At 46.2% G+C, this 65,648-nt stretch overlaps 1 protein-coding gene across 1 annotated transcript; it reads right to left on the bottom strand.

The window, feature by feature from the left end:
* Positions 1-32,875: 32,875 nt before the first annotated feature.
* Positions 32,876-48,468, bottom strand: MYL3 (myosin light chain 3). The gene is made up of 7 exons (XM_030971519.1): positions 48,267-48,468; positions 42,245-42,272; positions 37,955-38,104; positions 36,762-36,935; positions 35,878-35,955; positions 35,654-35,688; positions 32,876-33,515 (listed from the first exon to the last, which is right to left on the bottom strand). The coding sequence occupies exons 1-6, from the start codon at positions 48,387-48,389 to the stop codon at positions 35,660-35,662; spliced, it is 582 nt and encodes a 193-aa protein (XP_030827379.1). The 5' UTR covers positions 48,390-48,468; the 3' UTR covers positions 32,876-33,515; positions 35,654-35,659.
* Between the last annotated feature and the right edge of the window lie 17,180 nt (positions 48,469-65,648).

Here is a 65,648-nt window from a genome sequence, read left to right as displayed (position 1 = left end):
TGAAGGAGAGCAGGGTTAGCTGGGATATTGGGGAGGAATAATTCCCTGGGAGGGTGTCTTGGGTCAGAAATGCAAGATGTGCTGGGGGTGTGTGTTCACTTGCCATCTGTTGGAGGTGGGGCAGTTATCTCTGTCCATGGGGCAGTTTTCTTTATCTCTCCCACAGCCAATCCTCCCTCCAGGAGATCTCTGCTGTTAATTGGCCATTAATTATTAATTATCTGCTGTCCATGGCCACTGAGTGTCCCTGCAGGGCTGATCCAATTCCAGCATCCCATGGGGAGATGCTGCGCCCAGGGGAGGAGCCAAGCATTCCTACCTGGATCCAATCTGAGCCTGGAGCAGCACAGCAGCCTTTGCCCCCTGCATTGCCAGAGGAGCAGCTTTCTGCTGCCCTGCATTGCCAGAGGGAGCCCAGGCCCATCTGCAGCAGCCCTGGAGCTGCAGAGGAAAACTCCCCCCTTGTGCAGGATCCCTGCTCCAGCAGCAGCACAGCTGGCACTGCAGGAGGGCTGAGCCCCCATGGGATGGGGCTGTGCCACCCCCTGACACACAGGGGGGCAGGGCAGGGTCTGACTGGCAGTGGTGTTCTGTTAAAAAAAAATTACTGCATTTTTATTTTTATTTTTATTTTTACATTCACTTTTACTTTTTAAAATTTTTATTGTTACTTTTATTTTTACTTATATTTACACTTGTATTTGTATTTATATTTATATTTGTATTTTTACTTTTACTTTTTTATTGTTACTTTTATTTTTACTTATATTTATACTTGTATTTGTATTTATATTTATATTTGTATTTTTACTTTTACTTTTTTATTTATTTTTATTTTTATTTTTGTTTTTGTTTTTATTTTTACTTATATTTATATTTATATTTATATTTATATTTATATTTATATTTGTATTTTTTACTTTTATTTTTACTTTTATATTTTTTATTTTTATTTTTATTCTTCCCAATAAAAAACCGTTATTCCTACTCCCATATCTTTGCCTGAGAGCCCTTTAATTTCAAAATTATAATAATTTGGTGGGATGGGTTTAACATTTTCCATTTCAAGGGAAGCTCCTGCCTTCCTTAGCAGACACCTGGCTTTGCAAACTGAGACAGGGAGCAGTGAGGCGCTGGGATGGAATTCCCAGAGCAGCTGTGGCTGCCCCTGGATCCCTGGCAGTGCCCCAGGCCAGGCTGGATGGGCTTGGAGCAGCCTGGGCTGGTGGAAGGTGCCCCCGCTGCTTCCCAAAGCCAGCCGGGATGGGATGATCCGCTGTCGGAGTTGTCCCTCATCCTTCATTTCATCGCCTCCTTTGCCAGCTGGACTTCAAGGGGAGAGACTTCAAGCGCGGAGCTGGAGTCGGAGCCAGGAAGTTGGGAATAAAAAGCTTCGTCTTGTGATCCCAGGCCAGTGGAGAAGACATCTGTGAATTTTGGGATGAATCAGGTTCCCTGCTGGAAGCCATTTCCAGGGAACATGTTCCTGGTGTCTTTCTTTACACCAGCTGATGTCTCCCTACATCCCAGCCATCCCTGTTATCCTCATCCTGCAGTTAATCCAGGCTCTCAGCAGGGATGATTCCCAAATTTCATTAGAGCAAAAGGTCCGAAACCACCAGACAATTCCTTTGGAGGGCTGGGAGTGGATTTAGACTCAATAAACATCTGGATTTGGAATCAAATGACATTTTTAGCTGGATTTCTCCTCAAAAAAAAAAAAAAAAGCAGATTTTAGGGAAGAAGGCTCCATTCCCCAGCAGCCAAGGAGTGGGGGGGGGGGATTTACAAGGCAGATGGGGATGCTTAAAATAAAGAATGAAAAATGATGGAAGTTCATTTTTCCCCTCTGTCAGTGTGAAAACATCCCCAGTCCTCCCCCTATCTCCATCTCCAGATGAATGAGTGCTCCGCCCTCATTAAAACCTTCTGCACTAATTAAACACCATTTTTTAGGAGCGTTAGGAGCTTTGGAAGAGACAAAAATAATCTCATCTTTATTAAATAATCAAGGATAGAAAAACTGGAATGGATCCCAAAGTTCTCCCTGCCGTCCCCCCTGAAATGAGTTTCTGGCTTTCATTAAAAAAGAAAGGATTTTAAATGTGGGGAAAAAATAAAATAAGTTTAAAAAAAATATCTCTGGCTCTGAGTGGCCTAGGGTTTCTATTTTCAGTTCATAGCCAATGGATTTTGGGAACTGAAATCCAAAATCACCCCTGGCTTTGAACAAAACCACCCAAACTGAAACCAGCAAACCACTGGAGGAGGCTGGCTCTCCAAATACACCTTTTTCTCCTCAAAAGTGGTTTGGGAGAAAATGCTTCATTTTACAACCACAAAATGCTGAGTTCCAAGAAAAAAAAAAAACAGCAAAATTCTTCATTTCTGACTTCCTGATTTTGCTCCCATGAGAGCACCAGGACTCTGGTGGGAGTGGAGAGCTCTGGATCTTGGTGGGTTGCAAATCCAGGCTGTGTCTCCTCATGAGAGAATCAGGGAATTTGAAGCCTTGGGGAATTTAATCCTCTGAGGGAATGGTCTAAAAACTCCTTTTTGGCCCAAATATCTGGGAGCTGATAAAATCTCTGTGACAACGTTGAGAGGGTCCTGTTTCCTTCCCTGAAGATGCCTGAAATTCAGCTAAAAATCCACTGCAACGTGGTTCAGGAAACTCCAGGTGTTGAAAACCATTCCTGCGTCCAGCAGGGAATCATCCTGGTGTATCCCATCCCAAATCCTGGGTGTGGTGGAAGCCCTTCATCTTTCCCCATTAATTAGAGGGATTAACGTTGGATTTTCCCAATTTAAAATGAAGGTTTTCTAAAAAATCCAGAAGTAAAAAAATTCTCTGTCCCTTCCCCAGTTCCTCACCACGAGGTGGTTCCACATCCCCATCCCTGAGGGCTCAGACCATGGAAAATCCTGGGATTTTTGAGCCTCTTTAGTGGCTGCTTTTCCCTCAGAAGACCCAAAACTGAGTTTAATCCGGACAAAACTCACAGCTTGATCTCATCCATCCTTCAGTCTCCAAAATTCAGGAAGAGATTTTGGGAATTACAGCAGCAGGAAGGTGTTGAATCCCTGGTTTATTGGCCATTGGACCTTTCCATGGGATGGCTTGGACTTCCCAACCCCTTGGAAGGGAATCCAAGGGGTGGCTCCTCTGCCACCATCCGACCTGAATTCCCGAAAAGTCCCAGGGCAACAAGAAGTTTCCAGTCCTGAATGGGGAATTCTAAAGGGAAATCTGGTTGCTGCCTTCCACCACCTAAATCCCAGCTGAAAGCAGGAAAACTCCTTCTGAAAATGGGGAAATCCCTTTAAAAATGAGGAATTCTCTTTAAAAATGGAGAATTACCTTTATAAATGGGCAATTCCCTTCTAAAAATTGAAATTTCCCTTTTAATATGGAGAATTCCTCTAAAAATTGAGAATCCCCTTTATAAATGGACAATTCCTTTCTAAAATGGATAATTCCCTTTTAATATGGAGAATTCCTCTAAAAATGGGGAATTCCCCTTCAAAATTGAAAATTCTCTTTAAAAATGGAGAATTCCCTTTCAAGATTGAAAATTCTCTTTGCAAATGGAGAATTCCCTTCTAAAAATGGAGAATTCCCTTTACAAATTGAGAATTCCCTTGAGAAATGGAGATTTCCCTTTAAAAATGCCGACATGGAAACCTCCCAAATCCTTTGATTTCCCTCAGCCCATGGAAATGCTCCAGCTGGATTTCCATCCCTTCTCTCCATAGAATCCTGGAATGGGTTGCATTGGAAGGGACCTTTAGGATCATGGAATTCCAGCTTCCCTATCTCCTTGCCTTTTCCCTAGGATATTTTTGATATCGTTACCTCCTCCTGCTTTTGGGCCCTCAGGCTCAAATCTCCAGCCTGGAAAAGGAAACCTGGATCTGCTGATAATAGCTGGAAAGAATTGCGGATCCCCTCTCCCAGAACCCCTTTTCCCCCCTCATTTTCCCTCTTTTTCCCATTAAATTCCCATCCCTCTCTGCTCCACAGCCTCCAATTTGCTGACGGTGCCTGATTTTTGTTTGCTTTGCCGTCTTAATTTCACCTCCGGCTGCCAAGCGCAAACTGCACGGAGAAATAAATCCCAGATTTTCCCTTTCTCCCAGCGGGAAGCTCCATAAAGATTCCCTCATTAGCGGCCTCGGAGCTGCCAGAGATGCTCTGGAACAGCTCCTTCCCCTCAGAGCTTTAGGGGCTCGAATCATTCACACAGATGAAAATATCTTCTTTTCCCGATTATTCCTCTGTAGGAAAGCGATTCCAGGCGTGCCAATCCATGATAATCGCTCCCAGGGCTGCAATTCCTGGGCATTGGAATGCAAAGCATGGCGAGGATCAGAGGATCCGTCAACAACCACCAGCATTACTCTGGGATTTTGTTGGTTTTGTTAATTTTGTTCGTTTTGTTGACAATGCAAGGGAAGGACAAATCTGCCTCAAAAAAAAAAAAATGCAAAGCGCTGCAAGGATCAGCGGATCCATCAAAAACCACCTGGAAAATTCCTGGGCGTTGGAATGCAAAGCACTGCAAGGATCAGAAGATCCATCAAAAACCACCTGGAAAATTCCTGGGCGTTGGAATGCAAAGCACTGCAAGGATCAGAAGATCCACCAAAAACCACCGGCATCACTTCAGGGTTTTGTTGATTTTGTTAATTTTGTGACAATGCAAGGGAAGGACAAATCTGCCTCACACTGCTCTGGTGGTGGGATTTGGTTGGACACAGCTTGGAGCAACCTGGGGTAGTGGGAGGTGTCCCAGATGAGCTTTAAAGTCCCTTCCCACCCAAACCCTTCCAGGATTTGTTTTGCTCTCCTGAGGCTTAACAGAGTCATTCCAGACTGGTGGAACTGGGCAGCGTGGAATAACAGCAGAGGTGGGTTTTTGGAATTCTGTGGAAGCACACAACGAAGCTCCATGATGGTGTCCCTGTGCTCAGGTGAGGCCCCACGTGCAGAGCTGCCCCAGCCCTGGATCCAGCACGGGAAGGAGCTGGAGCTGCTGCAGAGAGTCCAGAGGAGGCTCCAGGATGATCCCAGGCATGGAGCAGCTCTGCTGGGAGAGCTGGGAGTGTTCACCTGGAGAGGAGAAGCTTTGGGGTGAGCTCAGTGTGACCTTGCAGGACCTGGAGGGGCTCCAGGAAACGTGGAGAGAGACAATTTCCAAGAGATGGAGGGACAGGACACAGGGAATGGCTTCAAACATCCAGAGAGCAGGGATGGATGGGAGATTGGGAAGGGGTGTTGAGGGGCTGGGATGGAATTCCCAGAGAAGCTGTGGCTGCCCCTGGATCCCTGGAAGTGCCCAAGGCCAGGCTGGAGCAGCCTGGGACAGTGGGAGGTGTCCCTGCCCATGGAATGGGATGGGATTTAAGGTCCATTCAAACACAAACCACTCTGGAATTCCATGATTTTTCTGGTCTCTGAAGAACCGGTCCATGTCCACAAGAGACTCAAGGCCATCCTTCATCCCAGGTCATCCTGAGCAGAAAAAGATTGGAGCAAAACGTAAAAACACTTTTTGGACATTGCAATTCCCCCCATCCCTCATTTTAAATTTGATTATTTTCAGCTGCTTTTAATTAACGCTCAAATCTTTCCCTTTAGATCCTTTCCTGGCCCTTCCAAGCAGCCCCAAATTAAAGAATGCTTCCCCTGTACTTAATCCATTAAAAAACAGGAATACAGACCAGAGGGTTTGGATTCCCTTTTTCAATATTTTTTTTTTCTTTTAAGCTGAGACATTCCTCATTTTATTATTTCCCCACATTTTTAAACCACCACAGAAAGGGCTCCCATTTGCAGGTCCCAAATTCTGGCTCTGAGTCTAGCTTGTAAAATATTCCCTGAGTTTTCAGACAGAGCAGTACAGTAGAGTTATTTATAGGGACTTTTTTTTTTTCCTTCTTCTCATTTAGGGAGAAAAAAAAAAGAGGGAAAGGGGAAAAAAAGGATTTTTTTTTTGTGCAAAAAACGTTCTGCAATAAGGAGATCTGGCAGCTCCTTCACGGATGGTTTTCCTTCAAAATCAGCACAATTCCTCTGCTTTCCACCGTGCGTGGATCCATCCGAGGGGAACACTCCATAAAAACGTGTAGATTTCATTCATGTGGCTACGAGAGCTTTGTTTGGCTTGGCAGCTCCCGGTCGAAAATGGACGTGTTGGATTTTCTCCAGGGCTTTCCAGAAGTGCTCCGGATGGATCGGGGTGGAAGGGCTGGAGGTTGTCCTTCATGACCTTCCCTTGCTCCTGGTTGGTCTGGGGACAAAGCCAAGCCTACGGGCTGAGCCTAAAAGCCGGATTTGCCAAAAAAAATTATTTGGGTTTGCCAAAAATCCTTTGGGTTTGCCAAGAATGACTCAACCTGTGCCGCATATCCATGGGAAGGGAAGGGATCCTGGTGGATCGCTCCCAGGTGGGACACAGATTGTCCACCAGGATCTGGTGTGGTGGGACAAGAGGAGGTGACTTCAGGGTGTCCCCATGGTGAAACCCTTCCTGGTTTATTCCCCATTTATCCAGGGATTTGTGCCCCCTGTGCCAGCTGGGCCCGAGCCAATGCTGGATTGGAGCTCCTCGTGCTACTGGTGAAGCCCAGGAGCTGCTGGTTGGCCACCAGTGCTCGGATTTTCCCAAATTTTAGTGCGTCTAGCCAAGGATTTTATCATTGCCAGAGTTCAACGGGATTATCCCAATATATCCATAACAGATTCCCACAGCGCCCTTCCCTGCAGGTTCAGGGATGAAGGAGTAGCTTTGGGATGTGGTTCTACCCATGGAATGAAGGAATTACTGAGGTTGGAAAAACTTCCAAGGTCATTAAATAATTAAAGTAGAAAAATCCTGAGCATTCCAATCCATTGATCCTTTGGAGCACTGATCTCCCAGGAAAACTGTCAGGGCAGGAATTACATCCAGAAGTTTACAGAACCTATGGCTCTCTATATTGTACATATTAGACATTGGATTGTCATGGAATCCTGGGATGGTTTGGGATGGACGGGACCTTAAAGCCCATCCAGTGCCACCCCTGCCATGGCAGGGACACCTCCCACTGTCCCAGGTTTCTCCAAGCCCCATCCAGCCTGGCCTTGGGCACTTCCAGGCATCCCCAGTTTCTCTGGACGATGAAATCTGTGTGTTTGTGCTGCACCTGGCATGAGGAGATCACAGTCCTGAGTGGAAGCCACAAAAATCCCAGTGAAAAAATAATGGAATACTTGGAAAACCCAACTCCTTCCCCTTTCTGGCCAAGAAGTTGCTCCTTATCCAATGAATTTGCCTTTGCACCAGGGCTGGGGCTGCTTAGGCAGGAAAGATCCCCCTGGGCAAGGTGGGATTTGAAGGTTGGAATTTGGAGGTGTTTCCCAAGTTTAAAGATTCCAGGACGGAATCCCAGATCTCTGGGATCACCAGAGCTCTGAGTGCCACATCCAGCAATTCCTGGGACACCTCCAGGGGTGGGAACTCCGAACTTCCCTGGGCAGATCCAAGGCCTGAGCACCCTTTCCATGGAGAAATTCCTCCCGGTGTCCAACCCTGAGGCCGTTCCCTCTCCTCCTGTCCCTGTTCCCTGGGAGCAGAGCCCGATCCCTGCCCTGCTACAAACCTCCCTTCAGGGAGTTGTGGAGAGCGAAATTTCCATGAAACGGGATGGAAACTCTGTCCCATATTCTGGGTCTTGGATCCTTCAGTCTGTGCCTTGAAGCAGCTTTGAACGATTTGGAAGCAGATTCCTTTTGAAGGGAAAAGATTCCTGGTCTGAGGGACGGCTACTGGAATTCAGCCTTCACTCTGGGCCCTGTGTGTGGGAGAGCAGCACAGCTGGGAATTTTCTCCAGACTTTGTGTCCCAGGATAACAGGAATTCCTGGGAAACCTCCAGGGGTGGGCATTCCAAAGCTCCCTGGGCACTTCCAAGGCCTGAACAACCTTTCCATGGAGAAATTTAGGAATTCAGCGATAGATGATGGGATACCTGGACATGGCACCTTATCCTGACCTTTTCCAGGTGCCCTCCTTTACCTGAGGAGTTTCACAGCTCCAGGGCCCCATCGCCTCTTCTCCCTGAGGATTCCCACCTGTCATTTTCCTGGCTCTGGAAGGAAAAGGAAGGAAAAGCAGGAAAATATCCACAAAATTTGGATTCTCAGCAGGAATATTCTCATTCCCAGACTTCTCTCCCTGGTCTGCTGCTGCCGTTGCTTCGCTGAACAATTGAAGAACATCTGGAGAGCTGGAATTTGTCAGGGATGGTCAATCCATGTCCGGCTTTTCCTGTTTGTTTATGGTTTTTTGGGAATGCTCCAGGACGATTATTGGATGTGATTAACCCCAAATGTCATTTAATCCGTGACATGATCCCGATTATCCAAATACTCCCCTAATCCTGCGTAAAGAAGAGTAGAGCTGAGAGATCAGTTTTAATTGGATACAAAAATATCAAATACAGGTAGGTTCAATGTTGCAAAAATTGAATTAATTTCAATTTAATTTAAATTAAATTTAATTTAATTAATTTTAATAAGTAGTTAAGGGAGCCAGGATGCAAATTTTCACTAATGATCTCAATTATGGCTGTTTAGTCCCATAGATTTAAATTAATGTAATTTTAATAAGTAGTTAAGGGAGCTAGGATGCAAATTTTTACAAATACTCTCAATTATGGTTGTTTAGTCCCCCAAATTTTTTAATCTAATGTTGGCCTTTGAGGGCTGTGTTGGAATCAGCCCTCATCCTGCTGTTTTTCCTGGACAGAAAGAAAGGATAATTAAAAAAAAAAAATCAATTATTTTCCTGTTAATTGGAGTTCCACTGCCTCTCTTCCAAATTTTTTTGGACAAGTACTTGTCCTGCAAAGGTGTAAACGTGGAGGAAGGCAGATATTTATTGATTGATTTATCGTATTGCCCCAGATCGCGAGGCAAGATGTGTTCTATTTGCCATCTGCACGGCAGTGGGCTTCTGTTCATGGGCAGTTTTCCTTATCTCTTCCACACCCAATCCTCCCTCCAGGGACACATCTGCTGATAACAGCCATTGAATGTCCCTGCATGGCTGATAAGAACTGCAGCATCCCACTGGGAGATGTGAGCCCAGAGGGAGGAGCCAAGCATTCCTACCCGGATAGAATCTGGAGATTCTGGAACACCAGCCAAGCATTCCTACCTGGATATAATCTGGAGATTCTGGAACACCAGCCAAGCATTCCTGCCTGGATATAATCTGGAGATTCTGGAACACCAGCACGGCTTCTGCACTGGATTTCCCAGAGGAGCAGCAGCTGCCTCTTCCCCTGGATCTCCAGAGGCAGAGACTGCACCTTTCTACAGGATCCCTGCTCCAGCAGAGCCACCCCTGACACTGCAGGAGGGCTGAGCCACAATTCCAATGGGACTGCTGCCAGCACCCTGACCCACAGGGTGTCAGGCTGGGTTCTGACTCTGTCAGTGTTGGTTTAGGTTTCTGCATTGTTTGTTTTATCCTTTTATTTTATCATTATTTTATCCTTTTATTTTCTTCCCTATTGAAGAACTGTTATTCCCTACTCCCATATTTTTTGCCTGAGAGCCACTTCATTGAAAATTATAGCAATTCGGAGAAGTAGAGAAAGTTTACATTCTCCATTCCAGGAGAGGCTCCTGCCTTCCTTAGCAGGCACCTGTCTTCCCAAACCAGACCAGATTTTATTTCCCTGTTGATTTATCTGTGCAAGACACAGATCCACGGGGATGAAATCTAGAGATTGGGATTGATTTTCCTCCAATGGAATAACAATCAACAGGAGCTCCCTCCTCCTTCCCGTGCTCCCGCCATCCAAGGAACGCTGCCAGGCCGGGCCATTCCCGGGATCTCTGCCAACCAAGGAGCTCCTTGGGCGAATTCCAGCCGGGATGAGTTCCCCAGGCTGGAAAGAGGTGCAGGATCCGTAGGATTCCCTGGACTGATCCAGAAGAGGGAGCTCCGTTTGAAGCAGATTTTGTTACAAAGCACGGGAGAACCTCCGAAGGATCGGACGGAGGCGTTGACTCGGATGAGTTAATTAATTAATTGATTCATTCATCAATGGCATCAGCAATTATTTGGGAGGAGTAAAATCAATGCTGAAGGAGGAAAGGGAAGTGAGAGAGAAAAGGAGGGGGAAAAGGAGCCTTTCTTAAAAGATTTCAGACTTTGTTACAAAGCATGGGAGAATCTCCGAAGAATTGGGCAGAGGTGTTGACTCAGATGAGTTAATTAACTAATTAATGGCAGCAGCAATTATTTGGGAGGAGTAAAATCAATGCTGAAGGGGGAAAGGGAAGTGAGAGAGACAAGGAGGGAAAAGGATCCATTTTTAAAGGATTTGGGTGACATTTTCCTCCTCTTGCTCCAGAATCTCCGAAGGATCAGACCGAGGTGTTGAGTCAGATGAGTTATTAATTAATTAATGGCATCAGCAATTATTTGGGAAGAGTAAAATCAATGCTGAGGTGGGAATTGGAAGTGAGAGAGAAAAGGAGGGGGAAAATGAGCCTTTAAAAAATATTTCAGATTTTGTTACAAAGCATGGGAGAATCTCCAAATGATTGCACAGAGGCGTTGACTCAGATGAGTTAAATAATTAATTATGTAATTAATGGCATCAGCAATTCTTTGGGAGGAGTAACATCAATGCTGAAGGGGGAAAGGGAAGTGAGGGAGAAAAGGAGGGAAAAAGGAGTTTTTTAAAGGATTTGGGTGACATTTTCCTCCTCTTGCTCCAGAACCTCCGAAGGATCGGACGGAGGCTTTGACTCATGGAAAAATCCAAGGATCCAGATTTTGATCCAGGAGCTTTTGATCTCTCAGCATGGGAAGTCACTTTTGGGATTTCAGACTCTTCCATGAAAATTTTGGGGCTTTTTTAGTCCTGCTCGAAGCCCATCCATCCCTCTCTGGGTATTTCTGTATCCCCAAAAATCACAAAAAAAGGAAAAACAGGAGGAATTAAAATGGCAGGATGCTCATTCCCATTCTGAGTGTCCTTTGAAATTAATTTTATTTAAAATTGAATTAATCTTTAATTGTTCTTAAGTTTTTTGGTGTTTCCCAGGCTGGAGATCTCAAGCCAAAAAAATAACCATTTAAAAAACATGATTAAAATAATTATAATACTAATATACTAAATTATAAATATAAATTATGATAGTATAATAAATATAATTATAATAATTATATATAATATAATGATGATATATAATAATTATTATAATTTTTTTAGTAATTAATTAATGAATAAAATAGAGGAAAAGGAGGGAATGTCATTCCTTAGAATCCTACACATGGGAACGAAGAACTCATTTGCATACGATCACAGTTAATTTGCCTTTAAGGATGATGACAATTAATTAATTAATTAATAGCATCAGCAATTATTTGGGAGGAGTAAAATCAATGCTGAAGGGGGAAAGGGAAGTGAGAGAGAAAAGGAGCGAAAAAATGAGCTTTTTTTAAAGGATTTGGGTGACATTTTCCTCCTCTTGCTCCAGCTGTTTGGAAAGGACAGGAAATACATCTCTAATTTTAGTCAGAAATAGTAAAATAACTAAAACCTGCATTTTTTTATTACCAAGAAAGCGCCTAGTTTCAATAAAATATTCTCATTCATGTCATAAATTATTGCTGTTAATAATATGTATTACTAGAATATATATAGATAATAACAATTTTTAGACTAATAATAAATGAACCTGAATATTTCCATGGCAAATTTTCATTCCCTCTCAAAGCCCAGCATTGTTTTCTCAGGGTTTGGCCCTGAAGAAGCCCCAGGATAAAAATAACTCCTCAAGTCCATGAATGGATTTTAAAAGCTCTGGAATTACAAAAAAAATATTGGGAAAAAGGAGAAAAAACAACACCCAGGCACCGTTCAGAAGCAGGAAAGCTGAAAACACTCAAAATAATTTTTATTTAATTGGCTATAGCAGCAGGAAAAACGTCCATAGGATTGTTCTGGTTTTCTTGGATGCAATTCCATGGGATGGAGTGAAATTTTCATGAAGTGCCAAAGCTCTTTCCAGGAGTTCAGGTTTCCCAGTGGCTCTGGGAATGTCGAAGTGGGAAAAGTTCCCCCAAAGAGCCTCAGCAGGGAAGGAGGAGGAGGTTGGATCTGAAATTGCTGCACTTAAAACCCCTCGAAGAGGAAAATTATGGACGAGGAGGTGCTGGAATGTGGTGAAAAATTATCCCAGCGTGGTGATGGCTTCCAGGATTGGGATTAACAACGGGGCCCTGCTGGAATTTGGAAAGGCTGGGCTTGGAGCAGCAGGAAAACGAAGGAATTCTGGTTTGCAGGGGCTGGATGGTTCCAGAAGGTAAAATTCTTTTTCCTTGTTTTTGGGGAGTTATAAATAACTTTTTCTGTCCCTTGTTTTGGGAGCTTTGGCTGCAAAATTTCCCAGGAATCTGAGGCAGCACCTCAAATCCAATTGTCATTAATTACTGTGCTTTAAAAAGGTTGGGAGGGGAAGGATGGAGAGGGAAAATGAAGGATGTGAACACACAAATGGGTAAAATTCGGGGAGTGGGGAAAGGGGATTTTTTTAGGAATCCAGGAAAAGCTAAAATCTGTGGGACAGGTGATGTTCATCCCGGATTTTGGCTGGATAAAAGAAGGATTACAGAGAATTCTGCATGGACAGGGCCACAAAGGAGGAAGGAAAAATGTCAGTACCATCTGTCCTAAACCAAAATTCCTGATTGGATTAGGACAGGGATATTTGAGGTTCTCTCACTGTCCCATCACAAGAAAAGAAGATTTTCCAGCTTTGACTCCTTCCAGAATCTCCACGGATTTCATCAAGAAGCCAAAGGTTGGGCTCTGAGGTCTTTTCCAACTCCGTGCCTATGGAGTCTGGAATTTCCATCTTTGGAACAGAAGGGACCTGATGCTCCTCCAAAGCATGGATTGGGAATGTGAATGCCGCTGCTTGTTCCTGTTTTAGGGAAGTTTGGCTCCTGGAATCTCTTTGCCACAAAACACCCGGAAAATGCAAATCGAGGGGTCGTGACATCATTAGCAGGGGACAGGCAGGTTGTGAGTGAAGTTTTCCTGAAGGATTTCCCATCCCAGCAATTTCTGGGGACATTTTTTTTTTTGTCCTAGGACATTTTCTCCCTAGGATTTCCTGGTTTGCAGGAGTTGGATGTCTCCTTTGCACGAACGTGGGAACGATGTCACCGCTTGGACACCCGCTCCCAAAAAATGAATTTGGCTCCATGTGTTTGCCTTATATTTTTAGAATTTTTCTCCTTGTTGCTCCCTGCTGGAATGTCCTATGGAATCTTTAAAAGTAATGTTAAGGGGGGGAAAAAAAGGATTCTGGCAAATGGCAATAAGAGGAGTAAGAAAAATTTGGAATTCAACCAAAAGAATGGGAATTATCATCCATTCTTTGACAAAATAATAAAAAATTTTGGGAGCCAAAATCCCCAATAAGCACAGAAATGAAAGGAATATTTGCCAGGCTGCAGGAGGGTCGGAGGTGTTTTTTCACGCCCTGGACACAGAATTTTGGGATGTTTTTTTGATATTTGTGTGACTTGCACCCCCATTTCCTAGGAAGGATATTCCCAGTGTTGGCAGAGCAGTGGATGAATTCAAGTCCCTGGAATTTCAGCCCCACCTGTTGGACTGCCCACCAAGAGGAGCTGCCAAGGCCTTCCCAGCAGGGTGACTAATCCATGCTGGGAACGCCAGGGAGCTTTCCAGGCCTTGTTTGGGAATTGCAGGACTGTTGTCGGTGTCTTATGCATTTCCTGGTTGCTCCAAGATTTTTGTGTTCCTTAATGAAATTCCCTCACGTCACCCCAGCAGCTAAAAGTTATCCCTGACTTTTCCCCATGGATTGAGGTTTTCTACCTCACCGTGTCATCCCTTTCCAATTCCAGAGTTTGCTGTTTCCAGACAAACAGGGAGGTGGGAATGACACACACCCAGACTTGGAGCAAGGACGCCGAGAACTCAGGGTGTAGTGGCCTTTTAAATGATTTTATTTTTGGACAATATCAGGATTTTGAATTATCTTCTCTCCAGAGCTGTAAAAAAGATCCACGTTCTTGATTTTCTGGGATATTCCTGCTGCTCTTCCCTTCCTGCTCTACTCAGCTTCTCCTGAGCGCTGGAATTGTGTGGTTAAAGGAGAAAATAGAGGGGCAGCTTTGCTTTGGAGCTGAGCCGATGCCCACAGGCCTAAATGAAGGATTGGAAGATCCCAAGGCCATTCCCCAAAGGAATTTGGGCCACAGAGGAACTGATACATAGGAGTTGGATGATCCTTGCGCTAAGTTCTCTGATTTTTGTATTTTCCTGTCCCACTTTGTGGATTTTGGGAAATAATTTCCCTCTGCTGTCATGATTTCCATGATTTGCTTCACCTGTCTCCTCTGAAGAGCTTCAGAGGAATGGCTGCATCAGGAGTGGGTCCTTCTGGCAATTTTGGAATGTTGGACGTGATCAAAGTGCAGGCAACGAATGAAACGTCAGTTTGGGAGCCAGAGGGCCCCGTTTAGAGCCCTTCCTTATCTCCAGGGAATCCTGGAATAGTTTGGGTTGGAAAGGACTTCAAATCCCACCCAGTGCCACCCCATCCCATGGCAGGGACACCTCCCACTGTCCCAGGCTGCTCCCAGCCCTGTCCAGCCTGGCCTTGGACACTGCCAGGGATCCAGAGGCAGCCACAGCTGCTCTGGGAATTCCATTCCAGTCCTTCCCCACCTTCCCAGACAGGAATTCTTTCCCAAAATCCCACGTATCCCTACTCTGTTTCAGTTTAAAGCCATTCCTTTTTGTCCTGGCACTCCAGGCCTTGTCCCAAATCCCTCTGCCTTTCCAGAGAAGGCAAAAAGACAGGAAATTTCCCTGACTTTCCCTGGATTCTGTAAAACTTTATCCCCTGCTGGTCTCCAGCAAAGGGAAAATTTTCCATGAGAAATACATGGAATGTGATCTGTCTTTGCATCCAGTTCTGCTCAGGATGAGAGTTCAGGGCATCAATCCCTAATTCTGGGAGCACTTGGGAGAAATGGAACCGCTTCCAGTGGGAGGAAAAATCAGTAAAGCGAGGAAGAGTTTTGTGCTATGAAATTCCTTCTCAATTAATGGATTGGAGGGGACCTTCAGGATCATCCCATTACGTGGGCAAGGGGAAATCCTGCTATCCCAGGTTGCTCCAAGTCCCATCCAACCTGGCCTTGAACACTTCCAGGGATCCAGGAGAAGCCACAGCTTCTGTGGGAAAACTGCTCCAGAACATCCCCACCCTCAAGGTTTGGAGCCTCCTAAAACGTGAAGGAGAAGACAAAAAATCCAGGAACACTGGTGAGGGGTGGGCTCCCAGCCATGGAGCTTTTGGGAGAGAGGGGTGCAAAGGACACGAAGATTTTAATCAGCAGATAAATGACAGCAGGAGCGGGTGTCAGGGAGGCCACGCTCTTCCCGGGATATTTCCTGCGGTTCCGTGCCCAGGAGCAGCTCCGGGGTTGGTCTGACACAGCTTCAGACAAAGCTGTCAGCCAGCCCACGGATAATCCAGGGAAATTCAAGCTGCAGGGAGATAAAAATCAATGGATGCTCTCCCAAAAGAAATCCATCTTTCAGTGCTTCTCTTGAGCTGCTCTCATCTCTCATAATTCCCAAAACAATTTCAGCTTTGTGGTTCTGCCCTGTCGTAGACGTCCCAAGAATTGGCTTCCCGCAGATCCTTTGGGTCACTGGCATTTCTTTACTCCTTGCTGGCTTTGGAAATTTTTCCATCACCAAGCATTTTGTCCCAGCTGCTTATCAGGCTCTCCAGTGTTATCTGATCCCTAGGGAATGGGCTGGTCTTCCTCAGAAAACCGTGATATTAAATATGAATTTATAACTCATTCATCATCATTTAAGATTTATTTCATATTTAAACACTCTGTGTTGGGACTGCACACAGTAAAGCTTTAGGGCAGCGTCAGAAATTGCTAATCCTGAATTTGGTACCTGGAATTTTCTCCACCAGATATAAATATGGGAATATTTACTTTCCCTCATATAAGGGGTGTAGGCAGAGAAGCATTTTTTTAAGGGGAAAAAAAAAAAGAGGAAGTCTGGGATTTCAGCCTGGATATTTATTGAAGCTGGAAGGGAATCACGGAGCTGACAGAAGTTCTTACACACTTCCGAAATAAAGATTTATCCAAGAGTCCGAGGATTGCTCCATCAGCATCCATTTATTTGGCTCGAGTCTCCTAATCCCTCTGCCCTCAGTGGATTCCAGCCATGGAATAAAGACAATTCCATTCATTCATTCCTTGTTTTTGAAACGCTGGAACCCCTCTGAGCTGGAATAAAGGGGAGGTTGTCTCAGGATTCAGCCAGCTCCTTCCAATCCAGAAATGCTCACAGATCCATTACAAATAAACCACGATTCTGGGAGCTTGGGAAGATCCCTGGATCACGAGGCAGCAGGAGCCAGGGACAATTCCCAAAGGGAAGTTGGGATTTGGACATTTTCTTCTTGGGAGGGTGGGGAGGGAAAGAGTTCCTGTGTGTGGACATGAGTCACGATGTGGGACTGGACCTCGGGGCCAGAAACACAACCCAGAGTGTTTGATTTGCTCTGTGATTAATTGGGAAAGGGAAAGAGAAGGGATCCTGTGTGGGAACGAAATCCATGGCCTGGAGTGTTTGATTTGCTCCATGATTAATTGAGAAAGGGAGGAGAAGGGATTATGTGTGGGAACGAAATCCATGGCCTGGAGTGTTTGATTTGCTCCAGAATTTAGTGGGAAAGGGAAGGAGAAGGGATCATGGATGGGACTAAATCCATGGCCTGGAGTGTTTGATTTGCTCCAGAATTTAGTGGGAAAGGGAAGGAGAGGGGATTGAGGATGGGAATGAAATCCGTGGCCTAGAGTGTTTTATCGGCTCCATAATTAATTTGGAAATCTTGTGTAGGAAATAAGTCCATGGCCTGGAGTGTTTGATTCACTCTATGATTAGTGGGAAAGGGGCGAAGAGGGGATCATGTGTGGGAAATAAATCCCATGGCCTGGAGTGTTTGATTTGCTGTCTAATTTCTTGGGAAAGGGAAGGAAAGGGGATCCTTCATGGGAATTAAATCCCATGGCCTGGCATTTGATGTCGGTGTGGCTGCAGATCTCCAGGTTTGACCTTTCCTGCGGCCTCTCTTCCAGCCCTTTGTCCATCCTGCCTGGGAGAAGCCGCTGGATCCAAGACTCTCCTGGCTCCACAGCCATCCCACCGCTCCCCTTTTCCACCAGGGTCACCTGTGGAAGTGCAGAGGAATCCAGGACCCTCTGACCCTGCAGGTTGTTAGCCCGTTCCCTCCTTGAGCCTTCGGGATCCTCCTTCTCCTCTTTCCCATTGTCCTGAGCCCTCTTCCATGCTGGGAGGCATCGCCCTGTTCCCAACACATCCCAAAAACTTCACCAAGTGTGCTTCCCTTTGCTCTGGATGAAAGATTCCTCCTCTCTCCCTATTTGCACGTCAGATCCCCTCCCCTAAAAAGAGAAGGAATCCTGGTATTGGTGAGTATGGCAGAATGCACAGACTCGTACTAAGATGTTTGGGAATTACGGAATTTTATCTCCCGTTCTTTCGGATTCCACCACCCTGAAGCCTCCTCAGGGTTCTCATTCTCCCACTGCTCCTCTCCTTCCTTCTCTTTCCCTGGCAAATCCTCATTCCCTCTTTCCAAGAATTCCCAGCTATGGCAGCAGCAGTTGGAAAAGCCCCGGAATATTTCCCCCCATCCAGGACCCCCTTTTCTCCCATTTTCCTCTCCTTTGCTGCAGCTCCCGGAATATTCCTAAATTTTTAGCTTCCAGCAAGAATAAACCGCATCCATCCTCTGGAAGCGGATATGGAGTCAATCCCAAAGTGTTCTCCAGCTCCTATTTATAAATCAGCCAGGATTTATTATTGTTGTAATCACCATTATTATTCCTGGGCTTGGACAAACACAGGGAAGCGTGGCCCTGTTTGTGTGGATTTGCTGTCCTGGAATATTTCGGGCGTCGTTTGCAAATCCAATCCCAACCAGCAGCAGGAAAACAAGGAAGCCCAATTAGGAGTGGAGTCAGGCTGGAGTTTTGTTGCCATTGGCCAGCAGGTTTGGACGGGAGCTCCAGCCAAGAGGAAATCTGATCCAGATGAAAGTCTCACTTCCAGAACCTAAAAAAAGGCCCAGACGGCTCTGTGTGCACAGGGGTTTTTCCCTCAAGAAATTCCATGGGGATTCCAAGCCTTGTGCTCTCACTTCTGCGACAGGAACAAGACCCAGCTCCTTTTCCTGCTCCTGGCACGGCTCGAGGTTTATTCCGCATGGAGTGACCTGAGAGGAACTTCCCTGGAGCTGCTGATTTCCTGCTTCCCGAGCTCCTGGCGGGCTGGCAGGGGCCTGAGTTAGCCTGGGACACAAAGTCTGGAGAAAATTCCCAGCTGTGCTGCTCTCCCACACACAGGGCCCAGAGTGAAGGCTGAATTCCAGTAGCCGTCCCTCAGACCAGGAATCTTTTCCCTTCAAAAGAAAACTGCTTCCAAATCGTTCAAAGCTGCTTCAAGGCACAGACTGAAGGATCCAAGACCCAGAATATGGGACAGAGTTTCCATCCCGTTTCATGGAAATTTTGCTCTCCACAACTCCCTGAAGGGAGGTTTGTAGCAGGGCAGGGATCGGGCTCTGCTCCCAGGGGACAGGGACAGGAGGAGAGGGAACGGCCTCAGGGTTGGACACCGGGAGGAATTTCTCCATGGAAAGGGTGCTCAGGCCTTGGATCTGCCCAGGGAAGTTTGGAGTTCCCACCCCTGGAGGTGTCCCAGGAATTGCTGGATGTGGCACTCAGAGCTCTGGTGATCCCAGAGATCTGGGATTCTGTCCTGGAATCTTTAAACTTGGGAAACACCTCCAAACTCCAACCTTCAAATCCCACCTTGCCCAGGGGGATCTTTCCTGCCTGAGCAGCCCCAGCCCTGGTGCGAAGGCAAATTCATTGGATAAGGAGCAACTTCTTGGCCAGAAAGGGGAAGGAGTTGGGTTTTCCAAGTATTCCATTATTTTTTCACTGGGATTTTTGTGGCTCCCACTCAGGACTGTGATCTCCTCATGCCAGGTACAACACAAACACACAGATTTCATCGTCCAGAGAAACTGGGGATGCCTGGAAGTGCCCAAGGCCAGGCTGGATGGGGCTTGGAGAAACCTGGGACAGTGGGAGGTGTCCCTGCCCATGGCAGGGGTGGCACTGGATAGGCTTTAAGGTCCCGTCCATCCCAAACCATTCCAGGATTCCATGACAATCCAATGTCTAATATGCACAATATAGAGAGACATAGGTTCTGTAAACTTCTGGATGTAATTCCTGCCCCGACAGTTTTCCTGGGAGATCAGTGCTCCAAAGGATCAATGGACTGGAATGCTCAGGATTTTTCTACCTAAACTATTTCTGCACTGGAAATTCCTGTAAAATTGAATTACCCTGGGGAATGAGGGAAATTATCAATGTCTGATTGATAAATCACATCCTAAAGATTTCACTTCGCTCCTCTGGTGTGAGGGATTTCTTTCCCAGTCAGTTCCATAGCATTGTCCTATGAATTCACAGCTTTTTGGGAATTGTAGTGGAAATCTTGTGGGGTGAGTGGCCTGGAAGCCTTTGCTCCCCATGTGCTCATTCTAAGGCACGGATTCTTTCACAGGGATTGATTTGGGGCATGACAAGAGATGTAATTTGGCCATAAAACTTTCATCCTACAAAAGAAACAAGATTCCACACCCCTTGGAGTCCCTGGCTCTCCCAGACCACATCAGAGAACCGGAGTCTGATGAGGAAAAAACTCCAAACAAAGCCCTATTTCAACAAGTCGAAGTAGAACATTTTAATTTCAGGGAGGTTAAAGTGTTCCTCCTCCAATGAATTATGGAGACAAAACAGTGGGAGATGTTTCATTGGAATTCCTCATGGTTTCTATCCCACAAAAACAACATGGCAAAGACTCGGTGTTTTGGGATGACCGTGGCTCCGAGCAAAGAGAGGATGGAAATTTCCAGATCTCTGCTGCAGAAGTCACTAAATGACAATAACACAAAATGATCCATGGGCTGGAATGGATTTATCCCTGGGGATTCACACCATTCCCTCTGAACAATGGAAGGACCATTTTGTTGCCTTTTCATACAGAAAGGAGCTGTCTGATGCCACCAAATATCCCAAGGAATGATTGGTAAAGATGGGAATTGCGCTGCATTCTCTTCCCCCATAAATATTTGTGATGCGAACATGGACTAAAAGTGGGAATGGCTTTAAGCTGAAGGAGGGTGGGTTTTCATGGGAAATAGGGAAGGAATTCTTCCCTGCGAAGTTTTGGGTGTCCCTGGATCCCTGGAAGTGTCCAAGGCCAGGTTGGATGGGGCTTGAAGCAACCTGGGATAGTGGAAGGTGTCCTTGCCCATCCCGGGGTAAAACAGGATCATCCTTAAGATCCCTTCCCACCAAAACCCTCCTGGAATTCTATAAACCACAGTTGTTGTTGTTGTTGTTGTTGGTTATTATTATTATTATTATTATTATTATTGTTGTTGTTGTTGTTATTGTTATTATTATCTATTTATTATTTTCTTGGGGGAGAAAATGATAGCAAAGAAGAAGTGAATCCTAAAAATTGTCAGGATTCCTCTTTGCAGAGCTGAGAATTAGGGATCCTCCCTGAGATAAATAAGAACAACCCATTTGTTGTTTATTTCCAGAGCCTGAACTCATCCAGGGATGTTCATCGAGTGGGATAAGAATTTGATAAGGAATCTTCTCTGATTTTTTATAAACTACTGAAAGGTCATTCCAGGGAGAGGAGGCTGTGAGCTGTTTAATTGCCATAAATTATTTCCCTTGCTCCATTAATTATCAGGAGCTGTAAGACCAAGGATTTCCAAGAAATCTGATGGATAAGTGGATTTTTGGATTGAATAGGTGCAAGGCAGCTTGGAAGCTTTCTTGCTTTTCTTTCTTTCTTTCTTTCTTTCTTTCTTTCTTTCTTTCTTTCTTTCTTTCTTTCTTTCTTTCTTTCTTTCTTTCTTTCTTTTCTTTCTTTCTTTCTTTCTTTCTTCTTTCTTTCTTTCTTTCTTTCTTTCTTTCTTTCTTTCTTTCTTTCTTTCTTTCTTTCTTTCTTTCTTTTCTTTCTTTCTTTCTTTCTTTCTTTCTTTCTTTCTTTCTTTCTTTCTTTCTTTCTTTCTTTTCTTTCTTTCTTTCTTTTCTTTCTTTCTTTCTTTCTTTCTTTCTTTCTTTTCTTTCTTTTCTTTCTTTCTTTCTTTCTTTCTTTCTTTTCTTTCTTTCTTTCTTTCTTTCTTTCTTTCTCTTTCTTTCTTTCTTTCTTTCTTTCTTTTCTTTCTTTCTTCTTTCTTTCTTTCTTTCTTTCTTTCTTTCTTTCTTTCTTTCTTTCTTTCTTTCTTTCTTTCTTTCTTTCTCTTTCTTTTCTTCTCCCAAATCCTAAATTTCACCTGGAATACCATGGAATTCCCAAAAACCTGTGGAGAGGAGGCCACTCCCCACCAGAACTGCTATTTTCACAAATTTTCACAAATAATGGGGCTGAGCTCAGCATCCAAAGGGTGTTGGATCTCCCTTCCCAATCCCTCTTAACTCCCAGGGGGATCTGGGAAGGAAACACCTCCTTGGCTTCACATTCCTTGTGGGAAGGGTGAGGAATGCGGAGCCAAGGAGGGTTTGTTGAGCGCCTGCTGGATGCTGATGGAATCCACCCCGTGTTTATCCATAACAACTCTCGGATGCCTCCAGCTATGGAATTCTGTGGAATACTGCAGTGATTTGGGTCTGGATTTCAATCCCAGCCGGCTTTAAAAAGGGAAAAAAATCCCAGCAATCCAATCAAAAGCCTTTTCCTGATGAACCTGGAGCTCCCGATAGCAATTCCACATGAAATAGGGAATGATGGATAATAGGGAGCAGCCCAGTTCCTCGGGATAACGCCAAGGGCAGCCACGAGTGAGGAAAACATCCTGATCATGTTTCTCCTGTGACTTTTCCAGAGCAGCTGCTGCCAAAGGAGACAGAAAAAAACAAGGAGAAAAATTTAGAAAGTGGAGGGGAGGGAGAAATTTAAAAGCAGGAATTTTGGAATTGTTCTACACCAAGGAATTCAAGGAAAACAGTTTTCCCACTTGGACAAGGGTGCTCCTGCACGAGTGGGTCAGATCCAAGCTTTGCCAGAGTCAGTGGAGAAACTCCCTTTGTCTTGGGAGGCTCTGGATCAGCCCCAGCATTCCCATAGGGATGGCTAAGCCAGGCCTAGCTCCTGGGATGCCTTAGGCCAGACAGAGCCAAGGAAAACCTGCTCCTCTCAAGAGCAGTTTTGTTTCCATGAGGCCGCTGGAAGCAACACCTGGAATGATGTCCTGGAGCCCCAAAGCTCTGTGCTGTGGCAGAATCCCATGGGAGATCATTTCTGGACACCAGGATCCACACAAATCTTTGGGAATTCAGTGCCACGTCCCCTCGGCTGAGTGTCTGTCAGAGCAGGAGGTGCCCAGGACTGTTTGGGATGGAGATTCCCATTTTATGCTGCTCCCTCGTCCAGACGACCAGCACAAATAATGGAAAGTTTGCAACCACTCCCACTCCAGGGGTTATTCCCCCAAAATGTGCCAATGGCCCTGGATCCCTGGTAGTGTCCACGTGTTGGATGGGGCTTGGAGCAGCCTGGGATGGTGGGAATGGCATGATCCTAAAGATCCCTTCCAACGCAATCCATCCTAGGATTCAAGGCTGTTTGGACAGCTTGAAGTCAAGCTTTTCCCAATCCATGGATCCTCAGCCCCCCAGGCCATTGGCTGTTGTTCCAGATGAAAATTGGGATGTGGGAGCACAGCCCTGCTCTCTCTTCCTGACTAAATTACTGCAGAGTTTTTGCTTCTTTTTTGCCAGGGTTGGGGTTAAATGTGTGAGATGGAATTTCTTGTTGGGACTCAGCTGTTTATCTGTTCTTATCTCTGTCACAGTCTCACAAACCCTGAGCTCTGCAGCGCTTCACTCTCACAAACTAAACATGGAGCTCCATCTCTCTCTCTACAAGGCCTTTGAAGGATCAACTGTCCAATTAAGAAATGACACCGAAATTATTTTCACTTTTAACCCAATAACCAACCACCCGTGGCTGCAATGGGGACTTTTTATCCAATTACACAAAACCACCCAAACCCATGGAGAAGAAGGAGGAGGAGGAGACAGAGAAGGAGAAGGAGAAGGAGAAGGAGAAGGAGAAGGAGAAGGAGAAGGAGGAGGAGGAGGAGGAGGAGGAGGAGGAGGAGGAGGAGAACGAGAACGAGAACGAGAACGAGAACGAGAACGAGGAGAACGAGAACGAGAAGAAGAAAAACAACAAGAAGAAGGAGCAGCCTCTGCCCCAAAACCTCCACCTTGCTTTATATCCATTACTGTATTCTAAACCCTTAAACTCTGTTTCCCACCCTGTGATCTCACACACTTCTATCCAAACTCCACACCCACAATCCCAGTTCTCTCATTCCATTTTGGAAGCTTCTCCACGGCCTCAGGTCAATGCAATGTTCTCTGGGGGTCAGTGCCTGGCAGCGCAGAAATCTGAAATTCTCAGCAACCAGGGGTCCAACAAATTACCCCAGGAAATGCTCCCAGAATCTCCTCCTGTGGAGACTTCTCCATTCCAAAATTTTGGATGAATCCCAGCCACCAGTCAGGAGCTGTGGCATCAGCCTGGCTTTCCTGGAAAACCCAACTTTCCCGACTTTTAGAGGGAAAACAGGAATTCCCTGGGAGCTCCCAAACACAGACCCCATGCTTGCAGGTCATCCAAAGTACCTCAACCTCGGGAATTTTCCTCTCCTTTTCTTTCATTTCTCACCAGGGTAAGGAATTCTTCCATCCCTCTGGGCCAAGGCTGCCTAGACCTTCCCCAAGCTGGAAATTTGTCTGATTAGATGATATTCATTAAAATAATTAATATTTCTTCAATTAGATTTAATTTATTATTTGTATTCATTAAAATATTTTATGTTTCTTTATTTGGATTAAATTTATTATTTCTATCCATTCACATATTTACTATTTAATTAATTAATTCTACCCCTTCAAATATTTACTATTTCTTTAATTCCATTTCATTTCTTTAATTATATTCCTTAAAATATTTCCTAAGCAGGACCAAAATGAGATTCTTTTCCTCCTGTGCAAGGGAGCTTTATTCCTTGGAAATTACGGAATCCCATTCCTATCTGATTTAAATAAATTAATTTAAATCACCTTTTCTGTAGGAACTCAAATTTGACCCAGAGACCATTTAGGATCAATGAAGAAATTAATTTTTTTTTTGGCAGCACATTTTGGAGTTAGGAAAAGTGGTTTTAAGTGGGAGAATCCTGGGTTTGGAATATTCTCTGACCCTTTTTTTTTTAACAAATCCCACATCCCAAAGTGTTTTTAGCACCCCAGCGAATGTTTGGAATATCCCATCCAGTGTTTAAACCTTCAGGCGTTAAATCTTTAATTCCCCACCATTTTTCTCCTGCTTGAAACTTCTCCCTCAGCCCAGAAACGGAAGAATTGCAGGAATATTTGCGAGGAATAAATAACTTTGGTCCTTTTCCATCGTGCTTTTGGGAACGATGTTTTTATGGCGCTCAGGAAGTCAATTTTGGGATTATTTTAGGCCTGTGCTGCAGCCAAGAACACGAGATAGGACAGATTAAAGGCATCGAGGGCAGCCAGTCCTTGGCTGTTCCGGAGTTCAGGCTGATCCCTGTTCCTCCTCAGCCTTCCCAAAGGGATTTTTTAAGGAGCCACTCTGATGTTCTCCATTCCTAACAGAAGCTGCTGGTCCCAGATTCCCAGTTTTGGGGCACTTTGAAATTCCCGTGTTTGCCACAGGTTCCAAAGAGCCACTGCAGAAAGGGAGGGTTTGGGAGGTGGAGAACATTCCAAATTCCGGGGTTTAAGGAGAGAGGGTTTGTTTTTTTTTAATATGGGAAGAGAATGAGAGGACAAGGGAAATGGATTTAAACTGAAAGAGGGGGAATTTCCATGGGATATTGGGAAGAAATTCTTCCCTGGGAGAGTGAGAAGGGGCTGGGATGGAATTCCCAGAGCAGCTGTGGCTGCCCCTGGATCCTTGGAAGTGCCCAAGGCCAGGTTGGACACTGGGGCTTGGATCCACCTGGGATAGTGGGAGATGTCCCCGCCCTCTTGGATTTTTTCCAATGTCCTTCCCACCCAAACCATTCCAGGATTAGGTGGAATTTTACCTGCAGGAAGCTCAAATCCCAGGCCCCACTTCCGAAGGGTTTTGATGTCACCACCTCCACCTTTGCTGCAGCTCTCAGAGCTCCACAAAGCGTGTGCTGGGAACGTTTTCCTCCCCGTATTCCAAGCTTCTCCCTGTGGATTCTTCATTTCTGCTCTCATTCCCTAATGCTGATGCCACCAGGAATAACAGAAGAGTGCATTCCAAATTTTTTTATTGGGAAAAAACAGCAAGCCCAAAGCACACCTCTGTTTTTGTGTGTGTTTTTTGGGAATGAAGGAAGAGGGACAATTATCCTCACTCTGGTTATTTTGGAAGCAGGAACAACTTGTTAGGATCATCCAGGAAATGGAAAGGAGTGGGAATGGTTGGAAAATCCATTGCTGTCAATGCGGGGGGGTGGAAAAACAGAAAAAAAAATAGGGAAGAAACCAAAACTGCTCCTTTGGCATCCCGGTGTGGTTTGAGACCATTTTCCTTTGGCTGATCCCTGTAGGAATTTTTAGCTGAGTCAGATGTCTGAGGGAAGAACAGCCAGCTGGGAGAGCAGGGAATTGCACCTGGAATTGCAGGAACAGCACAGAATTGCACTTGGAATTGCGGGTGAACAGGGAATAGCACCTGGAATTGCAGGGAGAGCAGGGAATTGCATCTGGAATTGCACTTGGAATTGCACCTGGAATTGCAGGGAGAGCAGGTAATTGCATCTGGAATTGCACCTGGAATTGCAGGGAGAACAGGGAGAGCCAGGAATTGCACCTGGAATTGCAGGAAGACCAAGGAGAGCAGGGAATTGCATCTGGAATTGCACTTGGAATTGCACCTGGAATTGCAGAAAGACCAAGGAGAGCAAGGAATTGCACCTGGAATTGCAGGGAGAACAGGGAATTCCACCTGGAATTGCCAGGAGAGCACAGAATTGCACCTGGAATTGTGGGGAGACCAGGGAATTCTGCCTGGAATTGTGGGGAGAGCATGGAATTGCACCTGGAATTGCACCTGGAATTGCAGGGAGAACAGGGGAATTGCACCTGGAATTGCGGTGTCAGCATGCAAGGGAGGGATGTGGCTGGAAAATGGGACGGCTCCTTGTGATCCCTGGAGACAAATGACCTCTCCTGAGCCTGGGCAGGGAATTCTGGAATGGGCTGGACTGAAGGATCATGAGGATCATCCATTCCACCCCTGCCATGGCACGGATACCTTCCACTGTCCCAGGCTGGAATTATTTGGAATTTGCCCTTCCCTAATTCCACCTCTCTTGTGTAAATCCTCACGGTGAGTATCCCATTTCTATTCCAATTAACAGCTCCTGTTTTCCTCAGTTCTCAATCTCCCAAATAATCCGGATCCATCCATTCCAACCCCTGTCCCATGGGCAGGGACACCTCTCACTATCCCAAACCCCATCCAGCCTGGCCTTGGACCCTTCCAGGGATGGGGAATCCAAGGAGAGCCATCACCAGCTTCAGCACAATTCCAGAGCCATGCTGGAAACCTTCCCATCAGGAATTGCTTTTCCTGCTCCTCTCCCCTTGTTCCTGCAATATCCCCCTCTTTTCCTGGGATTTGGACATCCTTGTGTTTTCTGTTGGGAAACATCTGCTGAGGAACCTCTGGAGTTCCCAGGAATGTCAACAGCTCATCGCAAGTATTGTTTTTTATATATAATTTTATTTTTTCCCACTTTCTGACAACACTGGGTTTTTTTTTTTTCCTTCAACGAGCAAAAATCCTAAAAAAAAAAAAAAAAAGGGAAAAATAAAAGAGTTGGGGCCAAGTGTTGCAATGCAAAGGTCAAGTGCATGGAAGTGTGAAAATTCCCAAAGGAGCCAAGGTGCTGCTGGGCCAGGGCAGCTCCAGGAGCCAAACTGGACCCGAGCGCACGGAGCTGACGTCACCCACGGACACTTGGAATTCGGGAGGGCTGGGATGAGCTCAGGGAACGAGCTGTGGTTCTTTCCCAGGCTGAGATGGATGAGGCCGTGCCAGAACCTCTGCTCCAAACTCCTCCTTCCAGACACTTGGAAAGTTGGTGCTGTTCCCAAGGTTTAGGGTTGGAGCAGGGAATTAACGCCGCAGCCGAGGGGTTTTTTTATTCCCAAAAAAAAAAAATGTTTTCTGGGAGAAGGCAGAATGTGCATCCCAAACTTATGGTAATTCTTCCCTGGGAGTAGAAAAGGCAAAAATTCTGGAAAATGAAAATTATTTCTAATTTTTCTCTTCATTTTTTGGTTTAAATTCCAAATAATTTGATCCTTAATAACGTTCCAGGAAAGAGCCAAGTTCCAAAGAGATCCCAGATAATCCACAATGTTTTGCTTTGCCAAAGTCTCCCTTCCCTGCCCTCTCACCATCCCAAATTCATCTGCAAACTGTTAATGAGTTGGGAAAAAAAAGATATTCCAAGAATTGCTCCAATCTTTGCTCCTCAAATTCCTGGAATAAACTGGTCTGGATCCTCTGGATCCGGGCAGGATCCATCCCTTGGTGATGCTTTTGTAACAAGAGGGGATTTTTGGGCCAAAATCTGCAGCTTTTCTGCTTTGCTGTCCTTGGTCTTCCTCCAGCTCTACCCCGAATTTCATCCCATGGAGGATTTTCCCAGAATAAAGAAGATTTTTCATAATTCCTTAACAATTCCTGATGTTGCCCTATCGCTTCTGATTAATCTAATAACAGATTTTTAAAAATATTCCTCCTTTTGCCTTTTTCCAGCTTTCCTGCCACCAATTTCTTTCGCTGGCACTGGAGGAGAAGAACGTGGGGAAAGGAGAAAAAACTGGGAAAGAAAATCCCATTTGTTCTCGAGACCAAAGAGAGAAATAAGGGTATGAACACAAAACACAGAAATACTCCCTTTGGAAAGAACATTTCCATTTTTTGAACTGTTTGTAAGGAAAAAACCTGCATTGATTCCAGGGAACGATGCTCATGCCCAATCCCAGGAGCTTCAAAACCTCAGGAAATCACAAAAACGCCATTTCTCCCTCAAACCCAAGCAACGGCATTAATATTCCCTGGAATTTGCAACCTGCTCTCTGCCTGCTCTATTTTGGCCCTTTTTTTCCACTCCATTTATTCCCAAATTTCTGCCTCCAGCACCTGTTCTCCATTAAAAGCCTCCCCAAACAAACGTTCCCGGGGCAGACACGAGGAAAACTCGGAGCTGAACGTTCTGCTCCATTAACTTTCCTGAGCGGATGATGTCCTCTGTGTTTTGAACATTGCTTTTAATGGCCCGTTAAGGATGGAGCAACCTGGGAGTTGGATCGCCCTGGAATTTCGAAAACAGGGAATTCAAAAATCCCTTTTTTTTTTTTCTCTTTCTCCTCTCCAGCTGCAAACTCGAGGCTGCGGAGTTCCACCCTTGGTAACGAGGGGGTTTTAATTGATGGGTTTTACTCTCAGGGCACCTTGAGAGCGATTTTCCACTAGGAAAAAAAAAATAGGAGGAGGGAAATGTGGAAAAAACGCTGGGAGAGGACATAAAACTCCCTCAGCTGTGAAGGGGGAATCAGGGTGGTTCCACTGAATCCCTAAAAACGGGAGCTGGTTTTCAGGGATGCAGCTCAGGCTCTACATTTACTCTGGGGAGGATCCAAATGATGCAGGAAAAGAATCCTCAGCACATCCATGGGGTTGTAAATATCCAAGTTTGGAATCCAGTTCCGTTCTGCAGCTGATGCATGGGAAGGAAATGCAGGATCCCATAAAAATGTCACCTGAGCCACTGCACGGGGGGGATCTGTCAGTGCCGTGGAATTCAGTGCTGGGAATTGTCCCAGATTCAGGGAGGTAGAGTGGGAGAATATCTCCTGTGGGATGCTGCAGGATTTCTGGGGATTGTTAATCCAGGATGGATTGGCTGAATTCTGCAAGACTCCATTCACAGATCCCAGCTTGGGTTTTATGGGAATATACACAAACGTCTTTGTCCTGGGGTCGTTCCCAGACTGGAGCTCAACCCTTATCCCTGGAAGTGTCCAGGCTGGACAGGGCTGGGAGCAACTTGGGATTGTGGCAGGTGTCCCTCAGATGCTGGAATTCACAGAATTCACAGAATTCCCAGAATGACCAGGCTGGAAGACACCTTCAAGATCATGGAGTCCAACCCAGCCCCAACAGCTCAACTGAACCCTGGCACCCAGTGCCACATCCAGGCTTTGTTAAACACGCCCAGGGATGGGGACTCCACCACCTCCCCGGGCAGCCATTCCAGAACTTTATCACTCTTTCTGTGAAAAACTTTTCCTGATATCCAGGAAAAAAACCTGTATTTCCCTTGAGGCTGTGTGCTCTGGTTGTGTCAGTGCTGCTGGAGAAAGAGCCCAGCCCCAGCTGAGCACAGGCGCCTTTCAGGAGCTGCACAGAGCGATGGGGGCACCCCTGAGTCTCCTTTTCTCCAGGCTGAGCACCCCCAGCTCCCTCAGGGGTTCCTCACAGGGTTTGTGTTCCCAGCCCCTCTCCAGCCTCGCTGTCCCCTCTGGATGTGCTCAGTGTCCCAAGGTCCTTCCCAAGCTGAGGGGCCAGAGCTGGGCACAGCACTCCAGGTGTGACCCCAGCAGTGCCCAGGGCAGGGGCACAATGACCTCCCTGCTCCTACTGGCCACTCCATTCCTGACCCAGGCCAGGAGCCATTGGCTTTCTTGGCCACCAGGGCACTGCGCTGGCCCATGTCCACCCTGCTGATCCCCAGGTCCCTTTGTGCCTGGGCACTGTGCCTGCCACACCATCCCCAGCCCGGAGCATTTCAGAGGATTATTGTGGCCAAAATGCAGGACTGGGCACTTGGACTTATTAAACATCACCTTGTTAGACTCTGCCCATCCATCCAACCATTCCAGGTCCCCCTGCAGAGCCCTCCTACCTTCCCACAGGTGGACACAGCTCCCAGCTTGGTGTCACCCACAGATTTACTGATGAGAGACTCAATCCCTCATCCTTCGTCACCAATAAAGACATTGAACAGAGCTGGCCCCAGCACAAACCCCTGAGGAACACCCCTGGTGACTGAATTCCAGGATCTTCAAACTCCCTTCCAACCCCAACAATTCTGGGAATCTCATCAAGGGCGGTTGGGAGATGGAGCCACCAACATGGAAATGGATCCTTGGAAGCCTTGGAGCTCCTCCAGCCCAGGAGCTGCACCTGGTCCTCGGAATCCATGGATATGGAGAGACAGGACCATGAGGTTCAAAAGGTGGGAAAGGCAGGAGCTGAAGCTGGCAGGTTTTTTTGGGATATTGTGGCTGGGACTGTCACACCTGGGAAACCCAGAATAAGGAATTTTCTGTAGGAGCTACAAACGAAAGCAGAAATTCCTGTTTGTTTTATCCCACTGGAGCCCAGCCCAGCAGGGGCTTCCAGAGGGTTTTTTTTTTGGGATTTCTTGATTAAAAAGAAGCCCAGAGGTAAAATGGGATTGCAAAAATTCCCTGCAAGTCTGGACTATTTATCCAGCCTTGGGGACACTCCGTGCTCGTCCGTCTGGCCACATCCCCACGGGCTTTTCCTTTTTCATCCCTGTTGTTTGCTGTTCCTTTTGCTCCTGGAGGGATTTGTGGGAAGTCACAGGGAAAAGGATCTGTCCTGTGTTTATCCTGGGAAGGTTGGGATGGGCTGAGCAGGTTCCCCTCTGGCAGCAATTCCCAACCCAACCGGAGCCAACCTGGCCCTGCTGGTGGCACCGGGGACGGGCTGGAGAAGCATTTTTGGGATTTTTGGGAGTTGTTTTCCTTGGCTGCGCTGCCCTGGCTGCAGACTCTTCCCGTCTTCACGAGGTTTTGGGGTAATTTATGGATTATCTGTGTCGGAATTGAAGCTCCTCCAGGGAATTGAGGCTTGCTGGAGTCAGCAGAAGGGGAGGGAGGGGAGGAAAATCCAGCCTGGAGATCCCAGCTCCTTGGAAAATTCCAGCACCTCGTTATCCCACAGCAGTCCCTGGGATAGGTGGGATTTTTATGGGATTTTATGGGATTTTATGGGATACAGGCAAGTTGGTTTTGCCACTTTGCTTTAAGGAAGAAGAGGTGGACAGAGCTTTGTAAGGAACTTCAGGGAATTCCAGGAATTTTTGTGATAAATGAAACTGGGAGTTGAGCTCAAATCGCCAATTCCTGAAGTTGTTTGGAGTTCTTTTATCGACAGTGGAGGAAAAAAGGGATTCTAAGTGGTGCTTAAACCCTGAGTAAAAAAACCAAGGAAAATGGAATAGGTCAGCTGAGAAGAATTAATCCTGGGATCAGTTCTGGAAAAAAAAACCTGCAGATTCTTCAGGAGGAAATTTGAATTTAAAATCAGGGGCAATTTTGGCAACAAAATTTTAAAAAAATTACTAAAAAAATTTTGCTGTCGGAGGAAACTGTTGGAAAAGTTAAAATTTTAAATTTCAAGGAGACACAGGTTGATTAATTAATTAATTAAAAACAGCTTCCTAAGGGATGAATAAATACAAATGTTGACCTTGGGGGCAAAGGATTTTTAAGTAAGAACGAATTAAATTATGGATTGTTATTGATTTATTCATTTCCTTGTGAATAGCAATGGAAAAATATTAAAACATTCACTTTCCACTAGATAAAAAATTCCCAAACTTCACTCCCTGCTGGAGTCCAGGCTGGGATGGGATTAAGGAGAGGGCAGTGAAATTCCAGCCAATATTCCTGGCTCCATCTCCGTGCAGGAGTGGTGTGGCAATGGAAATTCCTGCTGGAATGTGCGGGAAGGAAAGGGAAAAAAAGGGGAAAAAAGGGGAAAAAAGGAGAAAAAAGGGAAGGGAAGGGAAGGGAAGGGAAGGGAAGGGAAGGGAAGGGAAGGGAAGGGAAGGGAAGGGAAGGGAAGGGAAGGGAAGGGAAGGGAAGGGAAGGGAAGGGAAGGAAGGAAGGGAAGGGAAGGGAAGGGAAGGGAAGGGAAGGGAAGGGAAGGGAAGGGAAGGGAAGGGAAGGGAAGGGAAGGGAAGGGAAGGGAAGGGAAGGGAAGGGAAGGGAAGGGAAGGGAAGGGAAGGGAAGGGAAATTCCTTATTTATTTCAACTTGCTCTCCTTGCTGATTTTCCTTTCTGGCTATTCCCTGGCACATCCTGGGACAGTCTGTGCTCTCTTTTCCATGCTCTGTGGGAATGACCTGGCCAGCTTAGTCATTCCCATCCATTTGTATCCCAGAATTCTGATGCGCCACTGATCTTCCCTCCATTAAACGCGGAATTTCCCTGTTTTAACAACTCCTTCTGCTCCTGGACTTTTGCATATCCAGGTTCTTTGGCATTCCCTAAAAAACTCTACCAGCTCCTGGCCTCTCCTTTTTCCAACCCCAGAGGATTTTTTTTTCCCTTACTTTTTCAATTATTATTCCCCAGAAAAGGAGCTCTCCTAATCCGTGTGATTTTCCATGCTTCTCAACTTTCCTTGGCCTCTGCTGAGGTTTTTCTCAGGGTTTCATTCCCTTTTCCCCTTCCCTCACACAGACACAGAAAAAAATGAGGAAACAAAGACACAGAAAATCCCATTTTTTTACTGCAAAAACTCCAGGACCAAGGTGTGTTTATTAGAACAACTTCCAGTTTTACTTTGGGGAAGACTTTTCCTTGTTTCCTAGGGAAATTATTGGAATGGGAAGGAATCCTCATGGAAAAAAAAAAGATGGATTTTAGCAAATTTTGCTTTAATTTGGGATTTTTTGCTTTTATATCCTTAATTTTCCATCATCCAAAGCAGAGGAGAAAGCATCAGCAAGGTTCTGTTTGTCACTAATTTCTGGGAATTCCAGTTTTTCCCTAAGGCTGAAGGATATTCCTGGGATTTATACTCATGTCCCATAAACACAGGGGAAAGGTGGAGTTTGGGATGGAAAAAGAGATCAATCATTTTTTGATTGATTTATTAATGAAAATAATTCCTTCCTTTTCCTCAATTTTGTATTTCTGTTTATATCCTTCATCCTTAAGAATTCCCAGGGACTCATAGTTCACATTCCAGTTTCTTCCATAGGATCTCCGCAGGATCCACCCTCTTCCCACAGAGGAACAAGGCAAATTAAACAAAAATATCCAAATATCTCCAGTGATTTAGGCACATTTTGGAGCTCTGGAATGGGAGTCTGGGCTGAAAAACAAGGAAAAATTCCAGTAGATGAAAATCCAAGGCCTGTATCCGGAATTCTCGGTGCTTATCTTGTCCTGAAAAATAAAGATATTTTTTTAAGAATTAGAGGAAAAAAGAAGAAACGAAGAATTCCACTGGGAATCATTCTCAGCTTATCAACAACAAGAGCTGCCAAAACACCAGGAATCATCCCAGTCCCACCATCCCACACTCAGTGACGGAGAAAACAAGGGAAGCAGTCCCTAACACCTGGAGCCGATCCAGGTAAGAAAATTCCATATAAAATAGTCCCAATTCCCTCGGGAAATCAGGAGAAAAGGAAAGGCCCAGTTTCATGCTGATACAGAGATGCAGCTTTATCTTCCCTCCATCCCACAGGAATGGCCAAGAGATGGATCCGTTCCTGAATTTTTGGACTCAGCTCCAGATTCCCAGCGAGTTCAGATCCTGCGGTAAAGGACCTTCGCTCCTTCCAGGGTGGACATTCTGATGCCTCAGGTTTTGGCTTTTATATTTTCAGATTCTGTGCTGCTTTAGTGTGTGGGTCTGAGCTTCACATCAGGGCATGGTGAGCTCTGTGCACAGAGCAGGGAGACAAAACAATTCCTGCTCCAGCTGGGCACCAAGGACAAATGATCCAAATCTCAGCCCCAGAGCACAAACACCGTGTGCTGGAGAGAGAAAAACAAGCAGGGTGGGACTGCCTGGGCTAAAGCTGGAATGGGACAATGAACTGCAAGGTGCAAATGGAGCAGAACTGATCCCAGGGAGACCCCGGGAGCGCTCGTGCATTTTGGGGCCCTTTTGGTTCATCTTGGGTGCAGCCCTGGCTGGGCTCTTGTGCTGCCCAAGGTGCATCCATGAAGGAGATGCTTTGAATAAATCCCTGCTTTATTCTTTAGCTCTGTCCAGCCTCTGCTCTAGGGCAGCCTCAAAAGGCAGCAATTCCATTTGACTTTCCCTAAACATTCCAAGAGTCCCACAGCAGGGCTGGGAAGGCCACCACTGGGTGACACCACCGAGGCTCATCAGCAAATCCCAGGAATGTTGGTTTCCTGGGAATCACAAACTCCCAGCCCCCTTTCCAAACCCATCAAAGACCCTCAGAATTGCTTCTCAATCCTGTTCCAGTTCTCCAGTTTCCCTCTGGAACTGGAACTTCTTTCCTGTGATAAACCAAGCTGTCCATGCTCACTTGTCTTCCCTGGTAGCTGACATTGGTTCCCACTGGAATGGGAATTTTCCAGGGCAGTTTGGATTTGGATTTGGATTGAGGGTTTGGATTGAGGATCGAAAACATCCCTGAACAACACACAGGGACCATGGATTGGGATTTCACCAAAACTCCTGATTTTTTATATCAAAAACTAGGAACCAGTTGGGAAAAATCCAAATTCAAAAGTAAATGCCTTAAGGAAAAAAAAAATTGGTTTTAATAGGGAAAAAATAGAAATAAAGGGGGAAAAACCAAACCAAATCTGGTTATTTTTTTAGCTTGTTTATATTTTGTTAAGTTATATCTTGGAACATAATTCCCGAATAACCTGGATGTGACTCCTACTTGACCCAGAAAGAAAAGTCACCACAGCACAGCCAGGTCAGCTCCGAAACCAAACCAAAACCAGGCCTAAAAATAAACCAGAGCCACTAGAAAAGACTAAAAACAAACAAAGCAAACCCAAAACATCCGGACCAAATCCGAGTGCAGCTTTTCCTGGGATATCAGATTAGATGGATTGGTCAACCCCTTCCCCAAGAGCTGGGCAGGGAGAAAACCCAGGGAATGCCAGACAAAGGCAGTGGGCACCTTTTCCAGTAAAACTGGGACAAACCCTGCCCAGGAAATCCTGGAAACAAAGCCCAGCTCCTTTGTGAGGGTGGGACAGAGATGCCCTCGGTGGTTTGGATGAGTTGGACAAAGTTTTTCCTGGAAACCCAATCCATTGTCAGGAGATGGTGGGAGCAAGATTTATGGAAAACCACTAATTATAGTGCCAGGGGTGTAAACATTCCTGATTTCTTCTTATCTCTTTTCCTTTTATTTTTTTTTTCTCCTCTCCTGTTAGCTCAATTCTATTTCCCTGCTTTTTTAGGAGTTTGGGAGCGGGGATTTGTAAATGCACATGGAAAATATTTTTTTTCTTGGAACTTTCCAGTCAATCCTAAAGGAACGAGGACTTGGAAATCCAGGAGAAGGGCAGAGGAGACTCACCTGGGCTCAGTTAGCCATGATGTGTTTCACAAAAGCTGGAAAAAAAAGAGGGAAAGAAGGATCAGTTATCCTATGGAAAACATAATTAACCTTTCATAGATGGGGTTTATCAGAAGAGTTACGGACTCAGAATTGTCTAAAATTTGGAAATTTTGCCCCAGATTTTCCATGGATTTAAACTTTCTTGGGAATATTTTAGGAAGGCTTTCAGGGGTCCCACCCACCTTCGTAGTTGATGCAGCCGTTGGCATCTTCCTGCCCAGCCATCAGTTTATCCACTTCCTCCTCAGTCAGCCTCTCCCCTGCATGGAAAACAAAATCCCTGCTTCAAAATCCCCAGTTTAGGAATTTAGGAAGCTCCTGAAGACAAATGGGGGTGAGAGAAGAGGTGGACGTTTTTCCCAGGAGGAATTTGGGGTGCTGACCATGGGAAAAGCTCATTTTGGAGTTGCAAACTTGATCCAAATTCCAAACTTGACCCAAATTTGAGAGTAAATTTGATCCCAAATCCAGAAAGACAGGAAAAATATGGAAACCCACAGGATATTATGGGCACAACTCATTTTCCTAAGAATAAGCTTGGTCTAACTGCCAAATCTTGAAGGTTTGAGTCAGTTTTAACAAAGTCCTGACGAAAAACTCTCAGTGAAAACTCAGTTTCCCTCTGAGTTTGAGTTTCCGGAAGATTCCAAGGTCAAAATTGGGATCTTTAGTATGGATCAGTGATGGATTTAATTAAATTTAATTTTATGATTTAAATATTTGGTGCCCATTGGTTTGTAAGTCTTCATTTTGATGAAGCAGAGCGGAGACAAACCAAGGGAATCATTGGAATTGGCAATGTTGGGATGATTTATGGGAATTTATTATTTATTGGAGAAATCCAACACAAGAGGAAGGAGGGAGGGAGAGGAGAAGGGAGGGATGGAAACACCTCTTGGAAGCGCAGAAAAAATGGGGACAAACCAAGGGAATAGGTGAGGCTGGAAATTCTGGGATAATTTTATGGTGATGGGAATGAGATATTTATGGGAGGACTAAAACATGAAGGGAAAAGAGGGAGGGAGAAAAGGAGGGATGGAAATTCCCAAGGGGAGGTTTTCCTCACCCAGCGTGGCCAGGACGTGGCGGAGCTCGGCTCCCATGACCGTCCCGTTCCCCTCCTTGTCGAACACCCGGAGCCCTTCCACGAAATCCTCGTAGGTTCCCGTGTCCTTGGTCTTGGCAATGTGCTGGAGCATGGGCAGGAAGGTCTCAAAGTCGATCATCTTGGAATTCATCTCTGGAAAACCCAGGGGAAATGGAAGTTTGGGGGGGATTCTGGGAATAACGATGGGATACCCACCATGGGGGGAAGATCTGTGGTGATAAATGTTGGATAAAGGGAGAGAAGAGCCTGGAAATGGAACTCTGGGGGGATTCTGGGAATAACAATGGGATACCCACCATGAGGGCAGAACCGTGGTGATAAATCTTGGATAAAGGGAGAAAAGAGAATGGAAGTTTGGGGAGATTCTGGGAGATTTGGGAATTAACTACGGGATATCCACTGTGAGGGCAGAACTGTGGTGATAAATGTTGGATAAAGGAGAACGGAGAATGGAAATGGAAATTTGGGAGGATCCTGGGAGAGCTGGGAACAACAATGGGATACCCACCATGGGGGGGGAAGATCTGTGGTGCTAAATGTTGGATAAAGGGAGAGAAGAGCCTGGAAATGGAAGTTTTGGGAGATTCTGGGAATAACAATGGGATACCCACCATGGGGGGAAGATCTGTGGTGATAAATGTTGGATAAAAGGAGAGAAGAGAATGGAAGTTTGGGGAGATTCTGGGAAAGCTGGGAACAACCATGGGATATCCAGCATAACGCAGGGATAAACATTGGATAAAAGGGAGAAAAGAACATGGAAATATGGAATGCAGAAGGATGTCACTGCAATCATTACAGGCCTTCCCACCCATCTTTTGTGGAACAATCCTGACATCTAGGTTATCCCTTTGTTTCTCTGGATGTGTTGGAAATAATCAGTGTTTTTAGGAAAAACACGTGAATTCCTCCATAAATGCAATTTTGAAAGGCAAAAAATTTGTCATTTAAAACACATTAATGCCCAGGGCTCTTAAATTAATTCCCCTCAATTTGGGACAATTATCTTGACTTCCAGACTGATTTTTACTCCCTTTCTGCTGGCAGTTTCAGAGGCTGCTCCATATCCTGAGTGACTCCGCACTTAAAAAATGGAGACCTCAATTTCTCCAGGAAAAATTCTGGGAAAACAAACAGAGGAGGCCACCAACCTTCAGGTTTGGGTCTGCCAAGCAATTTCATGACCTCAGCCTGGGTCGGGTTCTGCCCCAAAGCCCTCAGGACGTCTCCACATTGGGCGTAGGTGATTTTCATCTCCGACTTGGGGGTCCGGTCGAAAAGGGAAAACGCTTCCTTAAATTCTGGAAGGAGAAAAGGTCAGGAGACATTAATTCCATGCTCCCTTGGGTAAAAGATAAACCCAATCTAAACCTTTCCCTCGCTAACCGCCTGACTGTTTCATTTTGTGGTTTGGGAAAAATTTGGATGAGCTTTGTTATCTCCGATGTTTGTGTTCCTCCTTCCCCGCGTTTCCCGGTTCCACCGCGGGATGGAATCGGAGAGGTCAAATGCTTCCCCCGTGGTATTTCCGTCTCAGTTAACATCAGAAAGTGTGGAAAACAGGAGAAATCACGCCCTTGGGAGCTTTCCAGCTGCTCAGGAGCACTCAGGAAGGCCCAGGATCCAACAGCAGCTCTGCTGATGGGAGAACCGGATCTTGGATTAAACGCTGGATACTTGGAGAGCACTGACCCAGTACCCGGAGCTCCAGGAGCACCTCTAGGAGCTGGAAATGAGCCATGCCAGGAAAAAATACTGGGATTGTCACCCAACAAGCTGTGTGTTGGTGGGGGAGGGTGAAGGTGTATGGAAAACCTTATCCCAGAATTCCAGGATGGGCTGGGTTGGAAGGGACCAGAGTGGGACAGTTGGTGGCACCTCCCTGCTTCGGCAGGGCCATCCCAGAGCACAGGGCACAGGATTACATCCTGACAGGTCCGGAATATCCCCGGTGAGGAGATCCCACAGCCTCTCTGGTCTCTGCTCAGGGCTGGGCACTGCCCAGGGCAGAAGTTCTGCCTCCTGTGCCGGGAGAATTCCTGGGATCAGTCCCTGCCCGTGGCTCTGGGGCCATTGCTGGGGCCCCTGGAGCAGAGCCTGGCCCTGCTCTGACCCTCCCTGCACCCAGGGATACCCAGGGACACTCAGGGACAGACAGGGATACCCAGGGACACCCAGAGACACTCAGGGACACCCAGGGACACATGGGGACACTCAGGGACACCCAGGGACACTCAGGGACAGACAGGGATACACAGGGACAGACAGGGACACCGAGGGACACACAGGGACACACAGAGAGACACAGGGACACTCAGGGACAGACAGGCACACCCAGGGACACCTGGGGACAGTGAGGAATACCAGAGACACCCAGGGACACTCAGGGACACCCAGGGACACCCAGGGCTGAGGCCCCTCTCAGCTGGGACTCCTCTCCAGGCTGAGCAGCCCCAGCTCCGTCACCCTTTCCTGGGCACCGAGATGCTCCAGGCCCTTGCTCAGCTCCAGGAGCTCCTGGCCCTGCTGTGCTGAGGATCCAGAGCTGGACACAGCACCCAGAGGTGCCCCCAGGGCAGGATCCAGGGAACAGGGTTTGCTGTTCCCTCAGGAACCGGGAACAGGCCTGATCTCCTGCGAGGTTCAGAGGTTTCCCATCTCTCTAAATGGAATTCCTCACTACTGTGAGGAGCAGGATCCTGGCAAGCGCATTCCCATGGGAGAAGTTCTCCTTTCCACCACTGATTTCATGTGGACGTGGTGCTTGAGGGCATTGGCAGTGTTGGGGTAAAGGTTGGGATCAATGGTCTTAAGGGTCTGTTCCAAATGGAATGACTCCATGATTCCCATGCAGGATCCAGCAGGCACTCCCCCAGACTCTCCAGCTCCTCGGGCTCTCCTTTCCCTGCTGGAATTGCAGGGTCAGAGGAGGATCCCAGGGAGCAGCAGTCACAGGCTGTTATCCTTTACTGTTACCCTTTAACTTCATCCTTTATCCTTTTACTTCATCCTTTATCCTTTAACTTCATCCTTTATCCTTTAACTTCATCCTTTATCCTTTAACTTTATCCCTAATCCTTTAACTTCACTGTTATCCTTGACTTCCCACTGCACCATCCACACCTGATCCCAAAAAGCCCTTTGGCTTTAAATCCCTGGATCTGGCCCTTGTGCCACTGTTAATTTTCCACCTTTATTTCTGTCCCACGTTTCCAAACTCCAGGAATTTATCCTCTTTTCCCTAAGTCCTGATCCATTCAAACATTCAGCCACACACTCTGCACCCCAGATTTTCTCCATCTTCCCCAACTCCTTCTCTGCATTCCATCTCCCCTTTTTCCTTTCCTTTCCTTTCCTTTCCTTTCCTTTCCTTTCCTTTCCTTTCCTTTCCTTTCCTTTCCTTTCCTTTCCTTTCCTTTCCTTTCCTTTCCTTTCCTTTCCTTTCCTTTCCTTTCCTTTTCCTTTCCTTTCCTTTCCTTTCCTTTCCTTTCCTTTCCTTTCCTTTCCTTTCCTTTCCTTTCCTTTCCTTTCCTTTCCTTTCCTTTCCTTTCCTTTCCTTTCCTTTCCTTTCCTTTCCTTTCCTTTCCTTTCCTTCTTTGACCTTTGCTGGATTTTCCTCTCCTCCTTTCCTCCTCCCTTTCCATTTTGATCATTCCACTCCAGTTTTCCTCATTTCCTTCTTCATCCAACACTTCCAAACAACACTGAACCTTCTCATTTGGGACTAATTAACATTCCCTTGATTTCCTCTTTCCACTCTCCTCTCTCTCCTCCTCTCCCTGCCCCTCTCTCCTGATTTTCTCTCCCATCCCTGGGCAGAGCCCCGATCCCTTTCCAGCCCCTCATTCCAGCAGAGGGCAATCGTGGATTTTCCTGGGCTCCTTGCTGACGGTGGAATGGGGGCAGAGACCCCTTCCCAGCTCCTTTCCTGGGGGTCTCACAGCCGAGGTGGGTGAGGGAAATTGGGGAATATTCCCACCTCCCTCAGCTCCTCATCCATCATCACTCTCCGACTCCCTGGGACCATCTCCTGAAGATTCCCAATCCAGCAAAATTCCTGACAGCTCCGATTTCCAAGGCTTTGGGTCGTTTTGGTTTTTGTTTTGTTTTGTTTTGTTTTGTTTTTCCCCTACTATTTTAATTTTTTCATTTGCATTTGCTGACTCCATGAAATTCCCATCCAAGCACCAAAACCCCCTCGGTGTCCTTTGCCCTCCCTCTGGCCAGGGACCCTCTGGGTATTTTCAGATCCCTAATTCCTGCCTCTCTGCCCATCTGCAACAGCTCCTTTTCCTCCTTTTCCAGCAATTCTGGGAGCTGAAGGGCCCCAAACCCAGGGCTCGAAGCAGACATTGCCCCCAGGGATGGGTTTCACTCGTGGCTGAGGAGCAGGACACCCCCAAAATTGGGAGTGTTCCACAAAGCTTCACCCCAGACCATCAGTTCCTCTCCTGGAGCCACATTCTGGGGACCAAACCACCCATGAATCCTTCCAGGGAATCCTTTGTGCCACGCAACCTTTTCCTTAGCAAAAAGAAGGAATTTGGGGAGTTCTAAAAGCCCTTGAGGTGCTGCAGCTTCTGTTTCTCCTCCACCACCTCCATTTGGAATCAGCTGCCAGAACCCCAGTTGATGGTGATAGACCAGGGATATCCAACCCAGAGGATGGAATTCTTTTGGGAATTCCAAAGGAATTTGTCAGCTTTGGGATCAGCTGACAAACTGGGAAACATCCAATCTTCCTGAGACCCCTGGATCCTCCTCGGGTCAGCAGGGAATGACAAAGGGAGGTGATAATTAAACATCTCTCTGATTGATTTTCCCCTGCTCTAATTAACCCCTTCCCTGATCCCATCTTTTAGGGGCTCTCCCAAGGGTTTAAAGACCAAAGGCAAATCCTGCCAGATGTTTGATTCCATCCATCAATTATCCCATAAAACCCAGGCTGATTTTTGAGGAGAAAGGGAACAGCTGCAGTCCCAGCGTTCCCAGGGCTTCAGGCAGGAGGTTTTGGGATCAGTTCCTTGAGCTGGGACAAAGGGTTTGGAAACTGATGCTGATGTTTGGCTTTGAAAGGATAAAGAAATTCCATGCCTGGTGTTATTTGCTGGATTCGGGAGAGCTGGAACACATTAAGTTCTGATGGAAGGCAGGAAAAATTATCTGAAGCAGAGTTGAGGGCTTTCCTTTGAAAATATAGGTACTGGTGCTTTTCCTCAATAAAAACCTGTATTTGGGCTTTTTTGGGAGGTATAACTCCTGGAAATGGGACATGAATTCCCTGGTTTTCTTTTGGAGGGAAGGATTTAGAGGAGGACAGGAAGAAAAGCCAGGAATTAAAGCTCAGCCTTCCCAAAGCTGTTCCAATACCCCAGCCCTGCTCATCCCAGCACTTCCCGGGGATGGATTTACTGAGCCCAGAAGAGAAAAATCTTCCTCACCTTCGATCTGGTCAGGGCTGAATTCCACCTGGACGAGACAAAAACAAGATAAGAAAGCTGATAAGAAGGGGGGAAATGACTCAGACAAGAAGAAATTGGTTCAGTCTCAGTTTTATGATGCCGGGGATTTGGGAGGATTCACCTCCCATTACCCCAGGTTGCTCCAAGCCCTGCCCAGCCTGGCCTTGGACGCTTGGTCACAGGAGAGGTTCAGGCTGGATATTGGGAAAGAATCTTCCCAGGAAAGGCTGTGCGGGCCGGGCAGAGCTGCCCATGGCAGAGCTGGAGGCCCCATTCCTGGAGCGATTTAAGATCCACGTGGATGTGGCACCTGGGGACAACGATGGCCTTGGCAGTGCTGCCTCAGTTGTTGGATCTGATGGTCTTTGAGGACTTTCCCACCCTAAATGAGTCCATAACTCATTCCTCTTTTCCTTGGAAGAACACCAGGATGGTTTCCCTTGGGATTTTTTTTTTTTTTTTTTTGGTGGGAAATATCCCAGCAAAAGGGATCTTCTTCTTCAGAACTGAGATTTCCCTGGCATTTTTTCCATTGGGAATGGAGGTTTTAAAATCAGGACGTTTCCACCCAAACCTCCCTCTCCCCAAGGCTCCCAGTGGTGAAGTTTGGTCCAAATCCATATGGGAGACTGAGAAATTCCCATTTTTTGTCCTGCCCTGACGTATAGACAACACTAGAAATTCCATGAGGATATCAAACCTCCAAATCCAAACTTTTCCACCAGCTTTCCTCATCTCCAGCACTCCTGGCTTTAGGGAGCCATCACCTGATGGCATCAGCTGCATCCTCATGCTGCTGGATTCTTTCCCTGGTTTTGTTTCTGGAGGCTCCAGGAGGGATTAACTCCACCCTTGGCCCTGCTGACGTCATTCACGGCTTCCAATCTCCTGGAATTTTTATCGATCCCAATAAACCCCATCACTAAGCCAGGCACGGCTAAGCCTGACATCAGTCCTATGAATAAATCTGTTGTCACCCAGCGGGCAAGAGTTGGGCTGGGGGAAGCATTTGGACAATGGAGCCCTTCCAAGAGTGAAACAACATTCCTGGTTTTTCATAGGACACCGAGGAATCCGGGGATGAACAGCAGGATTTGCACTCGGCCATGGCAGGGACAGTTTGGGAGGAAGAGGAGGTTGGATTTTGGCATTATATTAATTTATTTTTTTTATTTTGTTGGGGTTTTGGGGGTGCTTGGGGTTTTTTGTGGGGTTTTTTGATGGGCAGGTGTTTGTTTGGGGTTTTTGTTGTTGTTGTTGTTGTTTTGGGGTTTTTTTACTGCTCCCTTGGGGTACTGCTTCAGGAGACAGAAATGCAGGAGCTGGAAAGGGGCCAGGAAAACCATCAGGATCCTGGGGCTGAGGTTACATTTGGATTTCACCATCATGTGGGGACTTTTTCTTCCACTAAAACCTTTTTAATCCTGTTAATACACAGCATTCCCATCATCCCCTCTCCCATCACTTTCCACAGTAATTATGATGGATATAAAGTCCTCCAGAGCCCTGGGACGAACATTGATCCAGTCTCCAACAGATCCAGCCCTCAAAAAGGAAAGGGAAGTAAAAACAGAAATCAACCCCTAATTCCAGCTTTAATTCCAAAGCAAAACACTTCAGGAATAGGAATATGAAGCAGAATCTCTGTCAAGGTCATGCAGAGGTTGCTGCTGCATAAAATCCCCACAAAATTATTCCTTTTTTTCCTGATTGCTCTTAAAATTCCAGAGGGCAGGGAGAGATGGGATATTGGGAATTGGGAATTCCTGCTGGGAGGGTGGGGAGGGGCTGGGATGGAATTCCCAGGGAAGCTGTGGCTGCCCCTGGATCCCTGGAATGTCCAAGGCCAGGTTGGACAGGGCTTGGAGCAGCCTGGGACAGCGGGAGGTGTCCCTGCCATGGCAGGGGTGGATTGGGATGATCCCTAAAGTCCCTTCCAACCCAAAACTTCTGGGTTTCTATAATTTTCCACAGGGAAGTTTTTGGCCCCTTAGGAAGTGGAGCTGGTTATTTTAGGAATGTTGTACCTGCCAGAGAGGGGAAACAAAAGCAGAGCTCTCCTGTCACCGCTTTATCCCGTTATCCCAGTGCCTCTTGGGCAGCTCGTTCCTGTTTGTTTTTCAGGCCAGTTCCAGGGACATTTTGAAGAGCTCCAGCTCCCGGAGCTGGATTTTTAAGGAGCTGGAAGTGCCCAAGGGTGGAGAGGACTTACCTGGCAGCTGGAATTATCCCATCCCTGGGGTGGGATTAAACTGAACAATCCATCTCTCCCAGAATCAGCCTGGTCATCCCAAGAGGTTTCCCTTTTCCAGCCTCACGTGCAGCCCCCCTGCCAAGGAACACTCCAAGCTCTGGAGCTGAACAGGCAAATCCAGCGGGATTCCCCATTCCTGCTGCTGCACCATCCCTGTTTTCCCTGGCTGCTCCATCCCATGGATGCTTTTCCATCTTTCCATGCAGAAAAAAGGGAAGAAGCTTTTCCTTTCCAGTATCCCAGCAGGGCTTTGCAGGGACAACAGATTCCACACGTCCTTGAGATCCCAGAGCCCCCCCAGAATAATTCCTGGCTGCTTTTTCCGCAGGAAAACATGGAAAAGGTGGAAAACTCTCCATGGAAAACCGTGTCCCTCCCAGGTCCTCACGTATCCCAGCTGTCTCCACGTGGATTTTGATCCCAGTCACCAGACCTGGAGCAACGTCACCTCATCCAACTTTAGCCACTGAAATGCCGGCGCCCAAATTCCCAAATTCCCCTCTCATCTCCCTTTATCCCAGCTCAGCGTCTCCCAAGGGTGACTCAGCCCACCCAGATATAGGAATTTGGCCCCATCCCAAGGGAGGAACATCCAGAGATTTTCTCCCCGTTTATTATTGAGGATTTAAATCCAATGATCCGTTTTCCCGTGGTTAAAGCTCTAGGAGCCGTTCCCACTTTCTGTGTCCTCAAAAATCATAAATTAATCCAAATTTTCAGATTATTTTTTATGGAAGAAAAATATATTCCTGGGAAAATGCGCCTCTCTATTAAAAAGCTTTCAGGTGGGAATGAATTAAATGTATGGAAAAGACAATTTTTTTGCTACCAAAACTTTTCAGATTATAATTATTCCTCAATTCCTACAATTATCTTACTATTTATTCCTCAAAATGAAAAGTACAGGGATCATCCTAGAAAAACACTTCCTTAAAAAAATACTTTCCAAGGAATGAGCCCAACTCTTCTGGAGAATAAATCCCCCAAAATTTTTGGATGAGTTGCAAACAACGTCCAATTGCACCCACTCTTGGAAATTTGGGAAATCTTTGGAATGCTGAAAATTTCGGAGTGTTGGCTCAAATCCAATGGGAATGTGCATGAGAGAAACTCCAAAAAATTTGGGATAATGGCTTTAGGTAAGGGATGGATCCCACATTTAGGCCCCTGAAACTGGCATCCCAACACACACAAAAAACAGACCAGGAGCATCCAAAGGTGAGAGGAGAGAAAAAGGAGGAAAATCTGATAAAATTCCAGGTGCCAAATGAGATCCTGGGATCATTATCAGGACTGGGAGAGGTGGGAAAATTCCAGCAAGGAGCAACTTTCCCTACCACAGGAATATTTTGATTTTGAGACCTTTTAGCGGTTAAAAAAAAAAAGTCTCAAAATTCCAAACACAACCAATAAAATCTGGGAATAAATACAAATAATTTGAGACATTCCCATAAAAGGATTAATTTTGAACATTTTGTTTGGATGCAAGGTTGTTTTTCCTACTTTTTTACCCACAGTTTGTGGAAATGAGCATGAATTTCATCCTGCAGTGCAGAAATTGGGATATTTGGAGAATTCCAACCCTAATAAAAGCAATTTTCCAAACATTGGGAAGGGATTCTGGGCTCCAGCAGAGCTGAATTTATGGAACAGGAATTTGCACAAACAGATAAGGAAATTCCTGATCAAATTAAAGAATTCCCAGGAAAATTTCTCTAGGAAATATCCCCTCCCCTTTCTATAAGTTTGGGAAAAAAATGCCCCAGGACTCCAACTCTGTATTTCCCAATCTCCCTGATCCAGCATTTGGGAATGGGATATTCCCTGCAGGGATTGGGATTTGTTTATTATTTGGGAATTCCAGACAAACTTTTAGCACATTCAAAATGGGATAAGAACTCTATAATTTATATAAAATTTGAAATATATGTAACCTTCAAAATTCCAAATTGTGCCAAAGGGAAAAATAAACATTTCCATTAAAAATAAGAATTTTCCCAAACAACTGTGCAGACTAATTTTTAAAAACGCAGCAAATAATTTTTTCCAAGATAAAAATAAATATGTGGAGCACGGGACTGTTTTGATTAAAAAATAAAGAATTTTTGAGTGATGCCAATTTGGGTTTGGGTTTTTTTTTTAATGACAACCCATCCCTGCTGCCCTTGATCCCACAATGTCCCAGAATCCCGGTGGATATTCCCACAAAGTCACGGTGTCCTGGCTGGAGCTCCCTGTGCCTCCAAGGGAAGCAATTCCCTTTGTCCCTGTCCTTTTCCAGCTCTGGAATGTTGAGCATGGAGCTGTTGGAGGGAGCTGGATCCCACCACAAACCTCCTTCCCAAGGTCATGGAATTGTTCTGGGAGCACGGCACCAACTCTGGAGTCAATTCCCTTCAAAACTTCCCCAAAACTGAATTCCTTGGGACTCGATTTCTTGGTATGTTACAAATCATTGCTTTTTTCACCAATACATAAAGAATTACAGGGGATTTGGGATTCAAGGCAGGAAAACGGCCTTCCAGGATTTGTCCCAAATCCTGAGCTGCAGGACTTGGTGCCACGTGGAAGAGGAGAAGGATTTAATCAATGAGGAGACAAAGCAACTTGTTCCCTTCCTCACATAATTCCCATGTTTTCCTGAGGGGAAACTGCTCTTTAAGGATCCAGGGATATTTATCTGTTGGGAATGTTCCCCTGGAGAAGGGAAGACTCCAAGGAAATCTCAGAGCCCCTCCAGAGCCTAAAGGAGCTCCAGGAGAGCTGGAGAGGGACTGGGGACAAGGAATGGAGGGACAGGACACAGGGAATGGCTTCAAAGTGAAAGAGATGGGATATTGGGAATGAATTCCTGGCTGGGAGGATGGGGAGGGGTTGGGATTCCCAGAGCAGCTGTGGCTGCCCCTGGATCCCGGGAAGTGTCCCAGACCAGGCTGGACATTGAGGCTTGGAGGACCCTGGGACAGTGGAAGGTCCTTGCCCATGGAATGGGATGGGATTGAAGATCTGTCAAAATCCAAATCGTTACAGGATTCTGAGATTCCCTGATTCTGTGATTGTCTGCTCCAAATTCCCACTAAAAAGAGATCCTGCAAAGCTCCTCTTCTTTTCCCAAAGGCAATGCCCTTTCCCAAAGGACAATTCCCAAAGGACAAACCTTTCCCCCAAAGGAAAATTTCCAAAGGCAATGCCCTTTCCCAAAGGGCAATCCTTTCCCCCAAATGAAAATTCCAAAAGGACAAACCTTTTTTTCCCAAAGGACAATTCCCAAAGGACAATTCCCAAAGGACAACCCTTTTCCCTAAAGGACAATTCCCAAAGGACAATTCCCAAAGGACAACCCTTTCCCCCAAAGGACAATTCTTTCCCCCAAAGGACAATTCCCAAAGGACAATTCCCAAAGGACAACCCTTTCCTCCAAAGGACAATTCCCAAAGGACAATTTTCAAAGGGCAATCCTTTTCCCTAAAGGACAATTCCAAAAGGACAATTCCCAAAGGGCAATCCTTTTCCCTAAAGGACAATTCCCAAAGGACAATTCCCAAAGGACATTCCTTTCCCCCAAAGGACAATTCCCAAAGGACAAAGCCCCACCAATAATTCCTCCTGTGCCTTGCAGAGTTTATCCCTCATGGGACATCCACATTTCGGCACAAACCCAGCTCTCAGCTAATTTTTGAGGATATCATTTCCCAGTATCCAACCCCTCCACCAGCTCCAACGCCACCACAGGATCAATCCACCTACTTTGACCGAAGCTGGGTTAAACTCCACTTCTTTTTTGGGCTCTGGTTCCGCTGGCTTGGGCGCTGGTTTGGGCTCTTCCTTCTTAGGCTCGGCCTTCTTAGGCTCGGGCTTCTTGGGAGCCATGGCTGATTTGGGAAGGAGAGCTGGAGAGGGTCGGAAAGGCAGGAAAGAGGAGCTGCTGCAGGAAAAATCCCAGGCTGGAGTGGGCCTTTATCCCCTCTGGAAGTGCCACATTGTCCCTCCCAGACCTGTCACATGCCGCCGCTCACAATGGGGCCACGGCTATAAAAGGACAAGACTGGCCCCGGCTATTTTGGATCCTGGCCTTGGATCCGGCATTGTTCCCAATTAACACTTCCATGGAAAAGAGATTTTGGGGGGTTTAGGCCGAGCCTGGCGCCGGCTCAAACATTTTTGCTGGGCAGGGACGAGGGGGAGGCTGGGTTACGATCCAGGTGCTCCGATGGGTTTGGTCTTTGCCAGGGCCATCCCAAGTGACATTCCCAGCTCCTGAGTGACATTCCCAGCTCGCTTTTCCAGGCTGGGTGGCCTCCCTGGCCTTTGTCAGGCAAAGATAAGCCCAGGTTTATATTTAGAGCTGAGGATGGGGCTTTAGGGAAGCTGAAGCATCCGCGCCGTGTCAGCTGGCGCAGGGACAATTCCCGTCTCGGATCACACACTGCCCTTCTCCTGGGAAGGGGCCCAAAAACCAGGATGGCTTTGAGGAAAATGCATCCAGGAGCAGGGAGAACACAGCCCCGCAGGGAAGGGGCAGTGCTGGAAGTGCCTCCTCATCCTGGATTTTCCAGGCCTTTTTAGGGACTCGAGTGCCAAATTCCTGTCCCAAGGACTGAGATAAGAGCATCCCTTTGGAGCTTTCCTCCACATGGATTGGATAACGCTTCCCCTCAAAGCAAAATTCAGGGAATAATTCCCAGATTTATGTTGTTTTTCCAGGATGTTTTCCATTTCCAGGTCCTTTTTCTTTACCGGAAGGACCCTTTGACACAGGGCCACTTGCACGTTCCTTGGATTATTTGTATTTTCCCAAAAAAACCTGGAACAAAGCAGCCACCCACCAAACCACAGTGTACTTGTGAGGGGATCCAGGCTGGAATTCCAATAAATATCAGCTGAATCATAAATTTCTTGGAGTTCCCTTTGGTGTCATCCTGGAGATCCACGATCCAAACCCTTTCCCTCTGCTTTTCCTGGATCCCCCCTCTTCCCAGATTTCCTTCAGATGGCAAAGCCCCATTGGAAAATTTTCCTGCAGGTTTCTCTTTCCCAGTTTTCCCATTTTCTGTCCCAACAGGAATTGGTACAGGAAGGTTTCTGGGATCAGAAGGGATCCCTGCAAACTCTGCACACTGGAAAAATCCCTGAGAAGAAACAGAACCATGGGATCACTGAATCCGTGGAATGGCTTGGGTTGGAAAGGACCTGGAAGATCATTTATCCCATTTGTCCCATTTGTCCCATTTATCCCATTTATCCCATTTATCTAATGGACACCTTCCATTAGACCAGGGTATTCCAGCCTGGCCTGGAAAACTCCCAGGAACTGCAAAAAGTAACAGAAATAACAGGAATCATTCCTTGTTTTCATGTCCTGGAAAAGCTTTTCCCTCTTTAATTCCTGCATTGGAAGGAGTCATGGCTGGAGAATTGGGAAGAGTCTTCACAGATCCCAAGAAATCCCAGGGATTTATTTCACCATGTTCACAATAAATTCCTCAATCCACATTTTTGGAACTAGCACAGATCCAGGGAAGTTTTGTGTCCTGCTCATTTAGAGCAGCAAAATTCCAGTGAAAATTAATTTGGGATCTGGGATCAGCTGCAGCCACAGGGACACATTTTACGCATTTACAAAGCCACCGGGCTGCATTCCCAGATGGAAAACAGCCCTGGAAAATATCAGGCCATTAAGATGCCAGCAGGATCTCATCAGCAGCTTGGGATCATCACCTCCACCTCTGCCTGATAAGAGGAGCCCAGAAAAACCAGGAAAGATGGATTTGCCTTTTCTCCCAGAATTCACAAATCAGGTTTCCCTTCTCTCCCAAATCCCACAAACCAGCCACACTTGGGAAATTGGCTGATTTTTTGAGATTCCCCCTCTCCCTCCCGGCCTTTTTCCCCACTAAAAAGAAATAATAGGAAAGATGGTCAGGAAAAAGGGCTGGAAATCACCTCAGTTGGATTTTCAGGCAAAATTCTGGATTATCCAAGATTTTCTCATTAATATTTTAATATATTTATGGTAAAGAATATTCAGGAATGATCCTTTGCACTTCTGTGAACATCAAAAAGTTCTCGTTTCCTGACATTTTATGGGAAGCCACTTCTGCTTGGATTGGAAAATTCTGGATTAAAATCCCAGTTAAATCCTTTGGGGTTTGATTCCATTTGCTCCTGCCTGTTCCTCCTCTAAACCCAGGGTAAATCCAGGGATTTTGGGGGAGTTCATTGGTGTGGATCTGCGGGCAGCCAAAATCCCTGAGCAGATCAGGTGGATTTTTCAGGAAATTCCAGAGGGCAGGGATGGATGGGAGATTGGGAATTGGGAATTCCTGGCTGGGATGGAATTCCCAGAGCAGCTGTGGCTGCCCCTGGATCCCTGGAAGTGCCCAAGGCCAGGCTGAACAAAGCTTGGAGCCCATGGATTGGAAGATGATGGTCTGATGGTCCTTTCCAAGCCAAACCATTCCGGGATTCCAAGATTTCTTAAGTTCATCTTTATTTTAAATATCCAAAATCCACCCAAATCTGGGAAGAATCTGATGGATTTTTAATCCCTGCAGGCACCAAACCTCTGCTTGGACAAATTCCATGGATTCAAGATATTCCGATACCTTGCAAATCCTCCTGCCAACAGCCAAATCGTTTCCTAAATTCCTCATCCATCTCTTCCAGGAAGATCGCTGGAATCCCAGCAGCTCCAAAAAAACCCCAAACCTGCCCAAAAAATCCCTTTTCCTACAAATGGGTTTGGGGCAGAGGGTGGAGATTCCTCCTCAAGTTTTCTGTGCCAGGAAGTCATTCCATAGTTCCAGAGTTCCATAGGAGAAGTTGGGATAGCTGGAATTGTCTAAAATTCCCTGGATTCTCAAGGTAGAGTAAGTTTCTCCAGGACTCAGCAAGACATTTCCCACAAAACCCAAAACCAACTGGATTTAAGGACCAAAAAGTTGGGATTGAAGTGAAAACAAAACATTCCAGCCAAAATCTGGATCGCTGAAATTTGGGAATGCTGCCCACGGTGCCTCATGATCCTTGATAATTCTGGCTGTCCCATGGAATGGAATGCTGGAATGTCTGCTGGAATGAGGTTGGAAGGGACCTCAAAATATCTGGAGCCACATTTCATGGAAAAGGGACCTGGATGAGATTATTTCCCAATTTCCCTCCTTTTCCTGCATTTTGCCACATTCCCCCTCAGGTAAAGGAGATTGGAGAGGGAATGTGAACCCCCTTTTTCCAAGGAAAATGAAAACCTGGGAGAAGTGACCAATTCCCACGGAATATTGTTGTGGGCTATTAAAATTCAATTATTTGGGGGGAAAAAAAATGCATCAGTTCCCAGATGTTTGATTTATCCCCCCTCCGGAACGTTTTGGGATTTCTGTTCAAAATAAAAATCAAATCAATTTGGGATTTTAAACTCCAATTCTCACTTCCAAAACATCCCTGGAAGGTCTCCAGACATCTTTAAACGCGATCTTGACACGTCAAAGATGTTCCCATTCCAACCAAAAACTGTTGTGCAACTTTTCCCACTAAGGAATTCTGCCCTTGGAACCGGGAGATGGCCACAGCTTGAGGCCTTCCCCCAAGAGCATAAAAAAAGCGTTTTTAGAAGATTTGCGACCCAAAAATGAGGATCTTTTTGGGGTTTCTCGTGCCCAGATGTTCCTGACAGATGTTGGATGAGGAAAACCGGCTCCAAACCACATCTGCTCCTCACCCTTCGGCGAACCCAGTTAAAAACAGAAATTCCAAGCTTTCCAAAAGGCTTTGGCATTTCCAAGATAATTATGGAAGAAAAATAAAAAGCAGTTTAAAAATAAAAGGAAAACTATTAAATAAAAACTAAAAAAAAAAAAGAAAAAAAAGAAAACCAGATGGGGAATTTAGAGGAAATCTCTATTTGTCTCCCAATTTTTTGCCAGATCTTCCCAGTTTTTCCATTAACACCAGACCGGATAAAGCAGGAAGGGAAGGGAGGTGGGAAGGTGTTGGATCCACATGGAAAAAGGGATGAGGTGGGACCACGAGAGGGGTTTGCCTGCTGAGAAGCTGCTGGAAATAAAGAGAAAAATGGGAATTTCCACCTGGATGAAAATTCCCGCTCCTGAATTCCATGGGGTGCTTGCCCAGCATTATCCCTATTTCCTATAGGAAATCCAGCTCCCCAAAAAATCAAACTCCCACTTTTGGCCCAACTCTTCATCTGCTCTAAATCGCTTCCAAAACTTCAAGGGGAAAATGCTGATTTATCCCAGCTGTGGATATGGAGCAGGATCCATCCATTCCTTCCCAACTCCTGGGATCAGGACAACACATGTTGGCTCCTCCCTGGGACAAGGAAAGAAGGATCAAAAATTAGAATCAAAAGTATCTTTTCAATAGAAAATTGAACATTAAAGATACCAAGCAGCAAAATCCAGGGAAAAATGTTCTCTTCCTCACGAAGCCCTGTGGGATTTAATGGAAAATTATTTTTGGATGGATCCTTGGATGTGGAGGCACTACGGGACAAGGAGCAGAAGGGATCTGGGGTTTTGGACATTCCATTGCTGCAAAGCCAGTAAAAAACTCCAAAAGCCTGGGGAAAAAAAAAACCAGCAGGATCAGGGGGTTTTGGGAAAGAAAAAAAGGATTAATTGAACAATTAAAAGGATTAATTAACAATTATTTCTGAAGATTTCATGATGGTGTATTTCTGTTAATTACAGACTTTTGTTCCCTTTGGAAAATTATCCTGGTCCTCCTCCTGTTTTTTTCTCAGGGATATTTAAAATTCCATATTTTATGGAATCTATAAAATCCATAGACATGGATCCCTTTGCAGTGGTGATCCAAGGAATTTGCACCTTGCCATCATTTTTTGTTGTGATTTGAATCCTGGGATTCCCTTGAGGTTGCAGCAGGAACCACAATTCCAGCTTTTATCACAATTAGACACGGTGGGGAAAGGAGTTTTCAAATTATGGGGAAAAAAAAGGAATAAAACATCAAAATGAAGCCTAAATATAAGTGGGAAGAGGAGGAAAAGGGGATGGGAAAAACTTACACGGGAATGATTTAAAAGCAAATTTCCTTAATTTCCTTGGTGTTGATGCTCTTCTGCGTTTTAACAAGGAGAGGGGAGATCCAAAGGGAACACGGAGCCTTTTTTTGGGGTGCCACAGGTGGAACATCGCTGTCACTTCCCAAAATACTCTCCTGCCTTTTTCATGGGGCGGGATTTGGGCTCCGGTTGTGATGCCACCCCCCCCCCTTCCCTGTGGGGCTGAAACCCAATCCGAGCCACCAGCTCGGGAACAATGGACACGTAGGAACGCCAGGAATGTCCTGGGATCAAGGGCTCCTGAAATCCTGGGAATGCTCTGCCCGGCTGGGCTGGAGAAGCCTGGGAGGTGTGGGAAGAGCTGAGATCAGGATTAGGGGTCAAAGGGAACATCCAAGGGTGCTCCTGGATCTCTCTGGGACAGGCACAGCTCAGCCCGTGAACAGGGAATGGGATCCTGTGCTTGGGAATTCTCACCCAGGATTTGCCCCAGGCTGGGCTTCAAGTTACTTTTTATTTCTCTGCCTCAGTTCCCACCTTATCCTCTTATTCCTTTTCTTTCCCTCGTTTCTGAAAGATTTTGGGATCTTTTTTGATAAGGCATTCACCAAACCCAGCATTTTAGTCTTGACATCCAATTAAAATTCCATTGTCCTTCAAAACCCATCCTTTCCCCCTTTTTAAACAGATTTTCCCCTCTCTTTCCCCTTTCTTCCAGGAGAGATTTCCCACATCCAGACTCCAGGAGCTGGAACAAGATTTGGATACAGATCCGAGGACTGAGGACTGCATGAGGTCTGCAACAGCTCAGCTGATCCCCCTTTAACATCCATGGAATTTCATTCGGGACGAGAAGGGCAGAGATTCATGGGAGCTGGAAAGCTGCTTGTCATGAGCCAGTTCTGGGTGATCCCGGGGATGGAGCAGCTTTTCCGTGAGGAAAGGCTGGGAAAATTGGGAATGTTCATCTGGAGAGAAGCTCCAGGGAGAGCTCAGAGCCCCTGGCAGGGCCTGGAGGGGCTCCAGGAGAGCTGGAGAGGGACTGGGGACAAGGCATGGAGGGACAGCACACAGGGAATGGCTCCCAGTGCCAGAGGGCAGGGATGGATGGGAGATTGGGAATTGGGAATTCCTGGCTGGGCTGGAATTCCCAGAGCAGCTGTGGATGCTCCCTGGAAGTGTCCAAGGCCAGGTTGGAGAGGGCTTTGAGCAACCTGGGATAGTGAAAGGTGTCCCTGCCCATGGCGGGGATGATCCATAAGTTCTTTTCCATCCCAAGCCATCCTGGAATTCTCTGAGTCTGTTCTTAGTGTGCATTTTTCCCCAGGGAAGCCAGTGTGGATCAGTGCCCTCTCCTGGGGCATTTAAACCTTTCCCTTTGGCCCGAGGACATCAGGGATAACCATGGATACCCCTCACCTGGAGAACACATTCCAGGACTCTCCTCTCATCCCCACAATCCTCACTGTTATTCCCAGGTGGATGGACTTTGTTGATTTACCTGGAATCAATGATCCCTGGGGCTCTTTTCCAATGGATCCGCCAGTCCTGCCCCTCTGGCTTTGCTGAGGAAACTGAGATGCCATTATTTGGCACAGTGTGGATGGCTGGGAAAAAAGCATCAGAGCTTCTTTGGAAAATTGTGCTAGACCCTCACAACCCTCAGAGTAAGGAATTCCTTCCCAGCATCCATCCAAACCCACTCTCCTTCTGCTCAAAGCCATTCCCACCTATCCCATCACTGCCTATCCTTATAAAAATTCCTTCTCTGTGGCTCAAAGCGCACAAAACTCTGTTCCCAGTGGTTGTGAGAAGAGCTTAACCTGCACTTCATCTTCCTGCTGAAATGTTTGGGAAAACTCCGTGTTCGGATGAATCCCAGCTGCTGGAATCTGTCTGATGGGAAACTTGGGCCTGCTGGAAAGCTTTAAGCTGGGTTTACACAAACTTCTGTCAGGAAAAGCAGGGATGTCGTTATTCCCGCCTTGGGATTGGATGGACACTCAGGATGTTAAAATTCCCACCAGGAATCAGAACTAATCCCACCTCTCATTCCCACAGCTGTGAACACTTGGGGCTTTCCTTTCCAGCCACAGCCCTGTAACAAATAAATCCAGGTCAGTTTTTTGGGATTTCAGCCCCTTCCATTGAGTAAAAATTCCAGCCATATCCATAACCATGGATCCATTTGCAGTGATGCTCCAGGGAATTTGCAGCTTGCCATCAGTTTTTATTGGGATTTGAATCCTGGGATTCCCTTGAGGTTGCAGCAGGAACCACAATTCCATCTTTTTATCACAATTAGTCCCTCTATCCTGCCCTTGTTCCCATCACCTGATCCTGCTGCAGCTTGGATGGAAATTCCTCACAGCCGTATGGATGAAACAGAAGGGGAAAAACCCCAAAAAGCACCAAACCCCAAATTAATATCCCTAAATATAGTCAGGGCCAGCTGGGTTTAATTAGGATCGTCCCAAGGCAGCCATCCCAAAGGCAATCGGGGCAGGGATTTCTGGCAGGGCCCTCGGAGCTGCCAAAATCCATCCGTGTTGTATTTGTGGGGTTCCCAGACGAAGGAGGGAATGATGGATCTGACTCCATGCTCTCAGAAGGCTAATTTATTATTTTATGATACTGTATTATATTAAAGAACACTAAACTATATTAAAGAACAGAGAAAGGATACTTACAGAAGGCTAAAAAGATAATAATGAAAACTCGTGACTCTTTCCAGAGTCTGACACAGCTTGGCCCTGATTGGCCAATGAGTCAAAACAACTCATACCTAAAACCAATGTGTTAAGAAAATTAATCCACAAACACCAGAGGTTTATATCCAAAAAGGAGACAGAGGAGTCCTGGAAGTTTATTCCAATAAAGGGAAAGGCCATGGGGCATTCCCCTGGGATGTCTCCAGTTTTTGGAGGACGCAGCCTCCTTTTTATCCCAATTTCCCAGCCGCATTTCCCTTCTCTCTTTCCCCGTTGGGTCTGCTGGTAGATAAAAGAAACAACGGGAAGGATTCCACTGATTGGTGAATGGAAAAAGAGATTTGTTTTTACAAATAAACTTTAGGTTTGCTGAGAAATGAAATTAGACATTGAAAGATGAAAGAAACAATGGGGAAAAAAACTGTTAAATTCCATAAGAATTAAAAATGAAAAGGGAGGGTTGTACATTAGAGGGGAATCGCTGGTATCAGGCTTTTTGGGAAGTCTGAGCCTCTCAGGTACCTCAGGAATGGGGAAAGAGAGAAGGGAAATGTGGCTGGGAAACTGGGATAAAAAGGAGGCTGCGTCCTCCAAAAATGTGAGAGACCCCAGGGCAATGCCCCATGGCCTCTGCCTTTATTGGAATAAACCCCTCCGTCTCCTTTTTGGACATGAACCTCTGATGTTTGTGGGTTAATTTTCCTAACAACCTGCATGACGCTTCGTTCACATCATGCAAGTGTGAAAAACGAGGTTTATTTCCTTGGTAAAATTTAAAAAGTTTAATGAAAAGACAGCAGGAGGCAGAAATAAAGCAAAGGGTTAAAACAGCCGGGTGCTTGGCACTCAGTCAGGAACAGTTATCATTGGAGATATTCTAAATACCTTTTTTATTACATTATCTTGTTGCATATTCATAGACTTTTAAGTACATTCATATTTTTCTAAAAATTGATTTACATATTTTAGGAATTATTTTGCATGGCCTCTCTTTGGGTCTGCTTTTTTAGAGTATGTGTGGTTTTTTTGTTGTGGTTTTGGTATTTTTTGTTTGGACTTAGATGTTTGTTAGTTTTTATTTATGTTACAGTTTTACAAATTGTGAGTTTTATAGTACTTTAACTAATTAAAAAATGGAGTTGTACCTTTTTCTTTGTAAGGTTTTTTAAGGGAAAATTATGTGATTGAGAAATGATATTTCAATTATTTTGACTTTTAACTCAATAACTAACTGCTTGTGGTTTGTAATGTGGACTTTTTAATTAAATTATATAATACTATTTAAACTTGTGAAGAAGAAGCACTGGCTTCTGTTTTAAAACTTCTATCTTATTTTATATATATAAATATTAAATATTATATCTAATATTATATAATATATAAATAAATATATTATGTTTATAGAATATATATAAATATTCTAAAACTTTAAATTTTAAGTTTTCTGCTATGTGATATTATATACTTTTATTTAAACTACACGCTTGTAATCTTAGTTCTATTATTTATTTTTGGAAGGTTTTTTTACGGCTTTAAGTTAAATTTTCTGTTTTCTTGGGTGTCGGTGTCTGTTAGCACAGAAAGTTTAAAACCCCAGAAATTTTAGTATTTAAATGAAAATTCTCAGTAACCAGGACTCCAAGAAGAGGAAACCCTGGAGAGTCCCCACGTCCTGGGAGGGTTTGGCTGTCAGTGGGACTGGAATTCCTTCCAAGCCTCGTTCTTTGGGATAAAAGTTCATCCAGCTGTTTCTATTCCCAGTCTGAAGTTCACATCCCTGCATCCCGGATGGGATAATGTTGGCATTATCCAGGCAAAGCCATCAAAATTCCTGGTGAAGGCCTGGGCTCTTATTCCAGAGGATATTCCTGAAAAAACATAAAAATAAAAATCCCCCTTTCGGGTTGTGCTGGAACAGTCCAAAGCAGGGAGAAACACGTGGACTTCCACATGGAATTCCAGCTGTGCCAGGCATTTTTCACACCTGGCAGAAATCCATCGCTGTAACATCATTCCGACAGCCAGGGGATGTTTGCAAACAAAAATCCCCCTGGGATTCCTCTTTTCCGTGCCAGGAGAGCACTCAGCATAGCAGGAATTCCCCAGAATCCAGGGGAAGGAAATCCCAGCCTATGATAAATGGAGGGGAGGGATGGGAAGCACTTTGAGCTGGGCAACATCCCCACCTATTCCCTCAATTAAACAGGAGGAAAATCAATTTTCACAGCGTTTATCCCATTTTTTCCAGAGTGTTTCCTGCTCTCTTTTTGCCTCAGTGTTGTTTTAGCGGATTTTGGGAAAGAGGCTCTGCTGGGAGCTCCTGGATCCCAGGGAGTGTTTATTTAAGGCAGTTAACTTCCATAAAACATGTTATTCCCACTGCAGGCGGCCTGGTTGTGCCTAGAAAAGCTCAGCAGCTCCTTCCAAGAGAGGAAAACCCACGGATGGAAAAGTCCAGCAGGGCAAGGACAAAATTCTCAGCCCCGGTGTGACACCAGAGTGATACAGGAATGAGTGAAAATTGCTGGATTATCCAATTTATTGTGGAATTTTATTGTGGAACCAGGGAATGGTTTGGCTTGGAAGGTGAAAAGTCAACTGGTTCCAACCACGGATCAGGAAAACAGGGACAACCCCCAACGTCCCAGGGTGATCCTTGGGCATTCCAGGGATCCAGGGGCAGCCACAGCTGCTCTGGGAATTCCACCCCAGCCAGAAATTCCCAATTCCCAATCTCCCACCCATCCCTGCCCTCTGGCAATGGGAGCCATTCCCTGTGTCCTGTCCCTCCATGCCTTGTCCCCAGTCCCTCTCCAGCTCTCCTGGAGCCCCTCCAGGCCCTGCCAGGGGCTCTGAGCTCTCCCTGGAGCTTCTCCTCTCCAGGGGAACATTCCCAGCTCTCCAGCTCCAGAGCAGAGGGGCTCCAGCCCTTGGATCAGTTCCGTGTCTCTCTCATACCCCAGAGGGAACGGCAGAGAATTCCAGCCGCGGGTTATGCAAAGTTATGAAGGCCAAGGATGAACCAGCCTTAAAGCGGGACTTTAAAACGGGCTGGCAGCTGCGGAGGCTTAAAAATACCCCGGGCATGCCCTCGGGATCCTCTTACAGCGCCTGGGGTGGAGGGAATTACCCGGGCTGGGAGTGTGGGAGGGAAAAGCCAGAGGGGAAAAAAGCCCTGGGAGATGTAAAGTCCTTAATGAGCTGTTTACAAGGGATCACGTCCTGGGGCTCTGCTCACAAATCCCCCCGTCGGGATTAACGGCTCCTTAATCCCGGCTGAGCTGTCAAGGAACAAAACTCAGCCGCGCCTCGCCTCGAGGGGAGAAGCCGATGGATGTTCCCTGGGATTGGCTCCTGATAATCAAGGAACTCGGGATAGAGTCCTGGGGATGGGAAATGGAAGTGTGAAACAGAGGGATCAGCCCCTGATCTTCCCTGAATCCCCTCCATATTCCCTGCCCTGAATTTCCCATTTTCCCTTCCCTGCATCACCCCTGTATCTTCCCTTCCCTGGATGCCCTCTGTCTTCCTTTCCCTGAATTTTCCCCACATTCCCTTCCCCGGATACCTCCTATATCTTCCTTTCCCCGAATTCCTCCCATCTTCCCATCCCTGAATTCCTCCATCTTCCCTTCCCTGAATTTCCCCCATCTTCCCTCGCCTGAATCCCCCCTATATCTTCCCATCCCCGAATTCCCTGTCTTCCCATCCCTGAATTTCCCCCATCTTCCCTCGCCTGAATCCCCCCATCTTTCCATCCCTGAATTCCCCCTGTCTTCCCTTCCCTGAATTTCCCCCACATTCCCATCCCTAAATTTCCCCCATCTTCCCATCCCTACATTTCCCCCATCTTCCCATCCCTGAATTTCCCCCATCTTCCCATCCCTGAATTCCCCATCCTCCCATCCCTGAATTCCCCCATCTTTCCATCCCTGGATCCCCCCCTATATCTTCCCATCCCCGAATTCCCTGTCTTCCCATCCCTGGATTTCCCCCATCTTTCCATCCCCGAATTCCCCTGTTTTCCCATCCCTAAATTTCCCCCATCTTCCCATCCCTGAATTTCCCCCACATTCCCTTCCCTGGATCCCTCCTATATCTTCCCATCCCTGAATCCTCTGTCTTTCCATCCCTGAATTCCTCATCTTCCCATCCCTGAATTCCCCGTCTTTCCATCCCTGAATTCCCCATCTTCCCATCCCTGAATTTCCCATCCCTGAATTCCCCATCTTTCCATCCCTGAATTCCTCATCTTCCCATCCCTGAATCCCCTCTATCTTCCCATCCCTGAATTCCCCCATCTCCCCTTCCTTGGGGTCCCTCAAACCCCACTGAACCTTTGGGAAAAGCAGGGACGGATCGTTGTTCAGGACGCAAACCACGAAACCCCAAAAGGAATCAGTGGGCTGGAGGACAGGGATGAAGATGGAAACACCCCAGGGTTCAGGGAATCCATTTGGATTTCCAGGAAAGCTCAGAGAATTCCCATGAATTTCCAAGTTGCCTGCGCAGTCCGTGAGGGAATGCTGGGATGGGAGATATTTTCATGAAGTCTGTCCAGGATTCCTTGTGGGAAGGTGGAAGAGTCCCTCCCTCTGCATTTCCTGAGAATAAAACACGTTCATAAAGGCCAAACCACCTCATTTTCGTATCTGTGGCGAAGAGGAGACTTTAATTAAGCAATTTCAATTAAAAGTTGGGGGTTTTTTGCATTATCATGATGGGAGAGCATGGATGATATTGGAATAAGAATCCAAGTTACACAAAAATGGGGAGAAAGTGGGAAAGTTTTGTTTATTGACCATTGTTCCATAGGAGAAAAGAGAATTCTTGGAATTGGGGCTTTCCTAGAGAGAAGAAAATAAAAAAAACTTAAATGGGTGCCTCATGGTATGGATACAACAGGAGCCAGATGGGAAAAGTGAAATTCCAGGTGCTGTCCATAAAGCAGGAATGAGATCCCCGTGCTGCCCTAGGGATCCTTCCAATCCTTGAGGCACCAGGAATGGTGAGATGGATATAACTCCTAAATCCCAAATTCTGGGGGTGCTGGAGCACTTTCCTGGGCTGGATACGAAGTCTGGATATGAGAAACTGGGAGAATCTTCCCAGAAAAGCCCCAGCAGCTCCCTGGGCTTTGGTTCACCTTTGGTCTTACAGACACTTCCATGGAACTCTGGAATTTCAGAGCTTCTCCTTCCTGCTTTGGGAATGTGGCCCAGCGAGGCACTTTAAAGGATGGAATTGCCAGGGAATCATGGAATGGTTTGGGTTGGAAAAGATCCTAAAGCCCATCCAGGGCCACCCCTGCCATGGCAGGGACACCTCCCACTGTCCCAGGGTGATCCAGCCTGGCCTTGGGCACTGCCAGGGATCCAGGGGCAGCCACAGAAAATCTGGGAATTCCATCCCAGCCAGGAATTCCCAATTCCCAATCTCCCACCCATCCCTGCCCTCTGGCACTGGGAGCCATTCCCTGTGTCCTGTCCCTCCATGCCTTGTCCCCAGTCCCTCTCCAGCTCTCCTGGAGCCCCTCCAGGCCCTGCCAGGGGCTCTGAGCTCTCCCTGGAGCTTCTCCTCTCCAGGGGAACATTCCCAGCTCTCCCAGCCTGGCTCCAGCCCTGCAGCAGCTCTGGGGCCTCCTCTGGATCTCTGCAGCAGCTCCAGCTCCTTGTGATCCACAGAGATCCAGGGTTGGAGCAGCTCTGCAGGTGGGGTCTCACCTGAGGGGCAAAGGAGCCGAATTCCCCTTTTCCTGCTGTCCAAACTGTGGGATCAGCCCAGGACACCTCCAAATTTCGGGGCTGCTGGAGCACAAGGGTCACGGTGTGTTCATCCCTCCTCCACCAGCGCTCCCAGCCCTTCTCCAGGACTTTTTCCCAACCCCTTCATCCCCCTGGTTGTGCTGATTCCTGGGATTGTCCCAGTGTGGGTGGAGGCCCTTGGACAAGAAAAGAGATCCCTGTTAATTCCCTGCCATCCCCAGTGCCCACATCCCAGTTTAATCAGACACCGTTCCCAGTTGGAGCTGGATTTTCCAGACCCTTCCCAACAGATGCCAACCAAAGGCCTTTGCACAACCTCAGTTCCTCAGGCTTTGAATTTTGATCCAAAGATTCCTTTCCTGTTCTGCTCCTGTGTGGAAAGAGCGGGAAGTTTTCTCCCTTTTTGGTGTGAAAAACCAGGACATTTTCTGGTTGCCTGTCTGGGAATGTTGGTGGGAAATGAACCCAGGCATGGAACAAACTCCTTTCCCTTGGGTGGCAATCCAGGGCTAGGGAACTTTCTGCCACAGGGATTTGTTTCCTCCCTTTGCTCTTCTGAAGTCGAGTCTGAGCCTCCAGATCCTCCATTATGATTAGGAATTATCTCTGGGAATATTTTGCTTATCTCAAGCATATATCAAACACAATTTATCCAGGCTAATCCCTGGAATAGCTGGGATTCCGGCTGGCCAACATTTGGGGGGCTAAATTTAGAGCAGATAAATCCTCAGCTCTGTGTCCCGGCAGCTGGAAAGCCATAAATAAAACAGGGACATTCTTTGGAGTGACATCTAAAAAACCCTCTTTACATGATTTATAATTTTTTAAAATTATTTTTATTTTTATTTTTATTTGGTTTTTATTTTTATTTTTATTTGAATTTTTTATTATTTAAATTTTAATTATTTATATTTTAAAATTATATTTTATTTTTTATTCACTTCTCCTGCTACATTTCTGATTTTTTTAATTTGTTATATTTAGATTTCTTTATTATGCATAAATCTACTCAGGATTGTTTTTTTCAAGGACGATTATGGTTGATTTTCCTGCCTTTTTCCAGGCTTCCCCAAATCCTCCTCCCAGCCTCAGGGGAGTTGAGGCTCACACATTATTTTGGGCCAAACCAGGGTTCTTCCAAGGCATTCCAGAAAGAGCAGTGGGAATGAACAGAACGTGACTTTGGAGCCAGCCTGGGGCCTGCCCTTCTCATTCCAGGTTGGATAAACTCCTCACTTTGGGCGTATTCCCAGCCAGGGAGTCTCAAAAATTCCATCACATTAAGGGGAATTCAAAGCATTTTTACCTGGGCTGGCCCGAGATCAAAATAGAAATGTCCTCATCCAAATCCAAATGGAAATGTCCCAGTTCAAATCCAGATAAAAACATCCTCATCCAAATCCAGATAGAGGTGTCCTCACCCAAATCCAAATGGAAACGTCCCCATCCAAATCCAAATTGAAATGTCCTTATCCAAATCCAAATGGAAACGTCCCCATCCAGATCCAGATAAAAATGTCCCCATCCAAATCCAGATAAAAATGTCCTCATCCAAATCCAAATGGAAATGTCCCCATCCAAATCCAAATGGAAATGTCCCCATCCAGATCCAGATAAAAATGTCCTCATCCAAATCCAGATAAAAATGTCCTCATCCAAATCCAAATGGAAATGTCCCAGTTCAAATCCAGATGGAAACGTCCTCATCCAAATCCAGATAGAGGTGTCCTCATCCAAGTCCAAATGGAAACGTCCCCATCCAGATCCAGATAAAAATGTCCTCATCCAAATCCAAATGGCAATGTCCCCATCCAAGTCCAAATGGAAACGTCCCCATCCAAATCCAAATTGAAATGTCCCCATCCAAATCCTGATAAAAATGTCCCCATCCAAATCCCTGCTGCTTGGGGAGACTGGAGAGAGGATTTCAGGAGTCTTTCCTTGCCCTCCATAAATCTGTGCGCATCCAAAGCCACACAAATCACTCCTATCTGCAATTCCTTATCTTTTATCTCCCAGCTCTCAGGGTTCAGGGGCTTTATGGGTTTAGCTGTCCCTGGCTCCTACAGAATCCTGAGGAATTTCTTTCCAAGCAGAGCAGGGCTGGTTCCTCCTCAGAGGAGTGACAAGTTGTGGAGGAACCAGGAACAAAATGATGGAAATTTCCAAAGCCATCTTGCCTGGATCACAAAGTTTGGAGATGCTCCTGCTCTCCCAGTCCTTGAGGAGATCCCGCTGATCCTGAGGAGATCACTCCCATAGCTCCGTGAGTTTGGGATTGGGATATTCTTTGGCCCCTCCATGATCCACAGGGCTAAAGAATACCCCAATCCTTATAAAAACCAGGAACGAGGCACATTCCCAGACCCTACTGATGCCTCCCAGTGCTCCCAGGGCGGGTGATCCCTGTTTTCCCCTGGAGCTCCCCCAAATCCCAGTGTCCCACCTGTGCAAACGGAGCCATCCCTGGGGACGAGCTAAATCCAGAGAGTGGAATTTCCCTCTGGATCCCTGAAGCCAACAGGGTGGATCTCCAAAATAACTCCTGCTTGGCCCAACACCCCCTGGGCTGGTCGAGCCCTCAAGCCTGGTAAACAGCCCAGGCAGGGAAAGAAAACACCGGGAACAAGGAGGGTACGGAAAACCAGGCCATTGCCTGGATTTAAATCGAGCGGAGTGGCCAGAGCAGTTCCCAAGGGCATTCCAGGGCTGCCAGGAATTCACAGAGTGTCCCTGTGTGCGTGGCTGGCAGGGACGTGGGGCTGTCACCTGCATCCACCTCCTGCAGGACCCGGCCTGGCCCTGGTCAGCCTGGAGCATCCGCAGGGAAATGTCACACCGGGCTTTTCCAGACAACATTCCTCTATTTTTATCCCTAACTGATCCCTTTGTTTCTGGTTTGGAACTGGAGCCGGCCCAGCATTGTTCCTTCCAAGTTCCAGCGGGAAAATTATTTTACCTGGGCTTGGAATAAGTTTTCCTTCTCTTTTCCTTCCTCCTGTCGCTCCTCTCCTCTGCTGACACATCCTGAAGTTCCTTTTCCTTCTGCAAGATCCCAGATTTCATGAAATAGTTGTTTTTTCTCTCCCTCCCCTGCCTAAATCCTGGTTTGGATCCTGTTTTATTCCAGCCACAAATCCTGAGGCTGCGGGACTCCTGGGTGACAAGCGGCACCATGGAGCTAGGGAGCAGGTTAAAGAAAAAATGTGTGGAAATACAGGGAATATCTTTTGGAATTATCCTTTTTAATGGCACATTTTGCCAGTAAATCTATTGAGGAAAACCACTTCGAGATCTTGCAGGCAAGAAACTGCCCGAATTCCAGTAGGGAACAGTGAATGGAAGGCACTGGAAATTCACCTGGGAAATTATCCATGGCATGTGCAGGATCCTGAGGGTGATAATTCCTTTTTCCACGGATTTGTGGTGTCTAACACAGAGGTTTGGCCTCTTCTTGTGACTCTGTAAGTGCAGAAATCTAGAGGTGACCTTCCAAACTCCATCTCACACTTCCAAGGATTCTTCCCAGGTTATCCAGGGGGGATTGGAGTGGGAGGGTTAGAGCTTGACTGCTTCATCCCACTGCAGCTCCTGGCAAAAGGAAAATCCC

The sequence above is a fragment of the Camarhynchus parvulus genome, chromosome 2 (assembly GCF_901933205.1).
Source record: "Camarhynchus parvulus chromosome 2, STF_HiC, whole genome shotgun sequence".
NCBI lineage: Eukaryota > Metazoa > Chordata > Aves > Passeriformes > Thraupidae > Camarhynchus > Camarhynchus parvulus.
Note: the sequence above shows the minus strand (reverse complement) of the source record. Positions and strands in the feature narration are given on the sequence as shown.

Bases quoted from the DNA above. Each gene is read 5' to 3' on its own strand.
- MYL3 (XM_030971519.1), bottom strand. From the start codon at position 48,389: ATGGCTCCCAAGAAGCCCGAGCCTAAGAAGGCCGAGCCTAAGAAGGAA. The intron at 42,273-48,266 runs GTAGGTGGATTG...TGTCTCGTCCAG, and splicing joins TTAACCCAGCTTCGGTCAAA to GTGGAATTCAGCCCTGACCA. The intron at 35,956-36,761 runs GTGAGGAAAACC...TTTTCCATGCAG, and splicing joins CCACGTCCTGGCCACGCTGG to GGGAGAGGCTGACTGAGGAG.